This window comes from Nicotiana tabacum, chromosome 11 (genome assembly GCF_000715075.1).
Source record: "Nicotiana tabacum cultivar K326 chromosome 11, ASM71507v2, whole genome shotgun sequence".
In the NCBI taxonomy this organism is placed as follows: Eukaryota; Viridiplantae; Streptophyta; class Magnoliopsida; order Solanales; family Solanaceae; genus Nicotiana; species Nicotiana tabacum.
In genome coordinates, this window is record NC_134090.1 from 138,187,849 (window position 1) to 138,259,937 (window position 72,089).

The window sequence follows — 72,089 nt, forward strand, 5'->3', positions numbered from 1 at the left end:
GCAATGCATGAAAAGTACGTTAATAAAATCCTTCAGAATGTCATAAGACCATTTTGCCTTTCAGTAATATCATAAAGTAAACTCTTTTCAACTTTCATATTTTCCTGAGACCCATGAACAGATGATAAAATATTATGACACATGGAAATTCAAGAACATAGATATCTCTAATACTTATATGAATAGAATCATTTATGGAATCTGTGCATTTGCTCGTTTCGTTTATGTCGTATAGATCATGCCAAAAGAAAGAAGAGATAGCCTTAACATACATGGAGTAGGTAAAAATCCGTATAATATTCTTGAAAAAGATTGTACCGTACTCCTTTAGATCCGCAAAATTTTACGTTGCTATGATTCCTAAAATTCTTGTTGGAACCTTGCAAGATTTCTCATGGTTTAATGGAGTATTTAGAATCAAATCTTTATTTGAATTAGAAGATGGCAATGTTCTGGCAGCGTTATGGACTTTGTTTTTGAAAGTCATCTCTTAATAGTAATGTGACTACTACTACTATTTTGGATGGTATTACTAATATAAGTAGGAGGTGTCTTTTCACCTTGGTCCTTGATTGCCACATATTAAATGACTACGAAGTCATTGTGGCCAATTACCGCGTTTTTGGGAGGGTTGATTTTATTAGTTTTTATCCACTTATTAGTTAATTAGGTAATGTCATGTTACCCGGTAATTAATTAATTACTCGTATAATTAAGATTTATTTTCACTTACTTAAAATATTGCTCATTTTTTACATATCTTACTATCATGGTCATGTGGTACCTTGTATGGTATTAGTCCATAAATATCGGGAATTTTAGCTCGGGCCGTATTTTATTCAAAATGCCAAATTTCAACGAAATTCATTTTCTTTGACTTGCTTCTCCTCTCACCTTCACGAATTTACTCACCACTTATAATCCTATAATCTCCATATAATATCTTCCTTGGACTGATGTCAATTACCTTACGACAAATTCAACGTACAATACTACAGGGTGCAATATCGTCGTAACTTAATACTGCGAAGCTTAACATCACCGTAATGTAATACTGCAAAGCGTAACATCATCGTAATGTAATACTGCAAGACGTAACATCATCGTAATATAATACTGCAAGACATCGTAATATAATAATGCAGGACATAACATCATCGTAATATTTAAGGGGTGTAACAATTTTGCCCTTCAACTATGCATTAATGGTGGAGAGTAGTTTTACTCCGTAGTTTAGTGTTAGCCAACAAGGAGAGATCAAACTCCTTTTTGTAGCAAATCTAGATTTGCATAATTCAGGGGAAGTAAATGCCACGCAATGCTTTTTACATCACTTTTTCGAAGCTATCTATTTTTGTTAAAAAAAAAATAATACTAACTAACCACTTTTATAGCTTGTTTGGCCAAACTTATTTTTGATCAAAAGTTTTTTTTTTTTTTGCCAAAAGCACTTTTGGCTAAAAATTGAGGTGTTTGGCCAAGCTTCTGGAAGGAAAAAGTGCTTTTGAGGAGAAGCAGAAAAATAATGCTTCTATCTAAAAGCACTTTTGAGAAAAATACATTTAGAAACAATTTTTTAAAGCTTGGTCAAACACTAATTGTTGTTCATAAGTGCTTTTCAAACTAATTAACCAAACACAAACTGCTTCTCACCAAAAGTACTTTTAAGAAAAACAATTTTGAAGAAAAAGACTTCTCAAAATAAGTTGATTTTTGCAGCTTAGCCAAACGGACTATTAGTCAAGTTGTTTAGAATATACACAACAATTGCAAATAATTTAAAAATGCAGTTAAGTTATTGCAATTCAAACTTCAGGAAAATTGTGTAGAGTGGATGTAGAATGTGATGGTAACTACTTTTGGCTTCTTATTATGCGAACCATGACAACATAATTGATGACAAATTGCAGCGACATTTATTTGATTTGAGTATATAAAATCGCAAATTGTTTCTCTTGTCAAGAATTTTTTTTAGTGAAGATATTAACCTTTTTATGCTTTAGGGAGTCCAGGGATTTATTAATAAGAAAATTTCACTTTATACCCATTAATCCTAAACTGTTTACCCTTTAATGCTCAGTCCTAAATTATTTACTACTCCTATCCATGGACCCAAACTATTTACCCAGTTTTTTCCTTGCCAACCACCTTTCTTTCTTTTATCGTTCAGTTTATGCATTAGAAAACTGCTCTTTTCTTAAAATTTTATGACAAATTTTGTTTTCAAGAATTCAAAATTTATTGTACAGAAGCCGGTGACCATTAGATGAATGGAAACCAAGTAATCCGGTTCACAGCTGTGACCATTAGAAGAATCCACACTGATCTTGGCAAATTCTTTAGAGCTTCAAACATCTCTCCAAAAAAACAACAATTCTCCTTTTTTTTCTGATGAACCCAAGTACTCACTTTGATGAAATCTTTCTGTGGCAACCGTTTTTCATCCATAGTTGTGTAGATTCGTTAGTTATTGTTCTTTGATGTGTAGATTGTACCTTTGATGCTGGTTTTTGGAGATTTATTGTACAAAAATTTAAATCTACCATTAAAGGACCTTGAAGCTTGAAACTCATAACTTGGTTTGTTTGAGTTTTTAATTATTTTGATCCGATCCTGTATGGATTTATTTGGAAAGTTGATTGGAGGTTGTAACTAAAGTTTTAGTCAATTTGGTGGAGATTTTGTAGTAGATTTTAGAAATTTGAGTTGAAATATAGTTGAACCAGAGAAGAAGACGAATTTGTATTGTATACTTAAATAGTATACAAATATACCATTTTAGTATACAATTCATTCCAACTATATACCCTATTAGTACAGCTATATACTATATTAGTATCATATGCTAGTTGAATTATTTTTTGGTTGTATTAGTTGCATTTAATTGGTACAATATTTGATTTTCTTTTAATAATAGTAATATAGTACAATATCTTGAAATATCTTATTATATTAATTTGTGGTACACTAATTTTTTTTATTTTTCTCTTTATGCATGTGTGTTAATTAATAGTAATATAGTCATATAGTTGCCGAAAATTAACTAGTAAAATTGTATACCATATTGGTATCATATGGTAGTTGAACATTGTTTTGGTTGTTTTAGCTGCATCTTAAGTGAATTCTATTATGAAATTATTTATATGAACAAGAGTTGCAATGTTGGAATTTTTGTGTGCCGATGGACATAAATTATGTGTATTATGTAATAGTTTTTACAGTTATAGGCAATTGTTGGAATAACCATATACAACTATATACCCTCTTAGTATACAAAATGAGCAAGTTGTGTTGCGAATATTTAGCTTGCAATACGGGCATGTAATTTTCTCATACTTTTATTGCGTCCTTTAATGTTTTGGTACACTAATATAGTCGCATATAGTTGTAGCAATATTCTAGAGAAATCACATGCTCTGTTGGTATACATATATACCATATTGGTATCACATGGTACTAGAAGTCTTTTTTCCTACTTATTCTTTTGTTGCATTTTTCAATATTTTATTGTCATTTTTATTCTAACTAGTATATATGGAGAATTGATTGTCGTAGATTATGTTTTCTTGCTCTATAACTAGTTGTATTACTGCTAATGGTAGAGTGTGTACTGATACTTATAGGGAAGTAGATCGAGGTTTGCATGGCAATCACGTGTTGATTCTTAGAATTTGATTATGTAATTTACGGTGTTCAGTAGCAATCAATGTGATATTCGGTGAATTAGATCAAGTGACAACTAATATTATTTTAGTTTAATAATAGAATTTAAGAAATGAGAAAGAAAAAAAATAGAAGGTATATTGTACAAGTTATATTAAAAAAAGGTGAACAAATATTTACTATATCAGTTATTTTTTTTATTGTATAAAAAAAGAATAATAAAAGATAGTGAAAACGGTAAATAAAATTAGATTATGAAGAGAAAAAGAATAAAAAAAAAGAAGTTAAATGAAATTAGAAAAGGAAAAAAGAAAAAAATAAGAAGGAAACGAGAAAAAAGAAAAGGAGAAAAGAAAAAAAAAAGAAAAAGAAGAAGAAAAGAAGCATAGAAATAAAAAAAGAATTGGAGAATAAAGAAAAAATTTCCCACAAAAATTATTATGGGTAGAAAATACAATTAGTTTATAGGTAGAAAAAATAAATGGGTAGACAAAAGTAAATAGTTTTTTTTTGTAGGTAACTGTGTCAAAACTCATTTATTAATTTTTGAGTTTTTGGCCTCGCATATGATGCAGTTATCTTCAGAATTAAAATGTTGCAGTTGCAATTGCAACTACAACTACTTTTTTAACTTTTTGGCAAATAGCGGCTATATTCTAAACTAACAGCTCTAAGGGGTCGTCCGATATAAAAAAGATAATTCATGTTTAGATTCACTCATTATGAATCATGTATAACTAATCTTTGTATAAAGTTATACATCAATTATGGTATAAATTTATATCACTATCAGCCTGGAATAATTAATCCATATTTAAATTATACATGAATAAAGAAAAAGGGGACAAAATTATCCTTTTTTCCAGAAGTCAATAAAAGTCGAGCATCCAAGGGTATAATTGTAAACTCATTATTTTTAGTTTAAAAGATAAATAGATAATTTAAATAATATCTGTTGCGATCAAAAATACTCACGCAAGTGCACATGATCGTCAAGTAATAGAGTAGTGAGTAGAGTGTCGTTCCCACGAAGACTTATGATTAATTATTGACTGATTCAAACCCAATTTCTTTATCTACCCAAGAGACTGTTCACAAAAGAGATATGTAATTGTTTTACTACTTAAACTATAAAGAATTAATCTAACTAAAGAAAGTAACCAAACGAATAGCAATTTCGAGTAACAAACAGTAAGAGAGGATATTCCAGAGTCACGGGCATAGTTAACAATCGTGTTGTGTTCTTGGCTTAAAATGACTAATCAATTTATCTGGGTTATTGATTGACATGATTGATATTACTCACAAGAATCTGTCGAGTACTTACTCGCCTATTTAAGTCAACTCAATGCCTATATGTCTATGGAATTAAGATTAACAAGAACGCATTTACAATTCCTGTATTTCAACCAAGCAAGGCAATTGGGTATATGTCTATCCCAATTGCGAACCCGTTCCCCGAGGCCCGGGTTCAAGAACTTGCTCTATTTAATTTTATATGCAATCTAAAGTTCCCACTTTCGAGTTCAACTAAAGATTCGTAGATAGTATTTCACTGTTAGCTACTCAGCAAAATAATTAAGAACAGAATTAAATAAACAACTCAATATGATAAATCGACTTTGTCGAATTAAACTTCAAACAACAACATTCATGTTTTACCCATGACCCTAGAACAATGGGTCTTAGCCACTCATACTAGTGTTCATCACAAATAAGTTCAATTTCATCACAAAATAGCAAAAACAAGAGAAGAAAAGAAGAACTTGATGGTCAAAACTCCTCCTTGCCTCTTGCCTCTCTATTTCTTGCACTAAACTATGAAAACCTCCCTTCCTTGACCTTGGGCGAGCTTGACTTTATATAGGTTAAGTGGGTTTCTCTCCAGATTTACAATTTTACCCCTAAATAACGTTTTTCCGGACCGGACACGCGCGAACTCGCGCATAACTTCGCGCGTTTCTTCGCACATGATTCTGCCTCGGCCTTTCTTACGTGCGAACTCCTGCGCGGCTTCGCGCACCTGGAGCTTGATTTCGTCCATTTTTTCGTCTCGTCCTTGCGCGCACTCAACTCTGAGGGGTTGTTCTTGCTCATAAATCATTCCAATATCTTCTTGAGAGCATCATATAAGCTCCTCATCCTGCAATGTATACATATCACAATTAGAGCCTATTTTTCATCAATTAACCATAATATGTCATTGGAATATAATCAAACGGAAGCATAAACAATAGCTAAATCACCTAGATTTCGCCTATTATCAACACCCCCACACTTAATTCATTGCTAGTCCTCGAGCAATCAACTATACTTTCTAGAGAATCCTTCACTCAACCATTTCCCTTAACGCATTACACCTAGAACAATGTACATGTATTACGTCTAGCAGTGAACAATCCTAGCCTCAAAGTCGACTCTCAAGTGTCATGCAATATTCACACTTCCTCAAAGTACTCTACACAGAAGTTAAGACTTGCTTTTCTGTCACGAACCATATGCCCTCACAATTACATCAACAAAAACTGAGTTCAATCCACCACATTTAATTCATATACTCACATATATCAAGGAAATCACTCACTCTCACAAAAGAGGTCACATGCATGCAATTGGTACCATAAGCTTGCCCTTAATATAAATCTCTTCTAATGTAGGTTAGCTCGATCAAAAATCAATTAGGACTTTTTCATGGTTGTAATGTGGGCTAAGGGACAGGTAGAATGTATTTAGGAATAGTGACTCAACCCCTAAGCACTTTAACACATCACATGAGCAATTTTTAGCGCAAATTCTTCAACCCACTTCTCATTCACACACAATATCATCCCACAAATACTCTCTTCTTCTTTAAGCACTCTATTAATTCATTCCCACTAGCTGGAACAAGACACAATGTAATCATCTTCTTCTTTCTTGATAAAGTTTATTTTTCTTGTCACTCAATTTCTGCTAGTGGTGCATTCGTTTACAATATAAGTGCACCTTTCATCCTTTTATTGGTTCCACTTAAAAGCCACCCCACACTTATTTCCTGCTTACTTCTTTTAGCGCTCCTCTCACAATTAAAGTCCTTTAAGAGGTAAAAGGATCAAAACAATGTTAATTAAGAACAAAAGGGTATAGGCTTGTAATGCGGGTGCCAAACAAAAGTCTAAAGGCTCAAAAGGGTTAACTAGGGACAAATTTTATTTGTGATAAGCAATTAAGCTCAAAAAGGTCAAAGAAAGCCTAACATCATTTTTTCAAATCGAGCATCACCTAAAATTTCGCTTCAACTCATATACCGGGCAAGTTCTAGACACAAGTACAATACATGGACTACACAAATACTCACCACATATGACATATGACTCATTCAAATCAGCTCATCAAGATGCTCCATTACGAGCATTCAATTCAGTAACAAACATACAAATTAAGGCACTTTCAGTGAGATTCAACAATTAGGACTAAGCGTTACACTCTAAGGTCTATTGTGTTCAGGTGTGTCAACGCTATGGGTTCTCTTTCAATTTTATAGCTCGTAGCCCATTACCCTAATCTACAAATCAAAAAGAAAACATCAATAAAAACTACCTATGCTCGGTTCAAGCTAAACCCTTGGAAAAGAACCGCGACTTAAAGAAAAACCAAGGGGAAATTGCTACACTACCTAAGAAAAAAATAAAAAATCTTTTTGTTGTTTTCTCTAGACTCACTTCCCTCAAGAAAATCTTCTAAAAGATTCGTCATCAGGAAGAGCCTACAATTTTTTCAGTTTTTTTTCTCGACTCAGTCCCTCAAGAACCCCGTCGAAAGGGATCCGTCGTCGGGCCGAGCCATTTATCTAAATTAACAAAAAAACTACTCCTGCTTAACAAAAACTATCAATTCAACATGAAACAAACAAAACAACCCGACAATTTGTACAACTACATACAACATACAATGAAGGAATCCCCCACCCCACACTTAAAAAAGAAGACATGCCCCCATGACTTAAAATTTAAAAGAGCAGTGAGGTAAAGAGACTTCCCTGAAGCTTCACTCTTGATCGGAAACGGTTTCGGGGTTCACGTTGCACGCACGCCCCAAAGCTTGCAGCCAACCCATGAACTTCTTTTCCGACTTGACTTGTCGGTCAGCTATCGCGTCCACACGAGTGCCCAAATCAGTCATGGAGGTGCATAGATCAGCCACCTCCTGCTCCAATGTGGTATGCCGGGACACTCTAGCAGTTCCTGAAGAGGACGCTGCTCATGACAGTGTTGCAGCTGTTGCGCTGGGCGCATGGGCTTGCGCTTTCTCGATGGTGCCATAATACCTGCAAAACGTGGACACATTAGCTCAGCCTAACAAAAATAGTGTGACTTAATGCGGTTACTCAAACTTCACACGCAAATTGGTCACAACTACATAATCATGCTCATTGAGGCCTTTCCACAAACACCTTATGGGCATTAGGCTCTCACAACTCTTTTGTAAGTGTCTTGCAACAAGGGCCTCCCACAAATCTCATCCATAACCCAAATCAAGTACCACCCACCCCACACTTGCAACAAACTAACCCCACAACATATTTCACCAAGTTTGAACACCAAATCACAAAACACATCTACACTAATGGCATAAGATACAACATACAAAAAGAAAAAAAATCTGAAAATAGAAAGAGAAAAAGAAAGAAAACTACAACTAGGGCTCATACCTTGTGAAGGAGAATGGGGAGGATGCTAGTAAGTTCGGGGAAGAAAATCGTGAGAGGGGGATGGGGGCAGGGGTGCTGGAATTTGGTGAGGAGTTGGGCGTTTTTGGGTGAGAATGGGGGAGAGGAACGAGTATTGTTTATTAGAAGGAGGGGGTAATTGTGTCTAACAAATAACCAATTAAACTAAAAAATAAATAAAAAGAAAAACTAAAACTAAAAAAAAACACAAAACGCCGGAAGAGTTTGGTCAGATGCGCGAACTAATGCGCGAGCTCGCGCAGGCTTCGTGCGTCCTTTTTTTGTTTTCAGGCAGAATGGTTCGCTCAGGCGCGCGAGTTTTGGCGCGAAGTTTTGGAGTTCGCGTGTTTCTTCGCGTGGTGCTGTTTTGTTCCAGGCAGAATGGTTCGCCCAGGCGCGCGAACTTGTGCACGAAGTGGGCGCGAAGTCGCGCTCCTGGGCGTTTATTTTTGCATTTTTTTTCCACCTGTTTTGCTCCTGGTTGATGGTCCTTTCACCCGCCCTTCGTCGCCTGCATTTGTTAGTAAGTTAAAGCTCAAAATCAAACACTACTACTATCATTGGGTTACCTCCCAACCAGCGCCTTATTTAACGTCGTGGCACGATGGTTACAACATTTCAATGGGTTGCCTCCCATCCAGCGCCTGATTTAACGTCGTGGCACGATGGTTACAACATTTCAATGGGTTGCCTCCCATCCAGCGCCTGATTTAACGTCGCGGCACTACTCAACATGTTCTCAAGCATCCTTCAAGTCCACTGAGGTCTTGTGACGTGAAAAGTCACCCCTCCAGTAATGTTTTATCCGTTGACCGTTCACCAAGAAAGTGCCAGTTGAACTCATATCTCTCAACTCCACGGCTCCATGAGGCTTCACGCTTACCACAACAAAAGGGCCCGACCAACGATATTTAAGCTTTCCAAGAAAAAGCTTCAACCTCGAATTGAACAACACAACTTCTTGCCCTGGCTCGAACTCTCGATGTTGAATGTGCTTGTCACGCCACCTCTTAGTCTTCTCTTTATACAATTTGGCATTCTCATATGCATGTAATCGAAACTCCTCGAGCTCATCGAGTTGCAGCAACCTCTTCTCTCCAACTAAGTCCCCATCCATGTTCAGCTTCTTTATTGCCCAATAGGCCTTGTGCTCAAGTTCGACGGGCAAGTGACATGCCTTCCCATACACCAATCTATAAGGAGAAGCACCTATGGGAGTTTTGTATGTTGTTCGATACGCCCACAATGTGTCTTCTAACTTCCCGACCCAATCTTTTCTATTTGCACTCACTGTTTTCTCAAGAATTTGCTTGACCTCTCTGTTTGAAACCTCCACTTGACCACTCGTCTGTGGGTGATAGGCAGTGGAGACCTTATGCTTGACCCCGTACTTTGCAAGGACATTGTTTAACAGTTTGTTGTAGAAATGCGTACCTCCATCGCCGATCAACACTCTGGGAGTTCCAAAGCGTGTGAAGATATGCTTCTTGACAAAGCTTACCACCACCTTTGCATCATTAGAGGGAAGAGCAATGGCCTCCACCCACTTAGACACATAATCAACTACCACCAAGATGTATCTATGACCGTTCGAGTATGGAAAAGGTCCCATGAAGTCAATTCCCCAAACATCGAAAAGTTCCACTACCAGGATGTTTTGCAGCGGCATCTCGTGCTTCTTAGTGATCGTCCCGGTTCTTTGGCACCTGTCACATATTTTAACAAAGGCGTGTGCATCCCTAAACAATTTTGGCCAGTAAAAACCTGATTGTAGCACTTTCTGAGTTGTCCGGTCTCTACCGTGATGACCTCCGTATGGTGAGGCGTGACAACTATGAAGTATGGCGCTCATCTCCTCCTCAAGAACACATCTCCGCACCAACTGATCTGCACAGAGCATGTATAAGAATGGCTCATCCCACATGTAGAGCCTCACATCATACATGAACCTTCTTCTATTGTCTGGTGTCAATTCTGGTGGTGTCACCCCACTTGCAATGAAGTTCACATAATCCGCATACCACAGGGCTGTGCTTGAGGTGATTGCCAACAACTGCTCATCAGGGAATGTTTCTTTGATTGCACCCCCTTCAGCCACATGGTTCAGATTTTCTAATCTGGACAAGTGATCAGCCACTTGATTCTCTATTCCTTTGTGGTCTCAGATCTCTAAATCAAACTCTTGCAGCAGTAGGACCCACCGAATCAGTCTCGTCTTGGCATCCCTTTTCTCAAACAAGTACCTGATAGCTGAATGATCTGTGTAGACGATGACTTTGGTCCCCACAAGATATGACATGAACTTGTCAAACGCCCACACTACTGCAAGCAACTCTTTTTCAGTGACGGTGTAGTTCATCTGAGCTGGATTTAGAGTTTTGCTCGCATAGTAGATGGAGTGGAAGATCTTATTTCTCCTCTGTCCCAAGACAACCCCAACAGCCAAGTCGCTAGCGTCACACATCAACTCAAATGGCTGCTCCTAGTCTGGAGCAGTTATGATAGGTGCAGTCACCAACCTTTCTTTCAGCTCTTCGAATGCCTTCAGACAGGCATCATCGAATTTGAAGACTACATCCTTCTCAAGCAACCTGCACAATGGAGAGGAAATTTTTGAGAAATCTTTAATAAAACGACGATAAAAATCTGCATGGCCCAAGAAACTGTGGATGCCTTTGACAGATATCGGTGGAGGCAATTTTTCAATCGCTTCCACCTTTGCCTTGTCCACCTGCAAACCGTCTTTGGACACCTTGTGCCCTAAAACTATACCTTCACGTACCATGAAATGGCACTTTTCCCAGTTTAGCACCAAGTTAGTCTCTTCACACCTAGCAAGTACTTTATCAAGGTTCATTAAGCAGTTATCAAAAGAACATCCGAAAATAGAAAAGTCATCCATGAATACTTCCACAAACCTCTCAACCATGTCAGTAAAGATGGCCATCATACACCTTTGAAAAGTCGCAGGTGCATTACAAAGACCAAAGGGCATTCTCTTGAACGCATACGTGCCATAAAGACACGTAAAAGTGGTCTTTTCTTGGTCCTCTAGGGTTATAGCAATCTGATTATACCCCGAGTAACCATCCAGGAAGCAGTGGTACTCCTGGCCAGCTAATCTATCGAGCATTTGGTCAATAAAGGAGAAGGGAAAGTGGTCCTTCCGGGTGGCATTGTTCAATTTTCTATAGTCAATGCAAATTCTCCACCCGGTGACAGTTCTTGTTGGGATTAGATCATTATTTTCATTAACTACCACATTCATCCCCCCTTTCTTGGGTACACATTGGACTGGGCTTACCCATTTGCTGTCTGAGATAGGAAATACAATACCTGCATCAAGCCACTTAATCACTTCTTTTCTTACCACCTCTTTCATGATAGGATTGAGGCGGCGTTGTTGCTCAACATTGGGCTTATGTCCATCCTCCATGAGGATTATGTGCATGCAAAAGTCTGGACTAATGCCCTTAATGTCAGACATCGTCCACCCAAGTGCGCGCTTGTGCTCCCGTAGCACTCTCAGCAACTTTTCTTCCTGCAATTTAGACAAGTCAGAAGAAATAATAATAGGTAGGGTGTCAGAGTCACCCAAATAAGCATATTGCAGGTGAGATGGGAGAGGTTTAAGCTCCAATTTTGGGGCTTTCTCAATTGACGGCTTTGGAGGAGGTCCCTCTGGCCTGTTCAAGGGTGCAAAGGGGTGTATCCCCTGCATGTATGCACAAGATGTGTCAAGGATGTGCATCATCTCCTCGACCTCATCATCATTGCCCAGGCTATCAAACAACATAAGTGCTTTCTCTAGAGAATCGTCTAGAAAAACACTTGGATCATAAATTTGCTCATCAACCTCTACAACCAATATCATGGAGAGCTCCTCATAGTGATGGGGAAGTTGGATTGTTTTGTAGACATTGAAAACTGCTTCCTCATATTCTACCCTCAAGATCATCTTTCCCTCTCTCACCTTGATAATTGCGTCACCAGTAGCCAAGAGAGGTCGCCCCAATATGATTGGGACCAGTTCATCAGCCTCATAGTCGAGGATAATGAAGTCAGCAGGGAAGATAAATTTCCCAATCTGCAGCAACACATCTTCAATCACCCCCTCAGGGTGTGCTATTGACCTGTCAGCCAGCTGCAACATCACAGTAGTTGGCCTTGGAGCTCCCACACCCAATTGTTTGAACAAAGACATGGGCATCAGGTTTATGCTTGCCCCCAAATCGTAAAGAGCACGACCCACATCAACATTACCAATACGCACAGGAATCGTAAAGCTGCCATGATCCTTAAGCTTTTGAGGAAGCTTATTTTGGACCCTAGAAGTGCACTCCTCAGTAAGTGCAACTGTCTCAAACTCAGTCAATCTCCTCTTATGAGCCACTATGTCTTATATGTACTTGGCATATTTTGGAATTTCGCAAAGCATATCAACTAGTGGAATATTCAATTGAACCTAGCTCAACATGGAGAGGAATTTGCTGAACATGCGATCATCATTCTTCTTTTGCAATCTCTGGGGGAAAGGTGGTAGTGGCCTTGGGGCCTCTACTGGGTCTGGAATTTCAGCAGTCTTCTTTGGCTCGTTTGTCACTTTAGGGATCAACTCTCCCTCAGGTACATGCTTATCTTTCCTTTTCTTTAGCACTTCCTCAAGCTCTCTCCCATTTCTAAGTGTAACGGCATTCACCTGTGGATTCTTCTCCGTGTCACTAGGGAGAGCGCCTGCAAGTCCAGTGTTTGATTAGTAGCTAACTGCCCCAGCTGCCTCTCAAGATTTCTGAAGTCAGTCTTGATCTGCTAATTGTCAATCAACAACTTTTTTAACAATTCGTTGGTGCTCTCTTCCATTTGTTGGGGTGGCTTTTGAGGCTGATTGAAACCCCATTGGGGTCTATGCTGATTCTGATTCTGCTGATTTCCACCCCATGAGAAGTTGGGATGATTCCTCCAATTCGGATTGTAAGAATTCCCATATTGTGCATGCTGATTCGGTGGACCTCTGTTCTGTTGCCCCACATAATAGATAGATTCTGGATTTGTGGGGCACATGTCACTCATATGATTGTCACCATATAATTCGCAACAAATAGCCATTTGGTGTACATGTTGCATCGGTTTTGGTTGCTGCATTGTCATTCTAGTCATCCGATTGGCCAGCTTTGCAATATCGACTCTCATGGCTGAAACCTCGTCAAGTTCAAGTAACCCAGCTGATTTTTGCTTAATGTCCTTCCATGAATCACCCTCACCTTTCCAGTTATTATCATTAGCAGTGAAATTATTCAGCAAGATTTGGATTTCACTTATGGTCTGGCCATGCAACTACCCCCACAAGCTGAGTCTAGATTCATCTTTGAAGCATCATCTAACCCATCTACAAAAGTGTGACCCAATACCTCGTCTATCTGACAATGATGAGGACAGTCTCTGAGCATCTTCTTGTACCTTTCCCATGCTTGACGAAGTGTCTCGCCAGCTCGTTGTTCGAACCCAAGAATTTGACTCCTCAACACCTTTGTTTTCTTGGTGGGGAAAAACTTGATTAAGAATTTCCTTACCAGATCATCCCAAGTGCGGATTGAATTTGCTGGCTCTTTATTCAACCACTCCTTAGCTTCCCCGATCAATGAAAAGGGGAAAAGTGTTAGCCTGACATAGTCATTGGAAACATTCGGATAGTTGTAGGTATCTGTAATTTCCAAGAAATTCTGAATGTGCCTCTGCGGTTCTTCATGAGGTAAAGCCACAAACAGCCTTGTGGATTGGATCAGCTGCACCATGTATTGTTTCATCTTAAAGTGCCCAGTGATGTCAGGCTTCACAATAGCCTGAGTCATATTAGCCAGACTGGGCCTTGCGGCTTCAATCACCGCGCGTTCCTCATTACCTGCCATCTCAATTGGCTGTGGTTGAACTACGATGTCCAACTCTCTTTCAATTCTGGTTCTAGCGTCCACCTCCATCCTCAATCTGTGAAGTGATCTTTCAATTTCGGGATCAAGAGGAAGGAGATTGTTTGCGCTTCTACTTCTTCGCATTCAATAGAAACTCCTGTATTAGCACAAACAAAGTGAACTGAAAGTTAAAACTCGAATAAATAAATAATAAAAGCTCAATTCAGTCAAGTAGCTAATTTCTAAGTCCCCGACAACGACGCCAAAAACTTGTTGCGACAAAAAATACTCACGTAAGTGCACGTGATCGTCAAGTAATAGAGTAGTAAGTAGAGTGTCGTTCCCACGAAGACTTATGATTAACTGTTGACTGATTCAAGCGCAATTTCTTTATCTACCCAAGAGACTGTTCACAAAAGAGATATGTAATTGTTTTACTACTTAAACTATAAAGAATTAATCTAACTAAAGAAAGTAACCAAACGAATAGCAATTTCGAGTAACAAACAGTAAGAGAGGATATTCCAGAGTCACGTGCATAGTTAACAATCGTGTTGTGTTCTTGGCTTAAAATGACTAATCAATTTATCTGGGTTATTGATTGACATGTTACTCATAAGAATCTGTCGAGTTCTTACTCGCCTATTCAAGTCAACTCAATGCCTATATGTCTATGGAATTAAGATTAACAAGAACGCATTTACAATTCCTGTATTTCAACCAAGCAAGGCAATTGGGTATATGTCTATCCCAATTGCGAACCCGTTCCCCGAGGCCCGGGTTCAAGAACTTGCTCTATTTAATTCTATATGCAATCTAAAGTTCCCACTTTTCGAGTTCAACTAAAGATTCGTAGATAGTATTTCACTGTTAGCTACTCAGCAAAATAATTAAGAACAGAATTAAATAAACAACCCAATATGATAAATCGACTTTGTCGAATTAAACTTCAAACAACAACATTCATGTTTTACCCATGACCCTAGAACAATGGGTCTTAGCCACTCATACTAGTGTTCATCACAAATAAGTTCAATTTCATCACAAAATAGCAAAAACAAGAGAAGAAAAGAAGAACTTGATGGTCAAAACTCCTCCTTGCCTCTTGCCTCTTGCACTAAACTATGAAAACCTCCCTTCCTTAACCTTGGGCGAGCTTGACTTTATATAGGTTAAGTGAGTTTCTCTCCAGATTTCCAATTTTACCCCTAAATAACGTTTTTCCGGACCGAACACGCGCGAACTCGCGCATAACTTCGCGCGTTTCTTCGCGCATGATTCTGCCTCGGCCTTTCTTACGCGCGAACTCCTGCGCGGCTTCGCGCACCTGGAGCTTGGTTTCGTCCATTTTTTCGTCTCGTCCTTGCGCGCACTCAACTCCGAGGGGTTGTTCTTGCTCATAAATCATTCCAATATCCTCTTGAGAGCATCATATAGGCTCCTCATCCTGCAATATACATATCACAATTAGAGTCTATTTTTCATCAATTAACCATAATATGTCATTGGAATATAATCAAGCGGAAGCATAAACAATAGCTAAATCACCTAGATTTCGCCTATTATCAATATCTTATATATTCAATTTTAGTGGAATGAACTAAACACCCAATAGAAATAATTCATTTATTACTAATAATTTATGTCTTATTGATTTTTGCATAACTAATCTCTACATTATAATCCCTATATAATCTATCTTCATACCAAACGATCCTTAGTGGGCGTTTGGACATAAGAATTGTAAAATTCCAGAAAAAGGTATTTTTCTTCAAGTGAAAATAATATTTAAAATTAGAGTTGTGTTTGGATATGAATATAATTTTGGGTTGTTTTTGCATTTTTGTGAGTGATCTGAGTAAAAGTTTTGAAAAATAACCTTTTGAAAGTTTTGAAAAATTTCAAAATTGATCTACAAGTGAAAATTTAAAATTTTATGACCAGATTTTTAAAAAGTAAAAAATTTTCCAAAAAGAAAAATGAAAAAAATTTCATGGCCAAACGGGCTATTTGAAAATTCTTTTCCTTTTTATATATTTGTGCAATGTCCTCTTTAACCCTTTTGGACACCTTTTAAAAGTAAAAATAAAAACACTGCGTTAGGAACAAGTTAACAAGTGTCAGTTGGTTAAGCGCTTTGAATTCTGAAGAACACTCGAGTATAAGTTGCCGCCGTCGAAGCCATCAGTTTTTTAGCTGATGTACAGTATATCACCCCTTTCGACTTCAACATCTCCACTTCAAATCCATCAAACAATTAGACAAACATACGCAGAAGATGATGATACGAAGAGCATTTGCAAACATATCATCATCGTCATCATTGCGAAGAATTCTGAAAAACGAAGGAAAACTATCTGAATTACGGATCGGGAGGTGGATTTCAGTTAAGAGTAATGGTGCCGAAGAAGCAGAGCTGAGTGGGAAGCGATTCGCAGCCCTTTGGGGAAACGGGGATTACGGAAGGCTAGGGCATGGGACTCTTGAGTCGCAGTGGCGCCCTAAGGTTCTGTTTCCTTCCGTTTTCGATAATCAAAACCTCCGTGAGATTGCTTGTGGCGGTGCTCATACTCTCTTCCTTACAGGTTCTATAAATGTTCTCTAACTTGATCATATGCAGTTGGGATTCTTAGAAGAAAATGTAATTTTACTCCCTCCGTCCATTTTATGTGGCCTTGTTTGAATGGGCAGCCATAGACATTTATTTGGTTGCTAACAAAGTTGTTCTGGGTAGTTCTGGGATTATTATCCTACACCCAATGTGGGACAAATAAAAGATTTTGGTACAAAATTTATACCAATATTAGTTAATTACCCATAACCAAGTACTAGATAAACCTAATGTCAAATTTTATACCGGGATTAGTATTCTAATCCCTGTAACCAAACGACCCCTAATAAGGGTAAAATGGAAATTTGGAAGTTATAATTATTTCTAAATATATATAAAGATGTGTCATTTTTTTTTGTGATAAACTAAAAAAGAAAGTCTGCTACATAAATTGGACCAAAGAGAGCAGATTTTTTCTACCGAGGGGCTTTGGGCTCCCGAGGTAGTGAAAACTCCACACGGAGTAGCTGTATGGAGACAAATAGCTAGTCTGGGGGGGGGGGATTCAGCAGGAATGTCAACATTGGGATTGGAAATGGGCAAAAAGTTAGGCTGTGGAAAGACAATTGGGATGGTTTAGGACCTTTGGAGGAGCAGTTCCCTTATAGAAAGAAAGAATGGTGAGTAACACTAATGTTTTAATAGCTGATGTTTCGAATGGAACTGGTTGGAGTTTCTGGTTTAGGAGGAACTTCTTTGATTGGGAAATGCAGGAAGTGGAATTTTTTTTGCAAAAAATGCTCTCAGTAAAGATTAATCAGGGGAAGGAAGATGCACTATGTTGGAATTTGAATGTTAATAAGAATGGAATGGTTACTGTGAATTCTTACTACAAAGAACTTATTAAATCTGTTAGGAGACAGAGACAGTGTGGCCTTGGAAGCTAATGTGGAAGACGTTTGCACCTACTAAAGTGGCTTGTCTTGGTTGGATGGCGGCCCATGAAGCATGCTTGACTCAAGATAATTTGAGACGAATAGGCTTTAATTTATGTGGCAGATGGTATCTATGTGAGAACTCCTGTAAATCTGTGGATGGCCTCTTTATGCACTGTCATTATACCTGGCAGATTTGGACCATGTTTATGGGTATTTTTGGTGTTCAAAGTGTTATTCCTGAGAAGTTCAGAGGTTTGCTATGGTGCTGGAAGTCAATCTATGCTGGGACGTATAAGAAGAAGATCTGGATCACCATCCATTGCGCATTGCATTGGAAATTTGGACAGATAGAAATATTAGATGTTTTGAGGGCAAAGGGAGCAACTTCAAGTAGTAAAATATAGGTGCATTCAAAATTTGTACTATTGGAAGAATGGAAACAACGTTTTTAATTTTCAGAATTTGCTAGACTTGTTAGATTTTTTAGAGATCTGATGTTCCTAGTCTAGCTCTGTTGTACTTGCTGCAGTACTATCTTGATACTACTTTTTAATAAAATATTAGTTATCAAAAAAAAAATGAAACCACTTCAAGAAAAAAGAGTAGATTTTTTCTACTCCCTACGTTTCAATTTAGATGATGTAGTTTGACTTGATGATTATAGTGGGTATGTTGTTGTTGTTGTAGTTTGACTTGACATAAAGTTTTTTTTAAAAAAAAGAAGATTTTTGAAACATGTGGTCCTAAAAGTTTGAGGGGCAAAAGTTTGTGAGGCCATGATATTTGTGTGGTCATAAAAACTTATCATTAAGGATAAAGTGAGTAAAATGAAAAGTTCTAAGTAGAATTGTTTCTAAATATAGAAATGTGTTATTCTTTTTGGGGCGGACTAATAAGGAAAGCGTATCATTTAAATTGAAACGGAGGGAGTACTAGTTTTTCTTGTTGGGGGTTTTGGGGGGGGGGGGGGGGGCTAGGGAGTGCCATTTCTATCTTGTGATACTTAGCAAAATGGATATAGAAGATTCATATAGTCGAAGCCACCTAGTTCGGGATTAAGGTTAAGTTAATTGATTGATTAAATTTCGATGCAACGTTTTTGCGGATATTCAATAGTTAATGCTAGCTTTTGTTTTTCCTAAATTTTGATATGCATGTCTAGCGTCAATAGTGGAGACGCGAGCACTATGTGGTCAACTACGGCGAACTATGTGAGGAAGGCGGTGAGAGAGGTGCTAGGTGTATCGAAGGGTTTTTCTGGCAGGCACCAAGGAGACTGGTGGTGGAATGACATAGTCCAAGGTAAAGTGGAGGCGAAGAAGGTAGCGTACGCGAAGTTGGCAGGGAGCTCAAGCGAGGAGGAAAGGAGAGCGAATAGAGAGAGGTACAAAGTGGCTAGGAAGGAGGCGAAGCTGGCGGTCACGGAGGCTAAGAATGCAGCGTTTAGCCGTATATACGAGGAATTAGGGGAGAAAGGAGGGGACATGAAGTTGTTTCGGCTGGCTAAAGCGAGGGAGAGGAAGGCCCGGGATCTGGACCAAGTGAGGTGCATCAAAGATGAGGGTGGTAGAGTATTGGTGGGAGATCCCCAGATTAAGCAGAGATGGCAGACGTACTTCTAAGGTCTTTTAATTGAGGAGGGGGACCGGGATATAGCGCTAGGGACTTGGGGCATTCGGAGAGTCTCCGAGATTTTAGGTATTGCAGGCACATTAGGGTCGACGAGGTCGTGAGGGCTTTGCGTAAGATGAGTAGGGGTAGAGCGACCGGGCCAGATGAAATTCCGGTTGAGTTTTGGAAGTATGTGGGTAGAGCAGGATTGGAATGGCTGACTGGGTTGTTCAATGTAATTTTTAGGACGAAAAGGATGTCAGAGGAATGGAGGTAGAGTATAGTGGTACCGTTGTACAAGAACAAAGGTGATATCCAGTGTTGTAACAATTATAGGGGTATCAAGTTACTTAGCCATACCATGAAAGTCTGGGAGAGGGTGGTGGAGGTGAGGGTGAGGAAGACGACGTCTATATCCGACAATCAGTTTGGGTTCATGCCGGGCCGCTCCACTACGGAAGCTATCCACCTTATTAGGAGGTTGGTGGAACAGTACAGGTATAAGAAGAAGGATCTGCATATGGTGTTTATTGACTTGGAGAAAGCGTATGACAAGGTTCCTAGAGAGGTGCTCTGGAGATGTCTTGAGGCGAAGGGCGTGCCGGTAGCCTACATAAGAGCGATCAAGGATATGTCTGATGGAGCTAAGACTAAGGTTAGGACTGTGGGAGGCGACTCGGACCATTTCCCGATTGTTATGGGATTATACCAAGGCTCTGCGCTTAGCCCATTCTTATTTGCCTTGGTGATGGATGCTTTGACACATTATATTCAAGGGGAGGTGCCATGGTGTATGCTATTTGCTGATGACATTGTTCTAATTGACGAGACGAGGGCAGGTGTTAACGAGAGATTGGAGGTTTGGAGACAGACTCTCGAGTCTAAGGATTTCAAATTGAGCAGGTCTAAGACAGAGTACCTGGAGTGCAAGTTTAGCACTGAGTCGAGGGATGTAGGCGGGGACGCGAGGCTTGGGTCACAGGTCATCCCCAAGAGAGATAGCTTCAAGTACCTTGGGTCGGTGATTCAGGGGGACGGAGAGATCGACGAGGACGTCACTCACCGCATAGGGGCGGGCTGGATGAAATAGAGACTTGCATCTGGAGTCTTGTGTGACAAGAAAGTGCCACCGATACTCAAAGGTAAGTTTTATAGAGCTGTGGTTAGACATAAAATGTTGTATGGGGCAGAGTGTTGGCCGGTTAAGAACTCCCATATCCAGAGGTTGAAAGTAGCAGAGATGCGGATGCTGAGGTGGATGTGCAGGCACACTAGGTTAGACAAGATCATGAATGAAGATATTCGGAGGAAGGTGGGCGTCGCCCCTGTGGATGATAAGATGCGGGAAGCGAGGCTCAGATGGTTCGGGCACGTACAGAGGAGAAGCATCGATGCTCCGGTGAGGAGGTGTGAGCGGTTGGCCGTGGTGGGCACGAGAAGAGGTAGAGGGAGACCTAAGAAGTATTGGGGAGAGGTGATCAGGCAGGACATGGTTCGTCTGCAGATTTCCGAGGACATGACCCTTGATAGGAAGGCCTGGAGGACTAGCATTAGAGTTGTAGGATAGGGGTAGTGGAGCTTTCCTTACTGCATGTCGGGGGTGAGGCGGGGTTGGATTAAGGTTGATCTTAGATGGCTTGCAGTTTATGTTGAACCCACACTATTCTTGTTGTTTATCTTAGATTCCTTTGACTCTGGTTACTGTTATTGCAAGTCATTCATCTTTTGATTTTTATGCTTCTGTTACTATAATGGTTTTTACTGGAATTACTAATGAATTCTCTTTTTTTTTTCTTGTTTTCCTTGTTTTTCTTTATTTCCGTCGTTCTGAGCCGAGGGTCTATCGGAAACAGCCTCTCTGTCCTACCGGGGCAGGGGTAAGGTCTGCGTACACATTACCCTCCCCAGACCCCACTATGTGGGATTTTACTGGGTAGTTGTTGTTTATGTCTAGCGTCAATAGTAGCTTCATTTTCCTTTTCTGATAACATCTTATTTTGTCAATATGTGCTTCCATTTTTCTAGTGCATTTTGAGCTTTGTCTTTTTAGTTGAAGATTGTGTTCAAACTTGCCCACCAACATCAATCTATTTTATGTCATGATAAAACTTCTTGTGAGATAATGTAATGAAAGGAATATAAGAGTTTGTAGCTAGGTATTTGGCCAAATAGGATTGTCCAGTTCCTATAGAATCTCTCACCAAAATAATGTTTTAGAATGCTGTTGCATCAGCAGAGGCTTTACTTACAGATTAGTTACCCTCTCTTTTTGCAGAAAATGGCCGTGTTTATGCCAGTGGGCTCAATGATTATGGACAACTAGGGGTGTCAGCAGATGACAGAGGTTATATAATTGTATGCTATCTTGACCTTTTTGATACAATTCATACTTTGGATAGGTTAGAAATATAACTTAATCAATTAATTGAACATATTTTTTAATCATATAATAAGTATGTAGTATTTGGATAGGACATAATTCATCAATTAACGGAAGACATTTTTGAAATCATACAATAATTATATAGTACTCACAGCCATTTGTTGCAACATTGGGTTTTGCTGTTAGATTTTATGTTTTCAACCTTCAATTGCTTCCAATACTATGGTGGGACGGGTTATGAGTTTGTGGGTGGTGTGAGATGGCTCCAAAGGCCTTCCTACTATGGAGGACTTGGGAGGGATATAAATAATGATGAAAATGTTATGAAAGTTGTGGTGGAGGATATAATCACGGAAATTTTTCAGATCTCCAGCCCATATATATGTACTGTACGCCGTATGCTTTGTGCACGGCTTCCCTTTTTATTTTTTTATATAACGGTTTTATTGTGGATTTTTGGCTTGGAAGAGCATCCTAGAAATCTCTATGGCCAGAGTTTTATGGAATTCAAATTGGATAATGTCCCATAGGTGATTGGTTGGAATGTCCTATATTCTTTGTAGCAATGGTGGCACAGTTCAATAATCTCCTAGAACTCGTGCACCTTGTGAGCACCTAATTTTTAACCATACTTGAGTTTTTTTACAACTATTTAGCATTTTAAGACTTATTTGCCTATTTGGCCAAGAATCCTATGTGGCCAAATAGGCAAATAAGTCTTCCTCACATATGCGTACAAAATGAACCTTCCTAGCATTTTCCAAAATAGGTGGAATATTCCCTCATATCCTTTCTTGCTCACCACTTCACTTCACTCACACTCACACTATACAGACGCCTGCACACACAATTCGGGGACGAGCACACTCACTGGAAGCGGAAGGGATTGAGAGCAAAAATGAAGAGAATTTTTCCATTTTCATAAAGAGAACCAGAGAACAGCGAATAGTTATACGGTGTAGTTGATTTTTGAGCATCAATACATACATATATACTGTCATTCTCCATCTCCGTCTCGTTAAACATCCATTCGGCTACCATGTGAGAACACCAGTTCGCCACCTTAACTTCACCAACTCAACAAACACCTAAATTCCAGCCTTCTTATCACCTTGAAACCACCATTTATTTTAGCTGGGTTTAAAGAGGCAGTGGCGTAGCCGCCCTATGCTAAGGGTGGTCAAGTGCACACCCTTCGCCGAAAAATTATACTGCGTATATAAGTTAAATATTGTTTTATATGGATATATATTATATTTTGAACACCCTTAACACAGTTGACTGAGGGTGTTCAAAGTGACGTGTTATTCACGGGTTTAAAGTTTCATTTTGTTTGCCAAAACTAAACGGTGACCACTGTGTGGTCTATTTGATTCTTTTTCAATCTAAAAATTTTTCTAATAAAATCACTCTTAAAACTTAAAATTTATGTAAAAATAAACAACTAATCTTAAATAAATTTTATAATTTAAAAGTTAAGCTCTACAATATTTCTTTAACAAAAGCTCTCTACAAGCTATAAATTCTCTCGACTCTCTCTTTCATTTGGTTTTATGCTTACTTTTATCTGTAAAATTTTTAATGTTGTCTTTGTTATTTTTATTTTTATTTATAAAACTATGGTTATATTAAAAGTTTATTTTATTGTTTAGCTAAATGTTGCATAGTTTGATTTAAAAAATTTGGCACACCATTCATCGACAAAAATAATAATTTATTGACTTATTTAAAGTTTGAACACCCTTGACGGAATTCACGGCTACGCCATTATAAAGAGGGGTCCACTAGTTCGATTTGTGGTCATTTGCTCTATGTAGACTCTGTGGTCTCAGTTCGTTCTTGCTTCAGATGGGAATTTTAGCTATACATAAGTACTCGTAGATAAAAATGAAGTATGTGACGAAGGAAGGCTATCGCCGCGTCTGTCAATTAGTTCCCGAGGAAAAGGACATTGAAAAATCCTCTGAAGACAATGAAAAAGGAGAAGATGTCAATTACTGTTGAATCAAAGAATAAACCACAATCAAAGCGACATCCTCCTTAGACAATGAAAAAAGAGAAGATGTCAATTCCTGCTGAATCAAAGGATAAAAGATAATCAAAGCCACAATCTCCTGAGGCAATGAAGTATGTGAAGAAGGAAGGCTATCGCTGCCTCTGTAAATTAGTTCATGTTGAATCAAAGGATAAAAAGGAGTCCAAACGACAACCTCCTGGGACAATGAAAAAGGAGAAAAGAGATCTTAGTAGTGTGGTTATTAACAACATTCTCCGGGAATTAGAACTTTATCTTCACCAACGCTTTGATATGGAGTGGCTTTGCTTGCTTCACACTCAGGGTAAAGGTAGGATATTAGGCGTTGATATGGGTCTCGAGAAGACTGGACAGATCTGCGGCTTCTTAGCCGGATTATACAATTCAGGGCTTATCGAGAGGATTTTGATTGTTGCTCCAGCAACTTTGATGAACCAATGGGCTGACGAGTTCAGAGATGTGTATTATGTTTCAGTAGAGAAATATTTTCGTCAAGGGCTAGCTGTCCGGGATGATATTGTTCAACAAGTTCTTCAGGGAAAAGGCTTTCTTCTCACAACCTACAATCTTTTAAGAATTTATGTAAAGTCTTTTTGTCATGGTCGGTGGGATTATATGATTCTTGATGAGGGGCATTGCATAAAGAATCCCAATGCACTGGTGGCTGAAAGTGTGCATAAGATTGAAAGTGATCATTGTATCATTGTGATTGGCACACCCATTCATAACAACCTTGAGGAAATATGGGCTTTATTCAACTTCTGCTACCCTAAGCTGCTGAGTGACAAAAACTTGTTCAAGAAGATTTATAAGGATCCCATTCTTCTTGGAAATGATGAAAATGCTTCTCTCAGAGTAAATCATTGGAGCTCAGAAACTGCAAAGAAACTTAGGCAAAAGATTGAACCATATTTTCTACGACGTTTGAAGAAGTATTGCGACTTTGAAGAAGTATTTCCTGATGGAAGTATGAAGAAAAATGAGATTACTGTGTGGCTTAAATTGACTGAAATCTCAGCTGGAGCTCTACACAGATTTCTTGAAGGGGAAGATTGCCCGCTCAGACCAAACATTACCAGTTTCAAAAAATGAAAGAAAAGGGCCCTCTCAGACAACCCTTTGGCTAAACTTTCTTGAAGAAAGTATGTGATCACCCGCAGTTAGTAGAAGAACCAAGAAGTTCTGTGATACATGAAGATTCTTGCAAGATAACATTTATACCGGGTTTATTGGGTCATTTGATTCCCCGTGGATATCATGTGCTTATCTTTGCTCTAACTTGCCAGATGCTTAATCTAATCCTAGACGCGTTACAAATCAAAGACTTGCAGTTCATTAGGATGGATGGAAACACCAAAAGTGTTGACAGACTGGGCAAAAGTGTTGGGAAATAGTGGAGGTTAGGTCAAAAGATTTGTCTTTACAGTAAAATTCTCTATAATTTAGGTAATAGTTATATTAAAGGAGGCTTGATACAAAGAGATCTTTCCTCTATACTATGCTCTTTGTGTTCGTCATGAAAGGGATTTATAAAAAAAAAGGATCATTGTCATGAAAGGGTTCCCCAGACCCCACTTGTGGGATTATACTGGGTCGTTATTGTTGTTGTGTCATGAAAGGGTTCCCCTGCTCCCTGTTACTTATTTGAGCCTACCTTTAGGGGCAAAGCACATTGCAAGGTGCCAGAAATATTTTTATATCCAATAGAGGTCATCTTTGTTTGGTCTGCCTGATATTTCCTATCCTTTGATATTTCATATCCTTGTTGCGTAAACCTGATTCTGTTGTGAACGTAGTGGAGCAATCCTAGAGGGAAATCCGCTGGGAGGCTAATCAAGTAGAAAAACTAATACCACCTTGTTTAAAAGAAAAAGATGTATCATTAAACGTGACAGGGTGAAATATGGGTGTGAGAGGGAATGGAGAACTGAAAAGGTGGTTTCTGATACGTGTGCCTTGTGTAGAGAGGTGATGGAGGGAGGGAGAACTTGTTAAAGATGTGAGATTTGAAGTGGGAAGTGGGGAGAGGAGAGAGGGTGGGAAAAGTACCTATGTGCTTCATGTGTAGGTGGCCAAAAAGGAATCAGGATGCTCGAAAGATAATTGCATAGACTGTAAAGATTAAAGCATATGTGTTTATATCTGTCGTTTCTTGGTGTAAGCAAAATATTGCAAATGGCTTTGAGGAGCTCATGTCTTTCCCATCCTCATGGGAGGTATATCTTCTTGTAAGCCAATTCATGCACTATTAGGCAGGAGTGTGTTTGGTGTATAAGGAAGAATGATATATCCCCTCATCCGCCTCCCCCCCCACCCCCCTGAAAAAGAGTGATAGGGTGAGCTTTTGGAACTAGTGGTGACGTGGAGAGAGCCAGGGAGGTAAGCTAGAGATTGCGATCCCAAGATGAAGAATTAGCTTTATCTGTGTATTCCTAATATGCGTACTTTTATTCCACATTGTATCTCGTTTGAACTAATTCATAAGTTCTTACTTAAGTATGCAAGTATTAGTTACGCGGAGTTCTATAGCAGAAAGAAAACAGTGATTAGTAATGTAGAGCTAATATTAGGAACAAAAGGCCCAGTAGTCCTCATTTTTTCAAATTGGTGCACTTTTTGTCCCTCCTTGAATCGATTATTAAGATTTAACGGATACAGTAGCTCATGTGAGATCTTTACCTGCTCAAAACCCAAAACTCTCCTCTTCGCTTCTTCTCTTCCAATTCACGAGACCTAATACTTGTTGGGGTCTGATTTTAGGGTTTTTAGTTCCAACTAGGGTTTGGTCTTGCTATTGACCTTCTCCTCGAAACCAAGGACGTTATTTTTCCTACTGTGAAATGTCAAAAGGTTTATTTGGATCTCCTCCCTCCCCTCCCCCTCCCCCCCAAAAAAAAAAAAAAGAAAAAAAGAAAAAAGAATGTCACATAAGCAATGCGGAGTCTTATTCGAGATTAAGTTGTCTCATATGGCAAAACTCTGAGCCTTGAGTCTCTGTCACTAATTGTCATACTTCTGTTTCTTGGCTAAGCCAGTTGTCTCAGCCACACCATGAAACTTTTGGTTTAACTAAGCTGGCCTGGGATATATTATTGCAGGAACCACTTGAAGTTGCTGGACTACCCAAAGAAATTGTAAAAGTTTCAGCTGGTTATCATCATTCTTCTGCTATTACAGGTTTATTATGATTAATGATGGATCTTTTATCTTGTATGCTAAAATACTATAATTGGATTTACTAGTTCTGATCTGCTACTTTTTTCGTTAATTTGGTTGTAGCAATTATCTATTTCTGGTTGATGCTTCGCTTTTCATTTTTGTTTGACACTTGATGAATTTTCTTCTGTTCTTTTAATTACTTGTCTTGCTTGGTGTTAGATGTTGCTTAGTCTTACACTTGTAGTCCCCTGCATGGGAGCATCCATCCACTGTTTCTGTGTTTTAATTGCTTTTATCAAGGCCAAGTTATTTAACTTGTTGATAGGTTAGAAAGGATTTTTAGTTAGAAAAATATGAGTATCCAGCCACAACTAAGGAAATGAGTGGATTAACTGTGGCCATTATAAATTAAGACTCTCTGTAAGCCCTTATACAACTAATGTAGAAGATTGTATATCTCTAACACCTTCCTGCATGTATAACCTGGCTTTAGATTTTATATGCTGACAGAACCTTTTTTCGTTTATTTTCTTGTTTCTTGATGGGCTTGATTTTTAAGGAGGCTTTCAGAGTGAAGACTAGGCCTGGAGTATGAGGAAGCTTGGAGCAGAAAGAGTGACTCAGTAAGTTGAGAGGTGGACCCATGAGTAGAGTTAGTTGCAAAATGAATTGAATTGAGAAAGAAGCCCAATGCAGCTGAAAATAGGTAGATACAATAGCAACTGCACGGCAAGCATAACGAAACTGTTTGCCGAGAAGCTGGGCTCACCAAAATTTAGGTATGATAATGTGGGAAAGAATTTGAGCATCCAATTGAAACATTAAGACAAAGGGTAGAGTATCCCAGTACATAATATATCCCTTGGGAGATCAGAGATCTTGACACAACTGATGTAGGTATGGCTCTGGCATATTAAGAAGAGATTAAAAAAAAAGGAGATGATATGACATTGAAGTTGTTACAGGAGGAATTTTTTTTTCTAAATAGAACTCACACACTCCTCCATATTAGAGAAAGTCTGTGAAGAATCACATGCTCTACTTTAGTGTGAAGCCAAATGCATCAATTTTGTTCCAAACATGACTGAAGTGCCTTTCTGTTTCTTAAAACCTTTTTATTTTATTGGATCTTGTATAATTAATCTATTGCTAATATTGAACGCCTTTATGCGAAACGGCAAAGACATGACTTGAGGTCCTTTCTGTTTCTTAAAACCTTTTTATTTTATTGGATGTTCTATAATTAATCTATTGCTAATTTTGAACACCTTTATGCGAAATGGTGAAGAGTAAATAGGATGAAGCCTCAAGTGATCTCTGTTTCTTATTACAGGTCCTTGCTAGCGAGTTTTTTCTGCATCAGCATCAAAGGGCTTTAACATTTTGGATATTTTTTGCCTCCCTAGTAAAAGAGAAAAAAAAAATAAAATAACTTGAGACTGTCTGCTCATTAATTGAACAGTTGTACCTATCTTTGAATGCTAGCTTATTACATTCTTTCAGCTACAAATTCATATAATTAATAATGTTTTAAACTGAAAAGTCGAGGAATATTGAAAGGGAAACCTGGCAGTTAGTATTTGACTTCCTTTATATTTTATCCCAAAAAAAGTGAAGAAAATCATGGAAGAAATATTTCATAACCTGTTCAAATGCTGCCAGAGAGTGGTAGAAAGAGACAGTCCTAGATCGAATAGCACAATACCTTGATTTGTATGAGTGTGGCATATAGTATGTAAACATAACTTAGTTGTTGCAAAGTATCAGCATTGCTAGTATGCATGGAGTCCTTGCATATGGCAGACTCCACATCTAGGTACAAACTAGAAACAGAATTGCACGAGGACCATTAATGTACCCATGATATACAATAACAACAGTAACATATCCCACAAGTTGGGTCTGGGGAGGATATTGTGTACGCAAACCTTATCCTATCTTGTATCCTGATTGACTCTCGGCTCAAGGCTAGCAAAATCACAACATTAAAGAAAAAGAAATATAGTACTGAAGAAGTCGTGGAAAAGAAAGTAACAACAACAAGATAATAACAGAACCGGAGCAGAAACAACATCAGGTGGTAATAGAAGTCTAAGAATAAGAAAATACTTGAATAGTACTAAACTACTGGTATGGAAAGGAAAAACGCTCGACTTCCTACTAATCTTCCACCCTAATTCTCAACCTCCACACCCTCCTATCAAGAGTCATGTCCTCGATAAGTTGAAGATGTGTCATGTTCTACCTAATCACCTTTCCCTAATACTTCTTCGACCTTCCTCTACCTCTCCTTAGACCCACCATTATCAGCCTCTCACACCTCATCACTAGGGCGTCTGTGCATCTCTTCTTCACATGCCCAAACTATCACAATCTCACTTCCCGCATCTTGTCCACTATGGTGGCCACCCCCGCCGTGTCCCAAATATCTTCATTCCCGACCCTATCTCTCCTAGTATGCCTGCACATTCATCTCACCATCCTCATTTTCGCTACTTTCATCTTCTGGACATGAGAATTCTAAACTGGCCAACATTCCGCCACATGCGACATAGTCGGTCTAACCATCACTCTATAAAATTTACCTTTAAGTCTTTGTGGCACATTCTTATCACACAATACACTGGATGCAAGCCTCCATCTCATTCACCCTGCTCCAATATGATGTGTGTTATCATTGTCAATCTCACTATTAACTTGGATTACTAATCCACGGTACTTGAAACTTCCTCTCTTGGGGTGTATCAAGCCTCACTTTCACTTCCTCAGCTTCACGGGTTATTTCACTAATGTTGCACTCCAAGTTATGGCTGTTCAACGGGATGGGTAGTCCCGGCCCGGCCCACTTCATGTTAAACGGGATGGGACGGCCATTTCGTCCCGTTTGTCCTGTCCCTTCCCGCCTGTCCCCTGAAGTTTTTTTTTAATTCTAGTCGTTGGGCAATGGCTCCAATTGCAAAAATAGCCTCCAACCCCCCCCCCCCCCAAAAAAAAAAAAAAACACCCCTACACCCCAAACTTTTAGTATAACCCCTAAGCTTAATAAATTACACTTTGGCCCTATTTTCTACTATAAATACCCCCCATCCTTCTTCATTTTTTCCCACGAAAAATCAATCATCCTCTCTCAAATCTCTTACATTCTATCTTTATTATTCTCTCAATTTTCTTACTATCAACTATCAAGTGATAACTTTCAAGTATTTGGGCAAATTTTTGGAGCAACTTTCAAGCTTCAAATTAATTCGTCAAGTATTTGGAGCAATATTTTGGGCAATTTCTTCAATTTTCAATATTTATCACGGTGTACTCGTTCCATCTCCTAATTTTAATATATCATTTTAGTGCTTAATATATAAAAAAATGCACTTAAGGCCCGCGGACCCGTTCCGTCCCGCCCCATCCCATCCCATCCCGTTTGTTAGCGGGACGTGGTGGGCCGACCGTTTCGTCCCGTTGCCTGTTTCGTCTCGTCCCGCCACCGTCCCGCTTAAATGTCGTCCCGTCCCGTCCCATCCCATCCTGTTAATTTTGTCCCGTCCCGTCCCGTTGGACAACCATACTCCAAGTATTCTATTTTAATCCCTCTCAAGGTGAAACCTTTAAACTCCAGGTTCTGTATCTAAACCTCCTCCTGACATTAACTGCGCCTCGTGTCTCGTCAATTAACATTATGTCATCAGCAAATAACATGCACCATGGCATCTCTCTTTGAATGTGTCGTGTCAATTCATCCATTGCGAAGGCAAATAAGAACGGGCTAAGAGCTGATTCCTAGTGCAGCCACATCACGAATAGGAAGTGTCTCGAGTCTCCTCCCACTGTCCTCCATCATACATGTCCTTAATCGTCCTAGTGTATGCTACAGGAGCACCTCTAGCCTCCATACACCTCCATAGAACCTCCTTTGGGACCTTATCGTAAGCTTTTTCTAGGTCAACGAACACCATATGAAAGTCCCTCTTCCTCTCCTTATACTGCTTCACCAATCTTCTTACAAGGTGAACTTGTAGTCGATCGCTTCGGCATGAATCTGAGATGTTTTCCGGAAATAGACACTCATCATCCTCATCTCCACCACTATCTCCAAAACTTTCATAGTGTGACTTAGCAGTTTAGTACCTCTATAATTATTGCAATTTTGGATATCACCGTTGTTCATCTACAACAGTATCATCGTACTCCACCTCTATTCTTCGGGTATTTTTGTCGTCCTTAAAATGACATAAAACAATCCAGTAAACCATTCCAAGCCTGCCCTGCCCGTGCTCTTCCAAAATTTTACTGGGATCTCATTTGGTCCGGTCGCTCCTCCCTTGCTCATCTTACGCAATAGCCCCCCTCAACCTCCTCAGCTTTATATGCCTCCAATACCTAAAATCTTGACGACTCTCGAAGTGCTCCAAATCGCCCAGCACAATGTTCTTGTCCCTCTCTCTGTTTAAGAGTTTATAAAAGTATGTCTATCATCTTCGTCTAATATGGACCTCTTCCACCAATATGTTGTCTTCCTCTTCTTTGATACACTTCATTTGTTCTAGGTCACGGGTCCTCTCTCTCGCCTTGGCTAGCATGTACAACTTTCTGTCTCTGTCTTTCATCCCAAGCTCTTCATACAAGCATCAAACCGCTGCCGTCTTTGCCGTTGTAACTGCTAACTTCGCCTCTTTCTTTTCCGTCTTATACCACTCCCTATTCGTCCGTTTCTCCTCCTCGTCTTTGCTCTCCACTAACTTTAAATATGCTGCTTTCTTAGCTTTCACCTTCCCTTGGACCTCTCCGTTCCACCACCAGTCCCTTCTGTGTTCATCCGAGTAACAATTTGAGACCTCTAACACCTCTCTAGCTGCTTCCCTAATGCAATTCGCGATCTCGGTTCACATGCTACTCGCGTCCCCACTACCTCTCCTGGCCCCCATTGTCATCAGCTTCTTCCCCAACTTCTGAGATTTGTCCTAAGTCAAGGCTCCCCACTTGATCTTTGGTTGACCATACACAACTCTTTTTTTCCTCTCCTCTTAATCTCTAAGTTCATTACCACGAGCCTATGTTGGGTCATGAGATTCTCACTCGGGATAACCTTACAATCCGTGCATAAACCTCTGTCACCCTTTCTTAAGAGTGGGTAATTAATTCGGGTGTGTACCCGTGATATCTGGGCTCCTATTTGGCAGGATGTTATAATTAAAAAAATAAGAAAAAGAGGATATCCGGTATCAAAACCTAACAACTCTTTACAAAAAACATAAAGCAAAATTAAAAAAAAAGATTTGTGTTGCTGTCTATCTATCTATATATATATTCAGAAATATGTTAGCACTATGAACCAAAAAAAAGAACATAAAGGAAAAATAGAGAACCTGTTGTGTTTGAAATTTGAATTAAGGTAATTCTCTGTTCACTAGACTGATGAGGTATCTATGTATAGTTTAAAAATGTAGAATGGAAACTTGGTGTGCTGGCCAATTACATTTGTTTTGAAAATATAGACCAATGAGGCCAGTGTTGAAGACATTATTAAGTAAATAAAAGTATGCTCATTCTAATAGCTTAAGCTTTTAGATGAGATGGTTACACGCTTCAACATGGTATCAGAGCAGTAGAGGTCTTGCATTCGTGTCTCACCGCCATCCAATATCAAAAAGAATTTTTACGTGCTTGGCTCATGAAAAAGAATCAAGGCCGCACGTGAGGGGGAGGGGAGGGGACGTGTTGAAGACATAATTAAGTAAATAAACGTGTGCTCTCTTTAAGAGCTTAAGCTTTTAGATGAGAGGGTTACACACTTCAACAATTAGCACTAATTAGCCTTTTTATGTATTTTCGATGGCTTTTCTTTTTCATTCTAGATCATGTAACAGTTTCAGTTTCTTTGCATTCTTACTTCTTTCATGAATCATAGCCTCCCTTCATTTCCCTTTTCCCTTAATTCCTAAATTAGGTGGTTTATTTACATATAAAATATTTTAGGTTCCTAAAATAGTCTGTGGTTTTATTGCAGTGGACGGAGAACTTTATATGTGGGGGAAGAACACAAATGGTCAGCTTGGCCTCGGAAAGAGTAATAATACCTATGCTCTTGTATTATATTCTTTGTGGCTTCTTCTTTAACCATTTTCATTGCTACTAAATAACAAAGGGATTTTTATACAAATAGCCGGCTAAATTCAATGTTTACTTTTTCTAGCCGAATACGCAAATTATACACTAATTATATATGATTATACACGTATTATATATGGATTGTACATATATTATCCATTGGCTATTTTTAGTTTATGCGATTGGGTGGGCGAACGTTTCTTCTTTTTCTTCTTTCATTTTTTGCCTTGGGGTTGGCAGGGAGGGAACAAGGGATGTATATCTTCCATTGCAGTCAGTACTCTCTCCATTGCGGCCCGCACTCAGTCTACTGCGGCTACAATGGGCCTCTTTTGCAGAATTTGCCTTTTTAACTCCATTCTTGGCCTTTTCACCTTCTCTAGTTGCTTCACTTCTTAAAATCAGACAAATTTCATTAGAACATGGTATGAAACGGTTACTTTTGGACTCAAAACAAGAGTAAAAGACAGTGATAAGTGGCTAAATTCTCCACTTATCAGTGTACAAGAGGGAAAGGGGACTTCTTAAATTCATCCAGCCTGGTTGCTTAGTTTTTATTTGGAAAACATATCCAAGGACTGCAGCCACTATCTTGTCGTCTTCTTAGTTTTGTCACTACTTTTTTATGAGTATGGTGTGAATTTTGTGGAAGAAACTTTGAGTTTTTTTGATAACATTGAACATTAGACTTTCCAAGTTGAACATTGAAACGCGGCTAATTCTGTACTTTAATGGAAAACTGTTCACTCTCTTTATGTTTAAGGTTGAGATCAATATAAATAATATACATACTATATATATATATATATATATATATATATATATATATATATATATATATATATATCTCCTCGAGAAGGCCTCTTTGTATTTCTTCGTCTAACTGACTTGGACTTAAGAATCCAATTGAACCATAAATTTTTATTATTAAGTTTTTGATTGGTAAAGACTGCCGTAAATTGTTCTATATCATTTAATTTTGTATAATCATCTGCAGAAGCTGCTACAATACTTTCTACACCCAGTAAAGTTGAATTCTTGACTGGAGTCACGGTCAAAATCATTTCTTTAGGCTTTGAACACTCAATTGCTGTAACAGGTATGAGATCTAATTCGTTAAATTCTTCTTTACATAATAAAATCCAGATCAAATACATTATTCCACTATTAATGCCTGTTAAGGAAAAACGAGATATGTTTTGCTTGCATCCTGAGGGACCATTGTCTTCGTGTCATCACTATGTTATCTTTTTCCTGGCCAGATAAAGGTGAGACCTTGAGTTGGGGTGGGGGAGGATCAGGAAGACTTGGTCATGGACATCAGTCAGGCATTTTGGGACTCTTCAAAAGTGACAGGTTAAGTTGGATGGTTAATAATTCTCTGCATTTTGCTTGAATTGAATTTTTCTTTCCGGTGTTGTGAATTAGTACCAACATTTTTTTACTCTTGTTTGATGATTTTCTCTTGTCCAAAATAGATTACATATTGAGTTATTTAATGAGTACGTGTGTCTCCTCATATTCTTGGATGTCACAGGATGCTATCATTGACAGCAAACTCTTCTACTTTATTATGTAATTTGCCTACTTAAGTGTTTCTAGTGAATAAGCAATTGGCTATTGTTGGTAATACCTAGGGTACAGGTATAACTGTAATTTCTTCTTTCCATTAAACAACTGATTTGTTCTTGCCGTTGAAAACAGTGAATACACACCACGACTTGTTAAGGAACTTGAGGGATTTAAGGTACTGTTATCCGTGATGCCTTCAATTTTCAATTATATACTTTTATCTTCAGGAAATTAAAAGTTTTTAATGCATGCTTCATAGCTGCTGGCTCATTTTGACGACTCTGGTTATGTGTAAATAGATTAAGAATGCTGCTGCTGGAATGTTGCATTCTGTCTGCATTAGCGGTAACTCATTATAATTTGCAGAAAGTACTTTGATGTTGAAGAAAGGCCTCCGTTTTATGTTTTAACCTTTTCTATGTGCCACAGAGAATGGATCTGTATATGTTTTTGGTGAAAGAGCAAAAAAGAAATTGGTAAACATCTATACATTAGTTTTGCAAGTTTTAGCTCATAATTACAAATATGCTATTAGTTGGTATCGTCATGTAACTTTTCATTTAATTTGTATAACGCTAGCTTTTATTTAAAAACTTAGGGCTATGGTGAAGCATCCAATAATTCGGTACCATCTATGATCGATGAAATTCCATATTCTGAAAAGGCTGCATGTGGAGGCTATCATACCTGTGTTATTACAGGTAAATTATCTGGTTCAATATTCTTCACTTGATCTCTGTCTTTGAGAAGCAGCAAAGTGAGTATTTGAGTCCTAAAAATCTGAGGATATAACCTATATTTGATGAAAATATGTTGGTGTAGGATCAAGTGTCATATTTAAACTAAGTCGACATAAATGATAGGTTTATCTAGTCTTAAACACTATTCTTGCGCAAGCATTTCCACTTTTTGTGGCTGACCTTTTATGTCGATATCAGAACGTGCATCTATTTTGGGTAAAAAAGAAAAGAAAAAGGGCAACTTCAGTAGGTTGTTTGCATCTGTTTGGGTGAACAAGGTAGTTATTAAAACTTGGAGATAGTAATCTGCATATCTTAACTAAGAATTTTTAAGCAGTTTAGAGCAATTATTTCGTTAAATAACATTAAACACGAGCAACTATTGACCTTGTAAAAGAAATATGAGCAATTATTTAGCACAATCCAGAGCTATTGCAACTATGTGTTTTCTGCATGTCTGATTAAAGGTAAGAAGGTGATCGAGTACTGCTTTTAAATTTGAATGTGAAGGTGATCTTAGTTGCTCGAACTCGGGTGTGGATGTCCAATACGTGTGTGGATCTAGAGGTCGGATCCTTCATGATCTAAATTTTAAGATTCGTTGGTACGGATCTAGGTACAGATACGGGTGTGGTGATTCGGCTAAAAATAATTCAAATATCTAAAATTAGAGTAACAAAAATATGTTCAAGTTATGAGACATTATGCGAAAAACTTACAAGGTATTCCAAGAAAGACAAAAATATTAATCAAGAGGATAATCCCAAAAGGAGATAAAAGGAAAAAGACTGACTGAGAAATTTCTATACTTTAAGATATCCTTTTTTTTTCAATTTCACATTGGCTTTTGTTTTGATTCCAGAAATCGTTGTATTTATCCTTCATTTTTCTGTCGATTTTGGTTAAAGTACCCAAAACCGATTGACCAAATCTGTTACAGATCCCACACCCACATCGTGTCGACACAGGTGCGACACCAAAAGTGAAGAGTCCGTGCGACTTAGAAGGTGGTTGAACTTTGTTGGGTTGTCTTTGAGGGTTTCCAGAATGTAGGAAAAAAATAGGTTTCTAAAGAGAGAATCTGGAAGAATTTTATGTTCATGATACGTGCCTAGTGTAGGTAAAGCACAATTACAATTCGAGAACTTCTTCATCCTAGTAAAACATATGTAAGTTTGGGCTTTCAAAATTTTCCATCATGTTACCTTGGTCTCTCTGATTTTCCTACTGTTTTCTTGTAGATCAGAACATCCAGAAAATCATATTTAAAACTAGTAACTAAGTGATTCTATATGGAGGAAGGCTCCCTCTCTCTCTCTCTCTCTCCCCTTGAGCTCTCCTATAGGATAGTAGTTTGTTACACCGCCTGCCTAAAGTGTGCCTGTACGGCACAAGCGGCTGTTTTGTGCAATGATGTCATGTGGTTTAACCGAGAATAGAAGCAATGGAATAGCTTCCGATGTGAATAGCAGTAGGGAACAATTAGATGGTATGTTAAATGGTAAAGCCTAAACATGAGCATTTCAAAAGTATGTTCTTCCTTTTCAAGGACTTCAACATGAATTTACTTGGTTAAGATGGTCTATTTATTCTCAAGGCTTCATGCTTTAAAATAAAATTGCATGAGAGTTATCCCCGCTCCCCCCGGGGGGGGGGGGGCTTTGTGGAAGTAGTTTGACTTTGTTTTTGTTGAAACTCTCAACTCCATGGAGCTAATCCTTGTGTATTTTTTATAACGGTGTTGTGCGAGCCAGATCGCGTGCACCTTGTATATTCCACCGGGTACCTGCTACCTCTTACCAGCGCAGGTACCAGGTAACTATACCCAGTACCCACCAAGATTTAGGTAGGGTAGGGCTAATCCTTGTATCTTCCTTTGCTTCTACGATAAAATGAACACTAGCCAACTGGAACTGTATATTAGATTCCTTTTGCCTTGTTATATACTCTATCCTCCACCATGTAAGGATGATCGTTTGTATAGGGGGATCTCAAATCTTGTAACTCACGAGCACAGTCTTAGTGTTTGGCTGTTGACATTTATAATATCAATACTAACCAGTTTCAAAGGCCAAAAAATGTAAGGATAAACAATAACAAACCCAGTGAAATCCCACAAGTGGGGTTTGGGGAGAGTAATATGTACGCAGATTTCACCCCCACTTTGTATAGGTAGAGAGGATGTTTCCGATATACCTCGGCTTCGAGAAAGCATAGTCACAATATTGTTGAAAAGAAATGCAGTAATTGAGAAGTCATGAAAAAGAAGCAATACAAGATGCAAGAACAACAACATGAGGAGACAATTGAATGCTCTATCTTCTTCCTTAGGGGAAGGTGTACCAGCGAGGGGAGAAAGGGCAGAAAGTTGGACTCAAATTATGATGATCCAAAGGGACTCAAATATAGCATTTGTTTTTATCTTTTTTTAAGTTTGAATTTCTTGATCTTATATTGAATTTTAAGATTTTTCATGTTCCAAAGGAGAGGATGTTCTCCTTTTTGTTAAGTATTCCACATCTGCTGCAGAAGGAGTTGTTGTTTCCTTATATGGTATTTGGAAATTCTCGTCTACTCAGCTAGATTTTAGAGTTGAGAGACCCAGAATCCATCTTCTTAACATGGTATCAGAGCTAGACCTATTGTTATTAAAAGCCATCAAAGTGAAGGGTTATCGTTGCATGGCTGGAAGCCATACACTTAAATGAAATGTGCGCTTCAAAACGGCGACACATAGAGTGATTTCAACAAGATCGCTTCTTTGATTCTCAATCTTAAGGAGTTGGATCTATATTAGTGTTATTGTATATTGGATGCTCAAATTAGTTATTTCAGTACAATTTAACTTTTGTATTAATAAATTCATATGTGATGAATAGTTTTTAATTTCTCGTAAGTTCTACGCTTCACTTTTTGCTTCAAAGTTCAAACCCATGGATGTTGTTGCTTTTCTGCGCTATTCCCCCATCTTTATTCTTGGTTCCAATGTTGGGTCCTCATGTTATATTGTCCAAGCACCAGATGTTTTAGTCCTGTCCATGCAGGGGGTGTTAAATATCCCATGTCGGTTGAGGGAATAGGTTGTTGTTTCCTTGTATGGTACTGGGGAAACCTTGCCTCATGAGCTATTTGTTAACAATTTTCTCAGTGTTTGTCATGAAATGACGTGATTTAAATAATGTTGTTTCATGAGATCAAGTGCATACCTGGAATTAAAGGCTAGTTTCTTGGTAAGTTTAACTTTTTTATTTACTCAGTTTTTGTTCATAGGTGGTGGAGAACTGTACGTGTGGGGCACTAATGAAAATGGATGTCTTGGTATAGGGTACTCTCTTATTGCATTCCTTGGTAGTTAAATTTGTTGGATGGCCAAGTCACCCTTATGATTTCTCATTTTCAGTTTTTTATATTGTGATGTACTTTTCGTTTTTGCTTATGTCAGTTCTACAGATGTTGCTCATTCACCTGAAAGAGTTGAAGGACCATTTCTGAGGCATTCAGTTTCCGAGGTTTGGTTTTCCATGGTGAATTTCTTTTTAATATTTTAGGGAACGCGTTGTTTTGGCTACCTATTCCAATTTGTTCAAGTGTAATTGAGGTGCATAAAGTAGGTATAAGAGGGATACAAATCCAATGTAGATGACCATGTATTGAGAAAATGCAAACTATTACTATATGTTATTACTGGTGCGAAGCCTAGGTTATGCATATAATTTTTTATGTGAAGAAAGAATGCAGGGGCAGAATTCTGTTCTGAATGGGCTTCATATCTTACCTTTTTGTGCCAGAAAAAGTTTCAGCATAAGTGTTATGCATGTTTCAACAGAATACACCTACTTATAGTATGAATTTCTTGAAAAACAAAGGTGTATACCACCTGATTTTGTGTTTGGGGTTGATTGATTTGAGAATATGAATGGGAGTCATAAATCTTTCCTGTTGTCTTGGCAGGTATCCTGTGGTTGGAAGCATACGGCAGCAATCTCTGGTAAAAAGATCATAGTTGTTTTATATAGATGCTAAGATGTCTTAGTGCTTGTTCATCATTTCTTAAAATCTAATGATGCTAATTTTGCATTCTCCCTACTCCTCTTCCACTCAACCAACACTCATTTCTGCTGCAAACAAGCATCTTTTGTTCCATTGTGCAATGTAAATTTGTTTTGGTGTACCGTGACTTAGTTTAGTTTCTTAAGCTTCATATGCGTCTTTTGGAATTGAAAAAAGAGAGATCATATTCAGCTATAGAAGGCAGAACACTGGTGTTGCTACGGTCGTCTTGAAGGATGAAAATGTTACATGACGTGCCTTTTCCCCTGCCTCTGTGCTTAAGTCCTATCCTAATAAGCCGCGGTAGGACTGGTTGAATAAGCACTAATTCATCTTTGCATAGATGATTTTCCAGGAACTTGTTGCTTTCGGCAACCAGCAATCTTATTTTTTACACAACAAAGTTGATGCAAATTATTTTTTCTCTGGTGTTACTTCCCTGTCAAGGAAAAGAAATGTACTATGATATCATAGCACATTCTCATAGTCTGGAATGAAGAGGTGAAGAGAACTGATTAATGAAAACTTTGGGGTCTTATTATCTATCTCAATTCTCAAGCATATTCCTCGTGAATACTTTTTCTGAAAGATGACACAAAGGGGTGAATTGGATGCCTATTGGTAGAAACTGTTAATAAGATGTAAAAAGATGAACAATATAACAGTTGATATTCTCTGCCTTCTTTTTTAATCAAACTTTACTGAAACTCACTGAACTAACTTGTCAGCTTTAACATGGCACATGGTTGTGCGGACTTACAAAAGTACAAGCAGTACACATGGAAGATGGAACCTCAAATGCTAGAAAACTCGTAATTTTTTATGAAAAACAAAATGTTGAGTATTGGAAAGAAATGGGTTCAAATGAAGCGAAACAGATGTTTAGGAGCCGAACCCAACTAGCTTGGAATAGAGCTGTAGGTGTTGCCTCAGACAATGTCTGTACTTACTCTTCATCAAACACGATTTGAACCTAAACTATCTTCAACCATCTTGTTATCTGGTTGATCCGAGGCAGATTGAACCCAGACAGCTGATCTTCTTTTGATTCCTTAACCTTCATCTCTTTCTAATGAAACAATACCATAACTTTTGAAGCTGGCTTTTATCTAGAAAACGTATTTGGACCATTGTTATTCTCGAGATTGTAACCATGAAAACCTAGTTAAATCCTAGGTCCGTCAATTTTCCAAATGAAAGTGAGGTTGAGAACTGGAAATTCTCATGTTATCTTTTTTCCAATGTCGGTATTATTAACCAAAGAGACAACCTCAGAAGATACAGCAAGGACTTGGTCCTGAAAGCAAAATGGAGTTTTAACTTCATTTCTCTATAATTCTAATCTAAAAAGAAACTTCCTAGGAAAGGAGATTTTGTCCTGATCACATTTTGCAAGCTAAAGACTTTTTATGCTACAGTTGCATTTACGAACCCCAATGTCCCATTGATAATGTTAATGCTGATATCCTCAGTTTTCTGTTGTTGCCATATTCCTCTATCCTGATTGTTGCGTGCTTGTGGGATGGGGAAGTCTCATGCTTCTGTGTAGTTGTAGAAGTACCATTTTACTGTTTGACTTCTCTAGTTTTCAGTATTCAGTAATTCATTTGTTGTCAACAACTGCTTGGTTTTATTTGTTCTGACATTCGAATGATAATATATTCCCATCAAATGAGTGAGTTATTTGGTTTACTTACTATTATCATAACCTCAACATTTGACCTTCAGGAGGAAATGTTTACACTTGGGGATGGGGAGGCTCCCATGGGACATTTTCTGTAGAAGGACATTCTTCTGGCGGACAATTGGTTTGTTCCTTAAACTTCAAATGAAGCTGTTACATTCTTTATCGACTTTTAAATGCTTTTTAATAAATATTAGAACTTCAAAGGTCAGTAGACGTATCCTGTTAATGGTAAGTTCAAACATAGTCAAGACATGAAGAACTTTCAAAGCTACACAGTGAAAAGTCACTTTAGTTCTAAAATTGTTTGCTCAATGTCATTTTCTAAAGAGGTTCGAAAACCTTGCTAAATATCCTCTTCTTTCTAATCTCGTTGCTCTCTGGAAGAGTTTTCAATTGCTCTCTGACCTTATGGGACAAGCAGATCCCTGTTTGATAAATCAATACCTTGCCCTTTGAGAGTGGAAACTTCTGCTCGCTTTCTGTCTTTGCTCATTTTCCCTTTTGTGTGAAATCTTTCCCTCATTTTCACAAGTTTGTTTTTAAAATTTGACTGTAAAAAACCCATACTGAGTTGAGAAAACCCTTTTCTCAAGAAGCAGACTCTCAAGCTCTCAGGCACACTCCCCGACCATGAACACCATTAGACAGCCCTCGAAATTCCGACCACTCCACTGAAATTTTTCCGACGAAGCAGCCTCCACGCGCGGCACTTTCCGGCGACCCAGTCACCACGCGCCGGGCGCGTGAGCCAATTTCCGGCAGCTTTTCAAAATTTTTTTTTGGACAGCTTCCTGTACTGCTAATTCCGACCAGATCGGTACAATTTTTTCAGATTTCCGACGACTTTTATTTTTCCGGGAGCGGGAAACCTCTGTTTTAGCCCAAATTTCAGTTTCTTTTACCTCAACAGCTCAACTGTGATGACCATCAAATACTCCTTATAATTTCCATAACCTGAACAACTGGGTTGTACAATATGGGAGACAACCGGATTTATTTCAACGCAGGATTCAAATCTTTTGACATCACCAGATGGAATTCCAACAAAAAGGTATGGTTCGAATGGGTGGAGAGAAGCCGCAGCATGATGAGACGTTCATCCATGGGCAGAAAGGTAATGGAATGGATTTGTTTTGTACTTAAAGAAGCGTCGAAAGATCAAATGAATTTAGTGAAGCAATGGAAGTACAAGGAACATATGACAGAACATTTCTGTACCAGGAAATTCAACGTTCATGGAAGATACATGAGCATTCTGTCACTGAAGGGAGAAGGGAGGTCTGTTATTATAATTCCAGAGTTAGCTTTGAATGCAGGTTGGAAAGACATAGCAGCTAAGATAGAAAGATTCATACATCAGACCCCCAAAATGAATCCCACAGCCCCACCTAGAATCACTGTGGACAACTACCCTTATGTCAAAGCAATCAAGGAGAGTAAATGGCAATCCAATACCCTTCGAGAGGCAAAGGTCAGCATAAACAATGGAGATATCTCTGTTGTGGAACCGACAGGTAGCGAGGATTCTGGTTTACTAAAAAGATGCATTGTCGGGTTTTTTGGGAAAGAAATCAACGAGAGACCCACTTTAGCAGACACAAGGCGATGGGCTAGTGCGTCACGGAACAAAGCATATGGAGTAAACATGTATGAAATGACAGGCAACATGTTTCTTTTTGAATTTCCAAACAAATTCATGGCGGAGCAGATTATGCAAGGAGAATGGAGTTGGAAAAAGTTCAAGCTTCATCTGGAATGGTGGAGTCATGCTGCTGGATGCATTCCAAACACACAAATCGAGGAAACATGCTGGATTAGAGCCATGGTGATTCCTTTACATCTATGGTCACAAAAGATCTTCAAAGAAATAGGAGATCTCTGTGGGGGATGGATAGCTACTGAAGAAGAAACTGATCTCAAAAATCATCTTAAGTGGGCAAGAATTAAAATTGTTGGTGATGGCAGAAAGACTCCCTGAAAATGTTGGTTTATGTTTAGTTAACAATGGCATGCTGAAAATGTTGGTTTATGTTTAGTCAACAATGGCATGCCAATTGGAAGAGTTGGTGGAAAGAGTTGGTGTGGATGCTAGGAGGAAGCTTCCTCCTTTGATGTCACCCATGACATCAAGAGGAGGTAGTTTGATGTCAGCAATGACATCAAGAGGAGGTCTTTACCTCTATAAATAGATGCACTCCTTCACTTGTAGAAATCATCCCAAAATAATACAATACATTGTAGTGAGTAGAGAGTTAAGAGAGAAATTCTCTTAAGTGTAATTGGGAAATCTCCCCTTCCTTTGTTAATATTAAAAGGGCAATTGTTCTCTGGTGGACGTAGGATTATTTTGATCCACGTTAAATCTTGTGTTCTTTCTTTTACGTTTCCGCTAACAATTGGTATCAGAGCGACAGGATTCTTTAACGATCAAAGGAGAAAGAACAAGCAAATATGAGTTCCATGAAGTTTGAAATTGATAGATTCAATGGACGCAACAACTTCAATATCTGGAAGATCCAGATGATGGCGTTACTGCGGAGGGAAGGTTCAATCCATGCTATTGACGGAAAGTATCCTACGGATATATCAGCTCCCGACAAGGAGAAGATTGAAGGGGATGCATTGAGTGCAATCCAACTATCCCTTGCACCTAACGTGCTTTGTGAAGTGAGTACGGGTACCGAAGAGACGGCCAAACAGTTGTGGGAAAAGCTAGAAGGGCTATACCAAGACCGATCAGTGACAACAAGAATGTTGTTATAACGGCGTCTTCACACATTTAAGATGGGGTCAGGTACTTCGTTACAAGATCATTTAGATGCGTTTAATAAACTTGTCATGGACTTACAGATTGCAGGAATTAAAAGGGAGGAGGAGACGCTTGCATGTGCTTTGCTATTTTCATTGACTTCAGGATATCGTGATATTGAGAATTCAATGATGTATAGCAAGGAGCCTATCAAGCTTGAGCAAGTGCGGCAGGCACTTAACTCTAGTGATGTGCGGAGGCACATTGAAGGAGATAGAGATGACCAGGCAAGTGGCCTCTTTGTAAGAGGCCGGACTAGCCAACAGGGAAAGACCAAATCAAAGCACAGATCAAAGTCTCGTGTGAACAAGAAGAATACAGAGTGTTGGGGTTGTGGCAAGAAGGGGCACTTTGAACGAGATTGCCCAATGTCAAAGTCCAAGGAAAAGGCGAGTGCATCTACAGTTGAACAGGTACATAATTTTGATAATGATTATGTACTAACAACATCGTGTAATAATAATAGTAGTTATGAAAACAAATGGGTGTTAGACTCTGCTTGTACTCTGCATATGACGTTCCGAAAAGACTGGTTTAGCAGCTACGAGAAAAGTGGAGGAACCGTAGTAATGGGCAATAATGCAACTTGTGCAATAGTTGGCATTGGCTCAGTTCGGGTTCGCTGCCATGATGTAATCGTGAGGACTATTACACAAGTCCGTCATGTTCCTGATCTGAAGAAGAATTTGATCTCCTTGGGTACTCTGGATGAACAAGGCTACAGGTACATGAGCGAAGCAGGAACTCTGAAGGTGACTAAAGGTTCTTTAGTCATGCTGAAAGGCAAGCTGGAGAACGGCCTTTACACATTGGCCGGAAGCACCATTGTTGGCTCTGCAAATGCATCTACAGTGCAGTTATCTAATGATGACAAGGCAAGACTATGGCACATGAGACTGGGTCATATGAGCGCACGTGGACTGGAGATGTTGAGCAATCGTAAACTTTTGGAAGGTGAGAAGATCAGCACGCTTGACTTCTGTGAGCACTGCGTTCTAGGGAAGCAGAAGAAGGTCAGCTTCAGCACTGGCAAACACAAGACAAGAGGAGTGCTAGACTACATCCATTCAGATTTGTGGGGTCTTTCTAAACTTCCATCGAAGGGCGGAAAGAGCATTTAAAGAGTGGAAGATTTTGGTTGAAAATCAAATGGAGCGGAAAATCAAGTATCTTCGCACAGACAATGGCTTGGAGTTTTGCAATGAAGAGTTTAATGAATTCTGCAAGGTTCATGGGATCTCAAGACATAAGACTGTCAGGCATACCCCACAGCAGAATGGAGTTGCCGAGAGAATGAACAGAACTCTTCTTGAAAAGGCTCGTTGTATGCTCCTACAAGCCAAAATGTCCAAAGTATTTTGGGCTGAAGCAGTTCACACTGCTGCTCATATTGTCAATCGATCTCCAGCATCGGCAATTGACTTTAAGACTCCGAATGAGGTATGGTCAGGTGAACCCTCTAACTATTCATACTTACGAGTATTTGGGTGTCCAGCTTATTATCACGTTAATGAAGGAAAGCTTGAACCAAGGGCTAAGAAGGCCATATTCGTAGGGTATGTGGATGGAGTAAAAGGGTACAAACTTTGGTGTTTGTCTTTACTCAAATTTATAGTTAGTAGAGATGTCACCTTCGATGAATCCTCTATACTTGATCCCCGTAAAGTTTCCGTGGAGTTTTCAGGAAACAAGAACAACGAGCAGGTGGAGCTTCCGGTGGAGCTTGCCAAGGAAAAGGATCAAGAGACTCAGGTTAAAGATGAGTCAGAAGATGTAGGCGTTGAAGAACTTGCTGTCAATGAATCATACACAATTGCGAAGGGGAGGGAGAAGAGGCAGACACGAGAACCGGAACACCTTATAAATCAAGCAAACTTGATTGCATATGCGTTCGTAGCTGCACAAGAAGAGATTAAAGATCTGGAGCCCTCCTCGTATATTGAAGCAACTTCTTGCAAGGATGCCGCACAATGACGGTTAGCCATGACTGAAGAGATGGAGTCTCTTCACAAGAATCAGACATGGGTCTTAGTGAAAAGACAAAAGGGGAAGAGGACAGTTGGATGCAAGTGGGTCTACCGAAAGAAAGAGGGAATTCCTGAAGTGGAAGATGCTAGGTTCAAGGCGAGATTGGTTGCAAAAGGTTTCAGCCAAAAGGAGGGAATTGACTACAATGAGATTTTCTCTCCGGTCGTGAAGCATAGCTCAATTCGCGTGCTACTAGCATTGGTTGCACAATTTGACTTGGAGCTTCAACAACTTGATGTCAAAACTGCTTTCTTACACGGTGATCTAGAAGAGACAATCTATATGGATCAACCTGAAGGTTTCCTAGCTGAGGGAAAAGAAGGTCACGTATGCCAACTAAATAAGTCTTTGTATGGTTTGAAGCAATCCCCTAGACAGTGGTACAAGAGGTTTGATGCATTCATGACTACACATGAATTCTCAAGGAGTGCATTTGATAGTTGTGTGTATCACAAGAAGATGTCTGGTAACTCAATGATTTATTTACTGTTGTATGTTGATGATATGCTTATTGCTGCTAACAACATTACAGAGATAAATGCTTTGAAGAAACTATTGAGTAAGGAATTTGACATGAAGGATTTAGGAGCTGCAAAGAAAATCCTTGGTATGGAGATTTCAAGAGAAGACGATGTTGTACATCTTTCTCAGAAGAGGTATATTGAAAGGGTTCTCGAAAGATTCAATATGCAAACGTGTAAGCCTGTAAGTACACCATTAGCTCCTCATTTTAAACTTTCAGTGTCACAAATGCCTCAGTCCGAGGATGAGGTGGAGCATATGTCAAAGATTCCTTATGCCAGTGCAGTTGGTAGTATTATGTATGCTATGGTATGCACACGTCCAGATATTGCTCAATCTGTAAGTGTGGTAAGTAGATACATGTCCAACCCAGGAAAGAGGCATTGGGAAGTTGTCAAGTGGATATTGAGATATCTCAAAGGAGCTTCTGGTGTTGGTCTTACCTTTCGAAAAAGTGGTACAGGTATTTCAATTCTCGGTTATGTGGATTCTGACTATGCAGGAGATCTTGACAGAAGAAGGTCCATAACTGGATACATCTTTACCCTCGTTGGCAGTGCCGTCAGTTGGAAGTCGACTTTGCAGTCGATTGTCGCTTTGTCTACGACAGAAGCAGAATACATGGCAGCAGCGGAGGCGGTAAAGGAAGCTATCTGGTTGAAAAGTTTAGTAGCGGAATTGAGTTTGGTTCAGCTGGAATCAACTCTTAGATGTGATAGTCAGAGTGCTATTCATCTAATGAAAAATCAGAGATTTCATGAGCGCACTAAACACATTGATGTCAGATTTCATTTTATTCGAGATGTTATTGATGAGGGAACTATCAAGGTCGTGAAGGTTATCACAGACGATAATGCTGCAGATATGTTGACCAAGATAGTCCCGCTCGCTAAGTTTGCACACTGCAAGGACTTGGCGGGGGTGTGCATCAACTGATGCAACTCCGAAGAGAACAGTTGCTAGGTGGAGGTGGTATGTTCAACAATGGTTTGATTCTTCTTGTTTCTTACAACGGGGTTGCCCAGTAAGCTTAGAAGTTTTGGCCAGAGTTGTTTACACGCTCGAAACGCAAACCAAGGTGGAGATTGAAAATGTTGGTTTATGTTTAGTTAACGATGGCATGCTGAAAATATTGGTTTATGTTTAGTCAACAATGGCATGCCAATTGGAAGAGTTGGTGGAAAGAGTTGGTGTGGATGCTAGGAGGAAGCTTCCTCCTTTGATGTCACCCATGACATCAAGAGGAGGTAGTTTGATGTCAGCAATGACATCAAGAGGAGGTCTTTACCTCTATAAATAGATGCACTACTTCACTTGTAGAAATCATCCCAAAATAATACAATACATTGTAGTGAGTAGAGAGTTAAGAGAGAAATTCTCTTAAGTGTAATTGGGAAATCTCCCCTTCCTTTGTTAATATTAAAAGGGCAATTTTTCTCTGGTGGACGTAGGATTATTTTGATCCGAACCACGTTAAATCTTGTGTTCTTTCTTTTACGTTTCCGCTAACACTCCCAATAAGGTTGGGATTGAAAGAGACAGTATCAAATTTTTCATCCCAATCTGGGCTGAAAGACAGACAAGATATGAGCTGAAGATGCAAGAAAACGAACAATGTTTTGAAACAGAGAGATATTTGAACAATCTAGTGGGGTGCACCATATTGCAAAACACTGATAAAAGAAAGGCAAGTGTGCAACTTACACAAGGTTCGAGTTCGATGAATCAGAGCAATAAAGTGACAAACAACGAGCTGAAATCCTATGACTCCGACTTGGCTGCACAAGTCATTTTTAATGATCTCTCGTGTGAGTTTTCTGATGATATTAGGCTGAAGCCATGTATTGAGAAAATGGGAGGACCTTCTTACCTGGGGGCAAAAGAGTCCACTCCAGGGGATCCAATCCCCAATGAAAACCTTGAAAGTATGCCAAAGGCAACACTTAACAGTTGCAGTCAGCCAGAAGGTGGAGCAGAGATAGCAAGACTGGAACAGAAGGCAGGGGAGCAGAGCACAAACACAAATATGGGGGAAGATCAAGTTGGAAGTGCTTTGGAACAACTAAAGCACTTTAGCTCTATCCAAGATTGGGAAATCGAGGAGGTGAATCCTATAGCAGTTCAGCAACACAATCCATTAATGGATAAAGACATGGATGCAACACTATGGGTCCATCAAAATATGATCAAATTGGGGAAAATGTTTGGAGTAGATTTTCAAGGCCATGAAGAAGAAGCATTGGAGTTGTTAATGCAAATTGACAGTTGCAGACAGGTTAGAAGGGTGGAGACAGAGTTGGAGGTGAAGAAACAAAGATTCAAAGGATCACTGGAATTAAAAGGTTTAACTTCGTTTGATGTCAAATTCAAGAGTGACGGGAAAAGGAGTAGGGGAAGAGATCTATCAATCATTTCAATATGAAGATCAAAGTAATTTCTGGGAATGTAAGGGGATTAAACGACAAGAAGAAAAGGGAGATCATAAAAAGTCAAGTGCAGAACTGGAGGGCAGGCATTATATGCATGCAAGAGACAAAAGTGGAGGGGGATATTAAGGAAATAGTCAGTCAAATATGGGGTGGTAGATGGGTGAGGTATGCAAGTTTAGAAGCTAGCGGCACGAGAGGGGGGATTTTGTTATTATGGGATTGCAGAGTATGGAAAGGGGAGGTGTTACAGACTGGTGCATACACTTTGACTTGCAAGTTCGAGGCTCTTTTACAGAATTTTCAATGTCACATAACAAGAGTGTATGCCCCAAATTGTAGAATAGAAAGGAAAATAGTATGGAGAGAAATTGGTGCAGTGAGGGGATTGATGGAAGGTCCTTGGGCGGTTTGTGGCGATTTTAACGTTACAAGTTACCCTTCTGAAAAACGGGAATGTTCAAGGAGGTCCAAAGCGATGGTGGAGTTCTCGGATTTTATAGAAATGGAGTTGATAGATCTACGACTTGAAGGAGGCTACTATACTTGATTCAAAGGGGACAATCATACCGCCGCTTCAAGAATTGATAGATTTCTCATTTCAGAAGAATGGGATGAAAGCTTCAGAAACATCAAGCAAACTATATCCAACAAAGGTTGATTTCGGACCATTCACCTGTGGCTCTATAATGTGGTGCGTGGGAACAAGCTAAATCATACTTTAAGTTTGAAAATTGGTGGCTGAATGTGGAAGGTTTTGATGACAGAATTAGAGACTGGTGGACATCTTTTGAATTCTCAGGAAGACCAGATTACATTTTAGCTTGCAAATTAAAAGCTCTCAAGGGCAAGCTAAAAGAATGGAGCAGAGTTTATGAAGGTAATTTGGGACTGCAAAAATCAAAATTGCTAAGTCAACTAGCAGGTTTTGAGACAACACAACAACTAAGAGCGCTGACAGAAGAGGAATCAGTGAGGAAAGCAGCTACTCTAATGGAGATTGAGGAACAACTCAAGAATGAAGAAATTGTATGGAGACAAAAATCAAGAGCTCTGTGGCTCAAAGAAGGGGACAGGAATACAAAATTTTTCCATCGCACTGCAAATGCACACAAGAGAAACAACAACATTGATCAACTAATGATTCGATATGAAGTAGTCGAGGATCCAGACAGAATAGAGATTGAGATAACTGAATTCTACATGGAGTTATACAAAGAACCTGAAGAGTGGAGACCAACGGTCAATTTCGAAAATAGCTCAAGAATTTCTGAATCAGAAAGGGAGTTTTTACATAGTAACTTTGAGGAACAAGAAGTTTTGACCTGTCTGAAGATGTGTGCAAGTGACAAGGCCCCAGGTCCGGATGGATACACAATGGGGTTTTTCAGAAAGTGTTGGGACATTTTGAAGGAAGACATCATGGCGGCCTTCAACAACTTCCATTCTCAGGAGATGTTTGAGAAAAGCTTCAATGCAACATATATAGCTTTGATTCCAAAGAAGACAGGTGCGAAAGAATTGAGAGATTTCAGACTGATCAGTCTGATAGGGAGCTTCTACAAATTGCTCTCAAAAGTCTTAACCGAAAGACTTAAGAGGGTGATAGGGAAAATTATCGATGCTCAACAAATGACTTTCATCAAAGGAAGACAAATAATAGATGCAGTGTTGATTGCCAACGAAGCTGTGGATTCAAGAATAAAAAAGAAGGAACCTGGAATCTTATGGAAATTAGATATTGAGAAGGCCTATGATCATGTAAATTGGAGCTTCCTACTCAGAATGTTAGAACTAATGGGTTTTGGGCAGAAATGGAATAGATGGATGAAATTTTGCATATCTACTGTAAAATTCTCCATTCTCATAAATGGATCTCCTAAAGGTTTTTTCCATTCACACAGAGGTCTAAGACAAGGTGATCCTTTATCTCCCTTTCTATTCATTATAGCCATGGAAGGATTGAACAACATGATCAAAACGGCTAAAGTCAGTGGATGGGTTAAAGGTTTTGAGGTAAACAGGAGTGGGACAAACAATCTAGAGATCACACATCTCCAATATGCTGATGATACTCTAGTCTTCTGTGATGCCGAAAAGGACCAACTTAGATTCCTAAGAATCATTTTGGTCTTATTTGAGGGAGTCTCAGGATTACACATCAACTGGAGAAAGAGCAATATTTTTCCCATTAATGAAGTTAACAACATGGAGCAACTGACACAGATATTGGGAGGAGAAGTTGGGTCCCTACCAACTGTTTACCTTGGGATGCCTCTTGGTGCAAGATCCAAATCAAAAGAAATCTGAAATTCCGTCATAGAAAAGTGAGAAGAAGCTGTCAAGATGGAAATCGCAATACCTATCATTGGGGGGCATGCTAGTTCTAATCAACTCAGTATTAGACTCACTTCCTACTTATATGATGTCTTTGTTCACAATTCCAGCAGGCATTTTACAGAGATTGGACAAACTCCGAAGATCATTGGCAAGGTAATAAGGAGAAAAAGGTCTTCCATTTAGTTAAATGGAAGACACTCACAATGGATAAAAAACAAGGTGGTTTAGGAATAAGGAATTTGAAGAATCATAGCAAGGCTCTTAGAATGAAATGGTTATGGAAGTACTCTCAAGAACCCCAATCTTTATGGGGCAAAGTGATCAAAGCAAAGTATGGTGAGGAAAATAACTGGGTGTCAAAAAAAGTCAGAACATCATATGGAGTAAGTATGTGGAAATCCATCAGAGAACTTTGGCCTATAATGAAGAATTACTCCTCCATAAGAGTGAACAACGGAAGGAACACATCATTCTGGAATAATAATTGGTTAGGAAACGGAAGCTTAAAGGAAAGATACCCCGATATGTTTGGTTTAGCACAAAACCAGCATAAGACAGTAGCTGATATGAGGAGTCATCAAGGATGGGAAATCACTCTAAGAAGACAGTTGAATGACTGGGAGATAACAAGATTAGCTGACCTTTACAAAGAGCTGGAAGCATTTAAAGGATTACAAGAAGGTTTTGATTCACTTTGGTGGAAGAGGCACAACAGAGGGGTTTACCGGGTGAAGGATGCATATAAAATTTTGAATCATAATAATCAACAGATGGACCCATGGCCTTGGAAACATATATGGAAAACAAAGATTCCATACAAGGTAGCTTGCTTCACTTGGCTACTAGCAAATGAGGCGGTATTAACCCAGGATAATCTCATAAAAAGGGGAATTTCTCTGTGCTCAAGATGTTTTCTGGGCGGGGAAAATGTTGAAACTGTCACACATTTGTTTCTACATTGCAAGATTACTGACCAACTATGGAAAATCTTTATTAGTCTTAGGGGTATTTCATGGTCAATGCTATACAGGCTTAAAGATGTCCTTTATAGCTGGGAAGAAGCTGGAGCTGAAGCAACTAGTAGAGATAGATGGAGGACTGTCCCGGCTTGTATCTGGTGGACAGTTTGGAGGGAAAGGAACACTAGATGTTTTGAAGATAGAAGCAATCCAGTGCAGAAGATCAAATCAATTGTATTCTTCTTTTTTGTTTTTGGTGCAAACAGATTTACATAGAAGATACATTGACAATCATAGACATACTAGGATCTTGCTAGGTCTCGAATTAGAACATCTACTAATCCTCTTCATGTAAATCTGATTTTCAGTGCAACCTATGTACTCATGTTTTTAATATATACAATAGTCACCAATTCAAAAAAAAAAAAAAAAACAAAAATTTTTTTGGCTGTAGCAATATCTAGTTTAGAGATTTAAGTGATTTATTCCGTTGCATTTCTTCCTTCATCGAGATATCATATCTTGCTATACACTGTAATCCTTGTGCGGGTTGCTTCAAGTTGGTTTAATAAAGAGTGGGTGTGTGCAGGGTCAAGGAAGTGATGTTGATTACATCGAGCCTACAATAGTCAACTTTCACAGACACATGAAAGCATTGCAAATATCATGTGGGTTTAATCATACAGGTGCTATACTTGAATACAGCTAATGAAAAATCAGTCTCACTATTTCTCATCGAGAAAGCGATATATCTGCATTCTTTTATACATGTCCACCAACTTCCCGGTGTGGAGAGCTTCTTTCAGCAGGTTTAGCGATATGATTAATGTGATTTCACATCCGCTAAATCTCACGTAAATTTCCAATAACACTTCACAGAAATAAGCAGTCTGTTATTGCAGCTATACTCCCTTACATGATTTGGAATGACTTCCCTTTTCTTTTCTTGAAGTTTTTCTCCTCTTACCCATGAGTCCACGTGGTTTACCTGTAAATACCACGTACTGTAGCTGGTTGGGGTAAGCAAAACTACATATTGTTGTCACATTGTGTAGCTTAGGTTCTGCAACATTGAAGAGCTAAATGTTGATAATATGGAATCTGATAATTGTGTCGACAAAGAAATTATATGTTCCAAAAACGGAAGTTGTAATCATTTGTAACCTAATGATAACCTTATACTGGACCTGTTTGTACCCAGTTTCTCCCTTGTAAACCATAGTAGTTTGTATCAAATAAAATATCTGTTGTACCTCTTCTTGCTTCTTGTTGCACTGTTATTTTCTCTGCCATGTACTACTTTACATTCATGGGATGGTAACATAGGCAATCTTTTATCTGAAGAGTCTTTCCCCTATTCTCTTTTTTCTTTTTTGTTCCCTGATTATTCAGACCTTTGGATGTCAGCCAGCTGCACCTGAAGTTCATCTTCTCTGAGTTTCTAAGCTGGTGTAGCAAATGTCCTTTTGTTTTCTTTTATTCTACTTTGAAAGAAGAGAGCAAGAAATTGGATCTGCTTAATTAATGGTTGATTATGTTTAGCCTATGCAATTCTATCTAGGAACAAAACAGGCCACCCACGAGCATCCTTAACTTACCATATAGAAATACAGGAAGATTATGCTTAAATTCTGCCCGGCAGGGAATGCTTTCTTCTATGGATGGAATCATGAAGGTCCCTGAAATCTATGCACCTCGTAAAAGATTAAGATAGGCTTAGTTTGTACGGAATCAATAATTTTGATATAGAGGCTGTATTCAACATTTAATAAAGAAAAACAATACTCTCTTTATCAGTTGGGGCAATATTTCTATCAACTTGGGTTCATATATCACCTTTCCCGGTTTTGCCCACTTTGTATGTAACTTAGAATTTTTTTCATCCCTTAACCCAACAACCCTTTTGAAACTCATCTGTTCAATAGAGATTAATGCGAGTGCTTCCAACTTTTGTAACCATGAGTGCTATATCTAGGCTTTACACCACTTCATTCCAAAATCTCATCGCTGCCATCTCCTCCGCCACCAGTGGCGAAGCAAAAAAATTTCTTAAGGGTGTTCAAACTTTAAAGGAAAAAAAATTCCCAATAAAGGATGTTAAATATGTGTTCTATACCTCTAAATTCTAATATTTTACTTTTGTACACAATGTAATTTTTCCACGAAGGGTGATCAATTGACCACCCTTAACAAAGTGAAGCGTCGCCCCTGCCGTAGCCACTTTTGCGGCGGCCACCACTACCCGACCGTTTAACATTTTCCACCCTCACAACCTTTTCATCTGCAAAATCTAAAATTGATTGATTTTAACTAAACATCTTTTTTTTATAAGAATAAGTTGAGCTCAAATGTTACTAGAGAAATCAGAAAACCTCCATTGTTGGAGGTCAAGTTTCTCATATCTGGAATTTAATTGATTAAAGAACTCCATCGAAGAGTTGAAACTTTAAGTTTGAACCATATATGAGATTTTGAGTTTGAAAGCGTAGATTTGAGATTAATTTGAAATGAGTGTTGTTGGGTTTGCTTGGAAACATCATTGAGTATTGTTTTAATCGATTGAAAACATCAAGAGGAGTTCAGAACTTAAATTTGAAGTGATTCGAACAGATTTGAGCTAAATTTGAATTAAACATCCGAAGAGGCTCAAGGAAGAAGAAGAACATGTGAAGCTCCATTGATAGGATTCAATTATATAATAGTATAATTGTATAATAGTGTCTATGAGTGTATAACTACCTCTTATACACTATGATACCAGGTTGATATATTATTTATAGGTATTTGATTGATTTATCACATTTTCTTTCATGGTGATTTTAGTGTTGAACTTGAGGTATAATAGTGGGTAAAATGTATTTTCTAATGTAAACGTGTATAATCGTTATTTGTACACTTATACAATATGGATATATTGTTTAAATATTTATATATATATTGTATAAATGCGTATAAGTGTGCATAATTGTGTATATGTCAGTGTATATAAGAATGTATAAAGGTGAAATTAAATTTATGTGTTTTTTTACCCCTTTTCAAACAATCTATGTATAAAATCGATTTCCTTGTTATTTTCATTATCAAATCATGAACTTACCACAAAATTATAATGACAAAGAGTCGAACAACCTGCTTTACACAAAGGTGATTGGTGGTGAATGGGAAGGACCAAAGTAAAGTGGAAGCCAAGAAGACCACATATTTGAAATTAGTGGGGAGTACATACGAGGAGGAGAAAAGGACTAATGGGGAGTGGTACAAGTAGGCTAACAAGGAGGTGAAGTTAGAGGTCACGACGGCTAAGACGGTAGTGTTAGGATGTTTATATGAGGAACTTGAGAACAAAGGGGGGGATAAGAAGTTGTACATGCTCGCCAAGGTGAGAAAGCAAAAGGCCCGTGACCTGGACCAAGCGAAGCGCATCAAAGACAAGGAAAAAAAAGCTTTGATGGAGGAGGCACATATTAGACGAAGGTGGCAGACATACTTTCATAAACTCTTGAACAAAGAGGGGGCATGAACATTGTGCTGGATGATTTGTAACACTCGTTGAGATTTCGAGTATTGTAAGCATTTAAAAGTTATGGAGGTTGAGGGGATTATGAGTAAGATGAACAGGGGAAGAGCAACCGGGCCATATGAAATTTCGGTGAAACTTTGGAAGAACGTTCGAATGGAGTGACTTACTAGGTTGTTTAATTTCATATTTAAGACGAAGAAGATGCCCGAAAAATAGAGGTGGAGTATGATGATCACGTTTTACAAGAACAAGGGTGATATCCAAAATTGCAATAACTATAAGTGTATCAAGTTGCTACGCCATATCATGAAAATTTGGAGGAGAGAGGTGAAAGCGAGGATGATGAAGAGTGCATCTATTTTGAGAACCAGTTCGATTTTATGCCGGGGTGTTCGACGACGGAAGCCATTCACCTTGTAAGGAGATTGATGGAGCAGTATTATAACGACCCGATTGGTCTTTTTTGTAATTGTGCCCCGTTACCCCCTTTTTATGCTTAACACATGTGCGTTTATGGTTTTATGAATTGCGGAGTTGGTTAGTTTTATTCCGAGAGGATTTCGGGTTGTTTTGGACCCTTTGATTCTTGGCTTAGAAGCCTAAGTTAGAAATATTGACCTAACTTTGACTTTTGTGAAAATGATCATGGAATAGTATTTTGATGGCTTTGATAGTTTTGTATTGTCGAAATTAGACAATTTGAAGTTGAAAAGTTTGACCTTAGATTGAATTTTAGCTATTGAGTTCGGAATTTAATTTTGGGACTTGGAATAGGTCCATTATGATATTTAGAACTTGTTTGATAAATTTGGTATCAATTGGAGTTGAATTGATAGGTTCGGACATTTTGTTGCAATTCTAGAAGTTCTTGAAATTTACTTTGAAATGTTACGCCCCATATTTTGATGCGTGAGAGTACGTCGTAAGTTAATTGATATAAGCTCAGAAATGAGATTATATTTGGAAGCATATAAAGTAAGTTAATCATGTTACCTTGTAGGTTAAAAATATTTAAGATCATGAATAACGAGTACCAAGAGGGTTGGAAAGCTTAGAAGCTAAATCAATTGAAGAAAATAAGTTTCGTCGAAAGTCGACACGTTTGGAATGTTATAATATGTACGTTAGGGTGAGACTATGGTTCTTAACATGATAAGGAGGTTATGTTATGAGTTAATTTAGTCGTATGGTAAATATGTGCTAGGTTTTGAAGTCAAGCAAGTTGTGGAATAAAAGTTGGCAAAGGTCATCACAAGTTACATTAATAAATGTGCTGAAAATTAGGTCAAATGTACCTTAGCTTTTCTCCAAATATACTTGAAATTAGGGGGTAATCTACCTACAAATTGAAGATCTATGAGTCTAGTTTCTAACACATTTAACCGTTCGTCGATACGACATCGGAGTAGATAGCTATTCACGTTTTTGTGAGACTGCGCAAGTAGCTCCCATAGGACCCACAAAGTCGGTTTAAAACTTCAGCTTGTATTTAAGTCAATTATATGTCGTTTTAACTCATTTTTCTCATTCACAACAGTTCCTAAATCCTCCTAAATGCTCTCCAAGGGTTTCTCCATGATTCTAGGGTAAAAACCTAAGATAAAAACATGAATCCAATGCTAGAAATCTCGTGGTGCTTGCTAGATCGTAGTTCTTCATCTTGTGGTTGTTTTGGAGGGTTCTTCAAAGGTAAGTAACCTCAGATTTCGTGTTTTTCTTTATGTTTAATCTAAGAATCAGTCCCTCCTTCATATATATTAGAGTTTAAAGGCAAAATACAAGTGTTTACACACCAACTTGAACACAAAAGTTTATTCAAGAAGAGAATACAACTCTTATAGTGTTGTGGTGTGATTGAGGGTTGTTGTGAGCTACACCAGCTGGGGATTTCAAGTTGTATCTACTGCCTAAGGTATATAAATCATGTTCTTGGTTGTGCTTAAGGTTAATCATGTGTTGGTTGAGTTGTTTGAGTGAAAATCTGCAAGATAGTAATTGACATGGCTTAAGGAATCGTTATCTTTTTTTTTGTGGGCTGTGTTGAGGCTATATATATGGTTTGTTGTGGATGGAATTTTTTGTAAATAGTTTTATTATGTGTTGTCTGGTGTTGTTAAGCTTATGTATGTGATAATTTAGTGGATTTAAGTAGATAATATGAAAAATAAGATGTTGGCGATAAAGGTTAAGGTGCTAGGCGTGTGGAATATATTTGAAGATTATGCTTATGATGTTTTGGGTTGAAAATTGTATGGTAAGCATAAGTATGATGTTATATATGTTGTCGAAAGATTCATGGAAAAGGAATTTGATTCAAACCATATTTTGTTAATCGTAAATTGAGTTTGCCACTCAAAATGGTTGTTGAACTAATCAGAGAGCTTATTGTGAATTATATTGTTGTTGTTTGGGCTGTTTGGTGACTTTTGGTAACATATGGGATGTAGTACAAACAAGGGAGGTGCTGTCCGTTTTGTTGTAGAATATTGATTTCCAAATATGAGAGTTACAACACTTATATGATGATGACGAAGTTGGTTTACTCATTGTAGACGTAAGAATGTCATATTGAGCTTGCTTGACGATTGGATAGAAGATTTCAAAGGTATGTTAAGACACTTCCTTCTTTCTTTTGGCATGATCTAAAGTGAAATGAATACGCTATTTCATAACGGATCTACTCCTAGCAACTAAGGTTGCCCATGTTGTTCTTTCCTTATAAAGTTATTTTAAGCAAGTATGTATGATCCTTGAATCCTATAGAAGTTCACATTGATGGTATGATGTCCATAATGTTAATCAGATGTGCAACGACCTTACGTTAGTCCGAAAGGTTTAGAATGTGATTCCATGAGTCTAACATGCATTATATATATGTATCTATTTTACTCTACCGAGCCACACTATAGTCGGCCGAGTACGACACCTATTATGCAACCACTGATCAATTGGGTTTACCGAGCTTCACGTGGCCGGGTACGTTTTTACCGAGTCCTCTTTGAGGCCGGGTACAATATGATGATAATGATGCCCACAAAGGCATACGTTTTAAAAAGTTTATGTATATATACGTATTATGCATTTCATGTCAGTAGCCTCCAGAGGCACTCAGATGTTACAGGTTGTATCTCCTCTATCTCTCATTACATTACCGTTCTTGTTTATGCTTTCCTGCCTTACATACTTGGTACTTTATTTGTACTAACGTCCCTTTTGCCTGGGGACGCTGTGTTTCATGCCCGCAGGTCCCAATAGATAGGTTGACATTCCTCCTAGTAGGATATCAGCTCATCGGAAGGTGTTGGTGTACTCCAATTGCTTCGGAGTTGCCTATTTGGTCAGTATGATATGGACATGCACTGATTGGTATGACGGGGCCCTGTCCCGACCTTTAAATGTTTATGTACTCTTAGAGGCTTGTAGACGGATGTCATGTACATGGATACTTGTATAGCCTTGTCGGCGTATGTTTTGAGTATACAAATGATCATGTTGGCCTTGTAGGACCGTATGTCACATGTATAAGTTTCTATATCATGTTGGGTTATCCTATATCTAGCATTCCCTTATATTTTATTCTTGTTATCTCATGACGACCTTTTCGGCTCATTAACCATAATAGTATGATAAGAAAGATATGTTACGTTGGTACTCAGTGGAGTAAGCCACCAGGTGCTTGTCACGGCCCTTTGGTGTGGGTCGTGACAAAAGTGGTATCAGAGCAGTTCTATCCTAGGGAGTCTACTAGCCGTATCTAGTAGAGTCTTGTTTATGGGTATGTTGTGCACCACACTTATAAGTAGAAGGCTATAGGGCATTTAGGACTGTCACTCTTTCTTCTTACTCTAATCATGTGGTAGAGCTTAGTTGTAAGGATTTAAACTCCTAAATTCTATTTTATTCATAATACAAGGATACCTACATCCACAAGGATAGTTGATAAGAGATTGAATGTTGTTGTGGAAGAGTTAAGCCAATGGAACTCGATTTTGCATCATGCTTATGTGAGTAAATGTAAGGTCTTCAGTCAATTATGTGTGTACTAAGACGTGTAAGTTTCTTGATAAGGAGGACTAAGACATGAATATCTATCTACCCATATGGTTTAAAAAACAACGAGAGAATTAGAAGGTAGATACAAGTTTCAACAAGTAAAAGAAGCAAGGTGGCGAAGGTTATGAGGTACCCAGTTAGTAAAGATTTTAAATTTTTACAATTTAGGTAGAGAAATATATGTATTCTGAGTTACCTTCAATAGTAACAGAGGTATGTACAATTGACCACACCTATTTTAGTTATGCCCTATGGGAGCTAACAAATATTGTTTAAGAGAAGGATGTATATCAGGATCTAGCTGGGGTTAGAGTAACCTAAAATGGTGGATGGGTTGTTAGAATTAGCTGACATTTTCGAAGGATATTACAAACATGGTAATAGTTCTCTTAGTGAGACACCCCGATGGTGCACTCTAGAATAGTACACTTAGATATGAATACTAGAATGTCCAGAAAAATTTAGAAGATTAGCACTGGAATCCTAGAAGGGATAAAAATTTACCTTTGTATGACTCCCGTTCCTAGTAAAGAGAGAATGCTAGGTGACCCAAAGAGCCAATGAGATAAAACAAGGGGAGCTAAAAGTGAAAGAATGTTTTGTTGAAGTTATCAGAATAAAGTGATAGACATAAATATTAGCCGGAGAATAAGAAGAGAGTAACTGAAGCATTATGAGTAAGATGTGATAAATGAATGATAACGGTAAATCAAAATATGACAGAATGACAGAGTCTATAGTCAAGTGAAGGAAAAGACAAGAGGTGACAGGCCTTGAGACAATAATAGAGTATAGTCCAAAGGTTATATCCTCATTTCGAGAAATGATTTGGTGACTCGAACGTGATTACCAGAACAAAAAGTTAGACCCCCGGAGTAATAAAATTTAGTATAAGATAGTAAACAAGATAAAAAAAATCAAACATGAATTAGGGATCGAAGGAATTGGTAATAGTCGTCATCGTGGGAATTTCAGAGATCGTGTTCCAACAATAATAGAATAGACAATAGATGAATAACCTTTAAAGGTCATTTAGGAAGTCGCTTACCTAAAGCAAGCACTCTGAGCAGAGTTAATCTTAAGGGACTAAGTGTGCCAGTTACACTAGGTGTCACCTTCGTGCGTAAGAAATTCAGTTATCCCTGGTATAGAAGGGTTATCATGCGAGTAAGGGTCATTGATAGTGTGAAAAGACGCCAAATATGAAGAGGTAAAACATATATAGGTAGATCTTCGTCGCACTAAATCTTAGTACTCTCCTAAAGGGGGGAAGATATGGTGATATGGTATTAAGTCGGAGTTATTGGTTCAGGTAACTATGGAATAATAAAGGAAGAATGTGGTAGAAAGGCAAAAGGAATGATATTGTCTTTATTCAGATCCTACCAATATGTCGCGACTTCAGAAGGTTATGCAAGCACGACGCCAGGAAGAGGCAATAAAAGTTCCCAGCCAGGATATTGTTGATAAATAAGTGCGAATAGACACTTGATACATCAAGAGCCAGTGCAAGAGGTAAGTTAAGACAAAGAACATATACCAAGAGAGATTACGTGGAGTATAGATATGAGAATGGACCAATGAGTAGTTAGTAGTTGATTCGGGAAGAGCCTAGTTATGGCTAGACAAGAGGATACAGACAAATCATGCAGATTGTGCAAGGTAAACGTAGTGAACCCCAACATAGTGAATTTAGTCTCGCAGATATAATGACATCGTGATCCTTGAGAAATATTCGGATAGGATTTGGGGTAGTTAAAGGTACCATATAAGTATTATGGAGATTAAAGAAAGTGCCACCAAGGAGATAGTCAAAATTTCAGTTCAGAAGCAACCCTACGAGCACAAGGGCGCATAGGTAGGTAACTAAAGATAATTATAGGCGAGTAAGAACATCAAAAATTCCTTCGGGTATATGATATAATAAGCTCACAACTTTACTAGAGTTAGAGGATCTCCCCTAAGTACTATAATGAAAGGCTAGCTGTGGAAATAAGGAAGAAGGCTTCAACCAAAGTATATCGACCTGAAGAAGAAATGATCATGTAATAACAGTCTCACTACAACATTGTATGCACTCTATAAGAAAGTGGAGCCTATCGTGACTAATGAATGGGAAGAAAAAAGAAACCAAAAGTGATATTTGAGATAGTATGAGTTATAGGAAATTCAAGTATTTGTGAGCAATAAGATAACCCAAGTATTCATGCAACAAGTGGTAGAACGACTAGGAAAAGTAATTACTTACATTTAAAGAAAACTGAGAAGGCACGAAATGAAATCTATGGTGCTAGCAAGTTAAAGGAAGGTTGCGAGTAATATAAATAGATATGTATAGGTTGTGAGCACATGATTTTTGCCCTATATGAATTACTCCTACAAATACAAAATAAAATAATTTTTTTTCCATTGTTTGCAATTTTGTAAATTTTTGTGGCATTTTCTGTTAATTGTTTGCATTTGTCTGTGCATGTTTATTCTATTTAATTAATAAAAATATAAAAATTCGTTGCATTTGCATTTAAGATTTAACTTTGCAGTCTTGAATTAAGTAGTAAATTAGTTATTTTATAAGAATTGGAAAATCACAAAATAGTTATTTTTGCACTTTTAATTTTAATTTTTGAACTTTGGTAGTTTTTCCTTTAATTTGGTTTTAACTAGTTGTGGTAATTATTAGAGTTAATTAATTCAATGTGGTAGGGTTAATTTGATTTAGGATTTAGTTTGGGCTTTATTTTATTTATTTGAAATTTTTTAATTAAAAGAGTTTGAAAATAAAAGAATTAATTTGGAAAAGAATGAAAAGAAAAAAGAAAGAAATCAGTTTTTGGGCCAATTCCATGCAAATTCCATAGGTCCAAACCTTTTGCCCTAAGACCCGTCCAAAATACCCTTTACCCAGCCCAAACCCGTGTCCAACCCGGTCCAAACGACGTCGTTTCGTTAAGCTTTGATCTGAGCCGTTGATTGTGACTTAATCAAACGGCTCAGAACTGAAGCCTCATATGTATTTAAGTGTCCGAATAGCCTTACCCCTCCCCCCTCAGAACTCCCCTCTGCTCATCACCCTCGTCAGAAAACACCCCGAAACTCTAGCTAGCCGCCCCCAAATCCCCGGCCTCCGGTGGCGGCGCCATCTCCAAATGCCACCAAAATCACACCCTATAGCCTCCTCAGTCCCCTCTTTCCAAATCCATACTCCGTTACCCTCGAATATTGCCCTAGTTCCTCGAATCGTAGATCAGAAACGAACCCCAGAAATCCCAAGTCAAGTTTTGGCGAAATTTCGTGTCGAATCCGATTTTATTCGTGTGTTCTTCGTAAGAGCGCACGATTAACATCATATTTGGCCGGAAAATCCGAGGATCTGAAGACCCAGGCTCCCTCTTTCATTTTCTGAACTTTTCTTAGGTATTCTTCTTTTCTTCTTTTGGTTTAATCTTTTCTTTGTTTGTTTTTGAATTTTCTATCTCTTCTCCTCTTCTTGAATCATTCCTCATTTGTTCCGGAGTCTATTCATTCATGCATGAGTAATTGGAGTCTTGTTAGGTTAGTTTTAAAATTGTTAGTTTGGTTAAATTTAGTTAGTAAATCATTTAGGCTAAAGTTTTAATTGTTCTGTGTTATTTGGTAATTAGATAATTGCTAGTTGGGCCGAATAGATTTTTGATCTTGAGGGTTGGGTTTTGGGTCTATTCCGACTCATTTGGGGCTGAATAGCTAGGTCAAATTGACCCATGGCCCATTCGGTCTATCTAGTATACTAACAGGGGTTCAGGGGAAACTTGGGAAGTCTAAGTGGGGGTAGTCTAGGGAATTAGCATAAGGAATCTTTAGTGTAACTAATTTGGAAGTTTCTAGTGAGGGTTTCTTTGTGAATTTCAGACTTTTAACAATATAACTTGAGTAACAAGCCAATAAGTGAGGGACTTTTAAGCTAAAAGAAGATTTAAAAAGGGACTAAAAAGGTAAAAACAAATCTGCAAGGCTGCCCTAGTAACTTGCCTATAAAGGCATCATTTCTTGCCTTTCAAGGCAGACCCAAGAGAGTTTTTGAGAGCTGGGAAATCCAGAAGATATAAAAGCTGCATAATTTTACTATTTCATAGACTTTAATAGCTAAAAATTCTGAGAGGAGAGGGAAAAGGGCTGAAAATCTTACAATAACACTGTTTCATTGATTTCTTTGGTGATTTTTGAGGTTTTCTTGGTGTTAAGTCAATTTTCTGGCCAGCTGGTTCTAATATGGATTAAGGTCGAGTTGTCTTGAGGTCTGCTGGTCCATCGAGTGACTGAAGTTAGTATTTGGATTATTGAATCTTATTTGCTGGTTCAAACTTGGCTCAAAGCTGATTTTCTTTGGTTATTTCTGGGCTAACACCATTGCTGTTGTTGTTCTACTGCTGAACCATCAATTTTTGTTTGAATCCAGATACCTCTTGGAACTATATGCAACATGTGCAATGCAAACTTGTGTTTGATTGTGGAATACCATGGATACAAGTTGTCTTTTGAGCTTACTCTTCTATTTCATTCACTTCTGTAATGTCCTGAATAAAATCTTATATTCTGTCTAGTAGGGTAGCCTTTCTTCCCCTCTCTTATGTTGTTAATGTCTTGCAAGAATCTGTGTGTGTGCTCGTTAATTTAATTTTGGGAATGTACAAGCATGGGGATGGTTTAAGTTGAGTTGAAGTTCAATCATATAGCTTGCAGGTTGTTGAATCTTTGTTCTGACAAGTGAGCCATGGAATTATTATAATAAAAGTTTAAGCTCATGCTAAGCAGGTTGTTTCATATCTGTCAAGGGTTAGTGTCATTTTGGGGATGATTTGAATCTATTTGATTAACACGGCTGTACAAGAAAGCAGAATTGTCTAATGATGTACAACATGATTACAGTGTCCGATGTTTTTTATGTTGTCTGTTTTGTCCTTCTGAAACGATCAAGTTTAGAAGCTAAATGGATGTCATAGCAATTTTGTGCAGATTTAGTCTATTTTATTCTGTTTGGGATCAATTTTGAACCATCTAGTTCCTTGTTGGTGCGCTAGTCATGTGTCTATAGGGACTCGATCTTGAGTCCCTGTTCACCATTGCCAAATTGGGCCTTCTTCTGGGGCCAACTCAAGTCCTTTAGAAATCAAGGAATTGGAGCCATTGCAATATTGTATTGGGCTCTCTTTGAGCCCACATTTAAAATAGAGACTAGGCCCCCATCAACATTGCAAATAATTATGATGTTCTGCGTGTCCAGAGGCTCGACCCTTTGCCTAGTTTCTGGTGTTTGCGATCTGGGCTTCTGCTGGGCCAATTGCTCATGCAGATCCATCACAAGCGGTCTGCCATTTAATAGTGCCTGACACAGATTTAGGCCCCTTCAACGTCAATAATATTTAGTTCGAATTCATTATCAATCCGTTGGCTACTAGAACTCAGTTTGAACACTAAATTGAATAAAAAATAGGAATCCTCTCAACCTAATTAAGTAATCAACTAAGTCCATCTATTAGATTCGAGGTGCACCAAACCAAACAAACCTTAAAATATACGACCCTCTATTAATTCTTGTGATTTAGATGTAAGCAACAAATGTTTATAGTTTGCTTTAGGCCCATTTAATATACCACCGTGATTGTGTATATGTTCGCGTAACATAATTACGATTTTTAAAAAGACTAATTCGGAGTATGCGTTCGCGCAACTTTGACTAAATTTTCTTAATAATAATAAAGTGTCATTAATTGTGGACACGTTCGCGTGACACGATTTTTGACACGCCAAACAAACAGGTACACGTACGCGTGACTTGTTTCAAGATGTTTTCTTAATTAAAAGAGGCAAAAGCACATAGGTTCTAAAAAACGAGTAATTAAACAATTTTAATAAGCCAATTATGATCAAAGCGACCGTGCTAGAACTACGGAACTCGGGAATGCCTAGCACCTTCTCCCGGGTTAACAAAATTCCTTACCCGAATTTCTGTGTTCGCAGACCGTAAATAGAGCCAACTTTCCTCGATTCGGGATTTTAAACCGGTGACTTGGGACACCATAAGTTATCCCAAGTGGCGACTCTAATTTTTAATAAATAAACAATCCCGTTTCGATTGTCACTTAAATTGGAAAAAAACTCCCTTATATACCCCTTTACGGGGTGTAGGTAAAAAGGAGGTGTGACAGCTCTGGAGACTCTGTTGGGGATCGAACCCAGAATCTCTGGTTCAGGGTTCAAGAATTCGAGCTTGTTAATGATTTTTACTTGGCTTCATTTATTATTGTATGCTAATCTTTTGTGCTAAATGTTATTTGTTTACTGCTTTATTATTGTTTGAATTGTATATAAATGTTTTCTTATGCCACCTCTCTGAGTCTTCTGAAAATGGTGCACACGTTCGCGTGACCCGCTTTTTCTGTAGAAATTATGCCAAATAGAACGAGGCTGGGCAAGCGACAAGGCCGGGTAGACTTTAGTGCTCCCGGTACATCGCCCCCTCTTCTGCCCCAGTTGTCCGCTCGGGTACCCAAGTCTAGACCAAAACCCCAAGAGTTAAACCTAGAAAAACATAGCTTCACGCCGGATCCCTAATAGGAGCGTTTGTTTGCATCATGTGCATTTGACTTAGAGGACTCAACACATGGGTTGGGTCCCTCTAGGACAGGTGTGCCCGAAATAACAGACCGTCCTGATGCATTTAATGTGCTATGTGAACATTTATTTGTTTTGGCTTGCATGCTGACCGTCTAGGAAAAATAAAGCAAAAAGAAAAACCAAGAGTGATGTAGGGAAGGAAATAAAGCCTGGTTCTAAAGAAAATTCCGGTATTTGAAAAATGTCCCGAAGCTCTGCCAAAAGTTTTTAGAAAAAAGTTATTTCAAAAGAGTCAAACACTATGTTCTCCAAATGTGTCAAAACTGACCGAACTACGCAGGTCCGATTCTCATCGAATGTGGGATACGTAGGCAACCTACATAAGGTACGACCTTATTTTTGAACAAAAAAGAACAAGAAAAAGAGAGTCAGTGGTCAAGTGAATACAGTCTGTATTTTGGTCAAAATAAGTTGATCTAGCTTCGGCAATGTCTTAAACCGTTCTTGCCGAGATAGCCTCAGAGTATTTTTCAGTTGTCGAAAGGCTATTTTCGTAAAAGAATGGACAAGTTTGTGAAGGGTCATAAAATAATCCTCCCCGGCCTCAAAATTCATGTGAAATTGGGAAGGGGCCGCATTTGCAAAAATAGTCACTTGGCTAAAATTGGCATATAGGGGAAGAAATCATGGTCCTTTGATTTGTTTTCTTCTTTTCTTTTCTCTCTTTTTTTCTTTTCTTTTCTTCTTCAAAAACCTGTTTACAAAAGGGTCCACTAGAGTTAACCTTAACCTTCCACAAGAACAGAATGAATACCATCCAGGATCCGCCAAAAGTGGTCAGGGAACATGCTCAGTTGCACTTGCATATGTGGTGGAATGATCTAGATGAAGATGGTCAGAAATGGGTGAAAAAGCAATTGGGTGCTCTTATAAACATTTTTGAGATCAAACCACGGGAAGATCTGATCAAGGCTTTGGAAACTTTCTGGGATCCTGTCCACAATGTGTTTCGTTTCTCGGATTTTGAAATCACCCCTACTTTGGAGGAGATAGCCGGGTACATTGAATTCGGACGGGATTTGAGGAAGCAACAACTTATATTTCCAAGGGCTCCATCGGTGCACAAGTTCTTTGACCTCCTGAATATCAGTAAACATACAAATAAAGAACGTGTGAGCAATGGGTGTTATGCTTTCCATTTCTTATACTTCAGGTTCGGGCACTCTGCTGGTTTTGAAACACATGAAAAGGTCTGAGCAACAAACAAGACAAGGGCCTTTGGCAAATTCATCGCCGGTTCACATTTATTGTGGCATTCTTAGGGATCATGGTTTTTCCAAATGAGAAAGGGACGATGGATATTCGTATGGCTAGAATTGCACAAATCCTCACTACCAAGGAAAATCCTACACTTGCCCCGTTGGTGCTGGCAGATATCTATCGAGCATTGACTTTATGCAAAGCAGGGGCTCAATTTTTTGAAGGTTGCAACATCCTTCTGCAAATGTGGTTGATCGAGCACCTTCGCCATCATCCCAGATTCATAAGTTATGGTTCGAGCCTGAATAACTTTATTATTAGTTACGAGTTGAGGGTAAAAGATTACAACACACCAGAAGGGTTTGAAGCATAGGTTTCTCACTTGAAAGTTCTTAACGCAGGTCAGGTCGAGTGGACTATAGGATGGCTCCCGAAGACATAAGCCATCCATATGACTACTACCAAAGGCTACCTGAGGTTAATGGGCATAAGGAGTATTCAACCATATGCACCGCAGAGGGTCTTGAGGCAATTGGGAAGGTATCAGATTGTGCCTGAAGATGAAGATCTAAGCACCCAGGTCATAGAGTTACATCCAGAAGCTGCATTGCCCGAGGCTGCAGTTCAGCAGGATTGGAATAGCTGCCGGTATCTAAAAAAATGGCACCCAGGTACCAGACATCGCCAAGGGGGAAGTAGATCCAAATTATGCTGCTTGGTTTGAGAAAATGTCTTATGTAAATAACGAGCCAGAGCCCGAGAGGCCCGCCAAAAGGCCTCATGTTCAAGCCTTTGATGATAAAATTCAGGAGAGGTTAGCTTGGGGGGAGAAGGAAAAGGAATATAAGGCCACCATCCATGATCTATGAGAAGAGTTGAGAAATGTCACCTTCAACAATGATTTGCAGGCACAAGAGGCCGAAGGTGAGAGGAGAAGAGTGGTGCGAGAAAATGAAGCCCTCAGAGCTCAGGTTCGACAGTTGAAAATTGAATCCGAGATCCCAGGCCGAAGCAGGAAAGATGAAAGGCTCATTTATAACCTTACTCAAAAGGTACGTGACTATGAAGATGGCCTGCAGAAAGCTGAGTCTGAACTAGCAAAAGCACAGGCAAGGTTGGCTAAAAGCGCCGAAAGGCGTGCAACTTTCGTTCAACAGATGAAAGAAAGATATGAAAAAGGGGTCATAGGTTGGGAAAAGGCAATTGGCAACCTCGAGGATGAAATGGCTAAACAAGCCAAAAATTTTAAGGCTGAAAGAGAACATTGTTACGCCTTAATGGCACGGTTAGAAAGAGACTTGTAACAACTCCAAGAGTAGAACCAGGTAGCCGAACAAACTTTGGAAGCTAGAACCGAACAGATTGGGTGTTTGCTGCAAGAGAAGAGCATCATAAGAGAGCGAGTCAAAAGGGTCGCCAACTACATCGCAATGAAGTGCAATAGCTGTGAGGATATGACTAGATCTATGTTCTTCGCTACTGTGATGATTTTTGTTCACCGGGTAATGGAAGATCTCTACCACCTCTAAGGGGATTTAGCGAGTTGGCCCGCGGCGAGGCCGAATGATGCCCTGCGGGTCTCGGGGGCAATTGAGGCACTGGTGTATTCGTGATTTCTTGAGTCCGTATTTTCTTTCCGTTAAAGTCTGCCAGTTTGTCTTGGAGTCTGTATTTCTTTTATCAAAGTATGTGGACTATTTGTTTTTCGAGTCTGTATTTCGTCTTTCATCAGAGTCTGGTAGTTTTTGTTTAAGTTTATTTCTGAGTCTTATTATGAAAAAAATTGAAAATTCCAAAAATGTTTTATTATTTTTATCTCCAAGAACTACGCTTGGTCTGATTCATGCGGGGTCATGATACGTAGGCAATATCTATAGGATTCGACCGTAACCAAATGAAAAGGGAGAAAGAAAATAAGAGGAAAAACAAGAGAGTAAAGTAAAGAAAAAGAGCGGAAAACAAGAAAGAAAAGAGAGAAAATAATAAATTAAGAGAGAATAAAAACAAAGAGAGAACATAGGCAAGAGTGAAAGGAAGGAAACGAAAAATAAAGAAAAGGGGGAATTTTGCAATTAAAAGTAAGAAAAGGCTGGGATGACGCATGCAACCGATCAAATACATAATAGAGACGGTTAACTGTTTAGGTGCATTCATGCCCAATGTGCGGTTACCAATCTGTTAAAGCCTAATCGCTAACAAGGTTGTTGTTTGATGTATTGAGTCCAAACAGGTGATTAGTTGATTGGCATTCTGACAACTCACTCGTACAACACCCGATCAAAAGACAGGCTGAATATGGCCAACCAAGAACCGGAAACAAGTATTGTTGACCCATCAAAAGAGGTGGAAGAACTAGATGTTAATGCAATGAAGGAGGAGATGTATAAGTTAAAGTATCAGATGGCTGAAATGTACCAAGCCTGGGCCAAGGGGCATCCACCACCGGTTTATCCCGCCAACCTTGCTTATATCCCACCATCGGCCCAACCTCAGGAGCCTCCTACTGTGAACTCATCTCCAGCCTTTCCCCTCTACCAACAATGCTATGTCGCCACTTCCCATACCTCTCAAGCTCCACCACCCAAACAAGTCCCATACCCTTCCCCACCAATTACACCTGTTTTTGTGGCACCTCCACCTGCTACATTACACTGATCTTCCAGTGAACCTCTGTTCCAAACTCACGACAACCAGTATTATCCCCCTGAACCCACCTTCAAGGTTCCAAAACCATATTCTTGCACCCCTCATCTTGATCTCCCGGTAGAGACCGAGAAGCCACCCAAAAATCCCGAGCATGAAGAGATGATCAGAAAGGTCAAAAGATTAGAACAATCGTTCCGAGATATGAGGGGGTTGGGAGGTCAAGTAAGTGTGGCCTACAAAGATTTATGTCTGTTCCCAGATGTTCAGTTACCAGCAGGGTTCAAAATGCCCAAGTTTGATATGTACGACGGGCATGGTGACCCAGTAGCACACTTAAGAGGATTTTGTAGCAAGATGAGAGGAGCAGGTGGAAGAGATGAGTTGCTGATGGCATATTTCAGCCAAAGTTTGAGCGGATCGACATTAGAATGGTATACCAGACAAGATCACAGCAGGTGGTACACATGGGACGATTTGGCCCAAGCTTTTGCCTGCCATTTTCAGTACAACCTCGAAATTATCCCAGACCGTCTATCATTGACAGAGATTGAGAAGAAGCCCAGTGAGAGCTTTAGGGAATATGGATTCCGTTGGAGAGAGCAAGCAGCGAGGGTTGACCCTCCGATGAAAGAAAGTGAGATGGTTGACTATTTCTTGCAGGCTTTGGAACCCACTTATTTTGGTCACTTGCTGTCAGTAGTAGGCAAGCCCTTTAATGAAGTTGTAAAAATGGGAGGCATGGTTGAGGAGGGACTCAAGTCCAACAAGATCATGAGTTATTCAGCAATCAAGACGACCATTCAGGCCATTCAAAACGGTATTGGAGGTGTACTCGGGAAGAAGAAGAAAGAGGATGTTGCTACAATTGAGTCGGGAGCTTGGGTTAGATCCAAGAACATTCCACGTTACTACAACCCACCTCGACCCTACCACCAAACTTACCCCCACACTCCATATAGTCCACCACAACACTACTACCCACCGCCCGATCCCCATTTTTCCGTCCATCATGCACAAACCTATACCCAACCTCCCACTCACGCACAATGGCGTGCGCCGGCTCCACAAAGTCCATACCTAGCTCCAAAAAATGCCCATCCACCCCCGAGAGCCTACAGAAATCCCCCTGGGATAGGTTTCCGGCCAAATCAAGCCTTTAAGAATGAGAGGTTGCAGAAATGGAAGACCTTCACTCCTTTGGGAGAATCATATGCTAGTCTATTCCATCGACTGAGACAGTTGGGTATGTTGAATCCGATCGAGGCTAAACTGCCGAATCCCTCTCCCAGAAATCTTGACCGTTCGGTGAGTTGTGAGTATTGTTCAGGGAACCCGGGTCACGACACAGAGAAATGCTGGAAATTGAAAACAGCTATTCAAGAGCTCATTGATACTAATCGGATTGAGGTCCAAGCCCCGAAGGCACCCAACATTAACCAGAACCCGTTGCCGGCCCATCATGAGACTAATATGATTGAGATAGTGCATAAGAGAGGGGAGCCTAAGAAGCCGTCACAAACCATCACGATGATTCGGACTGGTGAAGCCAAGCCGTTTGAAAAGTCAACAAATGAGAAGTATGTGATCAAGTTGAACGGGGCAAATAATGAACCATCTGTAGAGGTCAAGAAGGGGTCCTCAAGTGAAGTTGCAGGAAAACATGAAAGAGCAAAAGTGGTTGTGCCAGGAGTGACGAACAAGCCTGTGGTAATTGTGAAGGGCGCCCCCACAGATACTGTCATTATCAAACCGGTAACTCAATTATCGATAGTCAACAGCAAGGCAGTCCTATGGAATTATGAACGAGTGACAGTGACTTACAAGGGG

The 72,089-nt window shown here is 38.9% G+C and overlaps 1 protein-coding gene across 3 annotated transcripts; it reads left to right on the forward strand.

The window, feature by feature from the left end:
• Nucleotides 1-16,378: 16,378 nt before the first annotated feature.
• On the forward strand, nucleotides 16,379-53,447 carry LOC107796816 (ultraviolet-B receptor UVR8). 3 transcript variants are annotated; one of them, XM_075225494.1, is made up of 15 exons: nucleotides 16,379-16,862; nucleotides 21,653-21,732; nucleotides 26,894-26,972; nucleotides 32,956-33,015; nucleotides 34,054-34,155; nucleotides 34,319-34,412; nucleotides 34,761-34,803; nucleotides 34,928-34,973; nucleotides 35,058-35,104; nucleotides 35,227-35,329; nucleotides 38,639-38,693; nucleotides 38,811-38,892; nucleotides 39,320-39,356; nucleotides 41,147-41,226; nucleotides 52,779-53,447. In XM_075225494.1, exons 1-15 carry the CDS (start codon nucleotides 16,556-16,558, stop codon nucleotides 52,896-52,898), a joined length of 1,335 nt encoding a protein of 444 aa, XP_075081595.1. In that variant the 5' UTR covers nucleotides 16,379-16,555; the 3' UTR covers nucleotides 52,899-53,447. The 3 variants fall into 3 exon arrangements, with proteins under 3 accessions (XP_075081595.1, XP_075081596.1, XP_075081597.1); XM_075225495.1 differs by having other exon boundaries at nucleotides 38,811-38,877; XM_075225496.1 differs by lacking the exon at nucleotides 21,653-21,732 and having other exon boundaries at nucleotides 16,385-16,783.
• The last annotated feature ends 18,642 nt before the right edge of the window (nucleotides 53,448-72,089 follow it).

Bases quoted from the DNA above. Each gene is read 5' to 3' on its own strand.
- LOC107796816 (XM_075225494.1), top strand. From the start codon at position 16,556: ATGATGATACGAAGAGCATTTGCAAACATATCATCATCGTCATCATTG. The intron at 34,804-34,927 runs GTACTGTTATCC...ATGTGTAAATAG, and splicing joins AGGAACTTGAGGGATTTAAG to ATTAAGAATGCTGCTGCTGG. The intron at 34,974-35,057 runs GTAACTCATTAT...TATGTGCCACAG, and splicing joins GCATTCTGTCTGCATTAGCG to AGAATGGATCTGTATATGTT.